Raw genomic sequence first — 71856 nt, forward strand, 5'->3', positions numbered from 1 at the left:
GGAGTGATTCAGGGTTCGTGGTCTACAACTTCAGTGTGTCATAGTCTGCTTTCAAGTGATAGTGTGCCACTTCATGGATGTGACAAGGACTTTACAACATTGCATCTTTATTTCTCTCTCTTAGGTCTTTAGGCTGTCATGTCATACATTTTATAAAGCCCAGAGTACATTGTAATCATTTTTGCTTTACACACTTGGTTATCTTTTAAAAATTCTTAAATAATAAGAAAAAAATATGTATGCTTACCAGCAAAGCCTCATTTCTAGTACTCTTTATTCCTTTGCAAAGCTCCACGTCTCTTCCTTCAGTTTAAATGTTTTTGTTTTTTTGCAGTTTGAGTTTAGTTGAAATTAATTTTTTAATTTTTGCTTGTATTCAGAGGTCCATTTTGTCTTAACCTTGAAAAATGTGTTTATCGGGTCAATAACTCTAGGTTTGTCAGCTTTTCCTGTCAGTTATTTAAAGATGTTTCCTAGGGCCGCCCTGATACCGCAGGCCGGTGACATGCCCAACAGGAAGCCCCTGGTGATGGTGCTGGCAGGGTCGCTCTCCTGGGCCTGCAGACAGCCACTGCTGCTGTGTGCCCACATGGCCTCTCCTCTGCAGGGACACCTCTGGTGCCTCTTCCTCCTTCTGCAGAAACAGCTGTCCTGTCGGGTTAGGGCCCCGCCACATTTAACTCCGCGGAGCTCTTTAAAAGCTTGGCCTCTAATGGAGTCACATGGGGGTTAGGGTTTCAGCACATGAACTTTGAGGGGACACCATTCTGTCCTTAATAGAAGACACTAGCCCTGGAGCGGTAGTTCTCAACCCCCAGGGTCAGCTGGAGAACTGCTGGACCCCCGAGGTTCTGGCTCAGCACCTCTAGAGCGGGGCTTGGGGTTTTGCGTTCCTGATAGATTCCCAGATGACGTTCCTGCTGCTGGGATGGCGTCTTGCAAACCGCTCGGTTAGACCTTGAACATGATCGGTTAGACCTTGAACATGATCGTGAGCTGTCTGCAGGTTGAGAGAGAGGGAACATCCAACTTCAAAGTGTGCTTTCAGGGGGTTTGACCAAGGGCCACATTTTGCAAATTGGCTTTGTCAAAATTCCACACTTTCTAAAACTAAGAAAGGAGAGCACAATAGGCCTTTAAAAGCCTCAAGAATCCCATAAATAGGCAAAACCCCATGAGCACAACCATCCCACCTGGTCTTTAGTGCTTACGCGTTTTCCGAAGCTCCACCAGAATCTCAGGCTGGAGGACCTACTGAGTGAAGGTCACCACTTCCGGCTGGTGCCAGCTGGTACCTTTATGGACACTATTTAGGCAGCTCGAAATCCTTGGCCCTAACACTCGATTATTCTCCACAATTTTTATGCTGTTTGTCCTGAAATTTAAGTCTTTTCGTGATCGGTTTCACAGGACAAGGATACTATCTACTCTTAACCGGATCATTTTTTTTTTACCTATGTGACAATGTATGCCAGATAAAGAAATCATTCCTTTCAGACCTTTAATCTCCTCCGACAGCGAAAGTAGTATTGCTGAAATGAAAATACACCTTGGCAGAAACGCGATGCTAATCCTCTTAGTTTTAATGGTTTGGAAATGGTGGGCGTAAGAAGGTAAACATTGCAGTTGATTAACAGGAAGGAAGTCAATTGTCCATGTAGCCACTGCTCTCTGCCGTACTGTACAATGGCGCTTTCTCTCTATAAACCCCCGAGCAAGGTCTCTCTCCATTTTAATGTTCTTACTTGAAAAGTGATCTTCTAGCATGGAGCCGCTCCCAAGTGTTTGATTCCATTACCCCAAAAAGCAAGCGGTACACATTTCAAATCGACGTCAAACAAATCCCACCGATAACCAGTGTCACATCAATGGCTTATCAGGTCTTTTTTTTATTGAAAATAGTCAGATATAATGAGGTGCTTCACATTTAAAAGTCTTAAATCTTTGAAGCTCCAGGCCTAGATCGTTTTGATATTGGCTTATTAAACTTGCACTAGGAGAGAAAGCGGGAGTGGGTGGGTGGATGTGAGCCAGAGAAAGAAAACCCGGAGCCGGAGAGGAGGGAGCGTTGGTGGGCAGCAGGCTTAACCCCGTGGTGGCCATGGTGGAAGGGCAGGGCTCGCTGACTGCGGTTCCTGCTGGTTTCCCCAGGGAGGACTTAAGGGGCCACATGGGCCTTTGAGCTTCCAGTGTCCGCCGCCTCTTAGAATCGTCCTTGACATTTTTGCACAGTCTCCTTTGTATGGTGACAAGCACAGAGCTGGGAGACTTTCGGTAACTCTCGATCCACTTCCACTGAGCATTGGGTGAAGAAGCCATCAGACCCGCTTCCCACTGCCGTGTGACAAAGAAGGGCCTCCGCAGCAGCCAAGGCGCTGCCCAGCACAGAGCAGGGAGGCCTGGCCTTGGTCTGTGGGACTCTGCTCACGCTTCTGCCAAGTCAGGACCGGCCCTGTTTTACAGCTGAGGTGCGGGAGGTCTCTCGCGGGGGTGAAAAAGTGTCCTGGTTTAGAATCCATCAGAGACTCTCCAAGCGTCACTGCCACCCGGGGACTCAGGCTCTGCCCAGACTCACTGAATCACAATTACCAGGGGTGGAGCGCAGCAGTGGGCATTTGGCCATCTCTCCAGGGGATGCCAAGGCGCACACGGATGGCCCTCTGCTGCAGGGCCCAGGCGCGGGACCCTCCTGAGGGGCTTCAGCAGGCCAGAAGCACTGTGTTCAACAGAGGGACAAGGACAGGCCCTGGAACTGCAGGAGCAAGACAGGACTCTGAGGTCTTCAGTGGTCAAGGGCGGCAAGGGTCCCATCCTGCTGGGCGGGCGGTGATTGTGAGGCAGGAGGTCACCCTGTGCAGGATGGAGGACCCCGAGGACCTGCACCACGGTGAGTCCCTCTTTCTCCCAGGGCCTTCCAGCAGGGAGACGCTCACTCTGAGGATGATTCTGCCACGCACGGATCCACGGGGCCCTGGAGAGAGCCCGCCATGGAGTGCCCCTCCATGTGACTCACACAGTCTTCGTGGCCACGGGGTCAGACTGCACCGAGCTGCAGAGGGGCTCTGAGGAAGCCGGCCCAGCCAGCCGCTGCTCCTGTTCACTCCCGGCGGCCAGTGCTCCGTCTCCCCGAGTGCGCTGCCCGGCTGTCCCTCGTCTCCTCCGCCCCCTAGCTTGCCTGCAGGGGTGAGCCACCCAGGAATCCAGACAGCATGACACCAAGCCCAGACCAAAGCCTGTGTTCTCACAGGAAGAGGACAGGACCAGTGGGCGAAGAGTGCTCCGTCCGTCCGTCCGTCCCTGCTGTGACAGCGCCCCCTTCCTGTAACCGCTCTTCCTGTGCCCAGCCCTGCTGTGAGGATCAGGAAAGCTGACGGGGTGCAGGCACGCGGGTGGGATTCAGGCTCGGGCAGAGCAAGGAGGCCGGCCTCAGGCCTCTAGCTGAGAGCTGGGAGTTAGTTACCAGGAGGAAAAGCCCATCTCTGCTTCAGGTGAAGGACGCGGTGGCTTTGCCCTCGCAGGTGGCCAGCCTGTCCCGGTTGTCCTAGGGCTTTCTGGCCTTTAGCAATTGAAGTCCCAGGAACACAGCATGATTGGCGACCCTGGCCCAAAGCCCAACTCGATTCTTGATGGTCTGGGTCCAACCTCTCAGGGACTTGATTCTAACATCTGTAAAGTGGAGGTGGCGGCTGTAACGACGATAATAAAACAGCAGGCCCTCGGCACGTGCAAATCACTGCCTTCCTGCCCCAGCCTCCTGGACTCCCCAGGCCTGGGCTTGTCTGGACCCGCATGGAGCCTGGCCTGCAAGGACCATGTGACCGAAGCTCCTTGAGGGCGGCCATATCTTTTGTGCTTTGTGTCCCTGGGGCCCAGCAAGTGGGTTAGTCACAATGCCGGTGACGACCTTGGCCGCCAGGACAGCACCAAGGAAGGTCTCCCGGGGTTTTCCAAGAGCCGAGAGCAGCAGCCCGCACCTGGTTGGGGCTTATTCCCCACTCCTCCCGACCCCGTGGGAGCTGGGCAAAAGCACTAGAGCTTCATGCTCTCTACAGCGCGAAGAGGTCACAGCTGCAAGGTCGGGAGCCCAACCCAGAAGCACTGCCTGGGCCACCCAGGACCTCAAGGACCCCCTCGGGCACCCGTCGCAGGTTTCAGGGAGCCCTTGGGTTCCGGAGAAGACCCTGGTGTCCAGCGGTCTCCCTGCACCGTTGTCAGAACTCCGTCTCTGAGGGCCGTGGCCGCTCCCCAGCCTGAGGACCCGGGGGACACTTGTGCGGGCAGGGATGGCCACCGCAGGCCCGGGTCCCTGATTCCACCGTGCACCAGGAGGGCCATGAGCCTGTCTCACACCTGATCAATCGTCTTGCTACTGGCTGGGTGTTCCCAAGGGACAGCTTTACGACTTCATGGAGCCTTGTAGGTGGGGCCATGGGGGGGGGTAGCGGGACGTCATCCACAGGGAGGCTCCGGGTGGAGTCCTGCTTCAGTTCTGGATTGGAAACGGAAACACCCACAGGACAAGCCTGTGACTCCTGGTGGCACCAACCTGTGCTCCAGTCTGGGTCTTCCCACCAGCCTCGCCATCAGCATGTGGACGCCGTGACCAGGACCACTCCCAGGACACGCTCATGAGCAGCCGCTTTCTGTGCAGGGAACTCGACCTGTATTACATGCTCGGTTTGCTCAACCACGTTGTGAGACGGCTATTATTTCCTCATATTTTATAGATGATGAAACAGATTCAGAGAGGTTAACTAATTTGCCTGAGGTCACACAGACAGGAAGTGGCAGTACCAGGATTCAGAACCATGCCTGTCCATTCATGCAAAGGGGATACTCCTGTGAAAAATGACTTCAGAGAACACATGGAACCCCAATTCCATACCCTAGCCCCAAGTTTCCTCCTGGCTTTGGGTCTTGGGAATTGATTCAGAGAGACGGGAGGATAGGGCAAGTGCTGACTGCTGTACTATTAAAACGTTTCCTTTGAAAATGTGCTGCTTGCTCTGCAGAGAGGAGCTCGTGGGAGCCCACTTCTTCCCAGGGCGCCGGTCTGATTTGCAGTCTGGGCATGAGCCTGGAAGGTTCCCCTTGACTGCCCCGGAGTTACAGAGAGGCTGAGCCTGGGTCTGGTAACCTAATGTGCACAATAAAAATTTTTATTAAAAAAGGAAGAAGAAGGTGAGGAGCCGGCAATTGGCCATGGAAGGGCATTATTTTTTATTGGAATTAGAATTCCTTTATTTAAAAAACACATAAACCCTCAATTTTCCTCCTATCACTTGGCTTAGCCGCCCGTGGAAAGTCTCTGAGGGCGATTTCGATATTGGCAGAGAACGGCCCTGGGTCGCTGGCTTTTCCCGAGCTCTCTGTCGGGGACTCCAGCGGCAGCCTCAGCGCACTTTGGAGCCCGTGAGCCTCCAGTGGGGGCCTCGGGGCTGCACCCAGGCCTGAGCCCGAGGGATCTCCCAAGCGTCCTGCATTCTTACCCGCGTGTCCCTAGGTTTGGCCGAGACCCAGGCGCTGTCCTGGGCACAGGGAATGTATCGCACACTTGGGTCTCGCCAGAGCCACAGAGCCGGGAGCAGTGGCCTCGGGGCGCAGATCTATGGGGCTTGAGCTTCGGCTCACGGCACCATGAGCCTCTGCCCGATACCAAGCAAGGATTTCAAATGAAACGGATGAAACCCCGGGGACTCTCGGACTTGGCCAAGGGCAACTTCTTGTGCCTCTGAAGTTGATCTGAGATTCCACGGGCAGTCAAAATAGTGACCAGAGCACCTGGCCTTTGTCCAAGGCTAGCCTCAGGCCAGGCGTGCCTCACTGTCTTCTCCTGATGGCCCTTGTCCAGGGGTGGAACCCTCCCCCTGCATAGCCTCCTGGCTGCGCTCCCCCACGAGTCCCCTCATTCCCCAAGTTAGAGTGCCCTGGAAACCCCTCTTCTTCCAACCTGGGAGGGACATCCACTTCTAGTTCAAGGACTGGCTATGGAGCCACTATCTCCACCTGCTGTGGCCCATCTGGTCGGTGGCTTGTCCTGTTCCAGTGTCCACTGATGGCCCAGTGCAGCGCTGGCCAGGACTGGTGTCAGGGACCCAGAGACCTTTGCAGAAACACACCTCGTGTGAGTTGCTGGATCCTGGGGTGCAGAGGGAGGAGGAAGAGCTGGGGAAGGGCAGGGAGGGAGGCTGGGGGTGCTGGGCCCTGCTCGTGCTGGCCTTGGTGAGCGAACTGCGTGCTGTCGGCCTCTGGGGGCTTAGGAGCGGGTTAGGTGGTGACCCAGGCCTGAGTTGATTTCTGGGTGCCCAAAGACACAGCTGACAAGCCTCCCCTGCAAGGGGCTTCTTTGACAGAGGAGAAAAAAGGGCCAAGGGCTGTTTTGTCTCTGTGACCGAGAAGATTCATAGCTCTTAGGAGCAAGAACACGGTTGGCTCATCCGGGAAGGCGGAAACGTGGGGTGCATCCTAACCTCAGCACAGTCCCTTGAACACCCAGCATTCCCTTGTGCACTAGATCATGGCAAGGCCCCGGGGCGCGGCCCCCTCTGCTCTGCCACCCTCCCTCTCTATCGGGGGAGGACATGCATGGAACCCCGGCTTCCTACTCTCTCGGGGACAAACGGGAGATAAGCTTCTCAGAGGCATTCCAAGAGCCGTCACCCACAAAGAGAATTCCTGCTCCGTTTCCAGGGCCTGGGCTGTGCAAGGGTCTACCCTGCACTCAGCACCCCCGCTGGGCAATGTGTCCAGTGTCTGAGTGTCTAGGCTTGCTGAGGGCCAAGCACAAGCAGCCCTGGAAAGACCAGGTACCCACGTCCCACAGGGTGACCAGGCTCCGTTGTGGTGTTGTCCAGCTGCTGTGGGCAGCTCCGCCTCCCTGTTGATGTGTCCTGTCCAACCCAGTGTCAGACCCATTCTCACAGAGTAGCCGTCCTGACCACCGGGCTTTCTGTGGGAGTCTGGACCCGGTGGTCACCCAGAGGAGGAGGGCAGGGAGCTGAGTCCTGCCCTGGGCGGCCCGTCTCAGTCTTTTGTCCTGCAACAAGAGAGCAGATGCTGGGTGATGTGTAAAGGACAGAGGGGCATTTGGCAGACGATGCTGGTGGCTGGAGGGCCCAAACATCCTGATGCTGACACCCTGGTAAGGGACCCTGGTAAGGGACGCTGGCTGCGCCATAGATGGCAAGAAAGCAAAAAGGAATCGGCCGTGACAGAAGAGGTCGAGGGGTGGGGTGGCCTCCCTACAGATCATTTCCCTCCCGTGGGACCCCCCCCACTCCAAACACCAGACTTAGTCCCTCAGGAGGGTGGGGTCCCCATCACCCGGCCACTTTCCAGAGGCCCCACCTCTTAAATTCTGCACCGCCTCTCCACCACCCCACTGGGGACCAAGCTTGCGCCCGAGAGCCCTCAAAGGACACACCATGCCCAACCCTCGCAAGCCCAGGGGGACCTCCAGGGCTCCCTTCTCGTCCTGTGTTCACCGAGGCCACCCAGCATGCTCCCAATGTTTGCCCCAAGTTGCCACCAGGATTCCTAAAGGGAACAGGGGCCATGCCTCCCTCACTGGGTCTCTTTGGGACCAGGCTGGGGCTTCGGGCTGGCTCTGACAGGCACAAGACTGGAAGCAAGAGGTGGGGGATAAGTGCTGCCGCGGGGTAGAAAGGGGGTTCTCCTGCTGGACGGCGGCTCAGGGTGGCCGTGTGACCTCCAGCCTAGGAAGCCCTGGGAACCAGGCCCATGCCGCATCCGTCCCTGTGGATGACGCAGAAGCCACAGGGTGCTTAGGCAGGGGACGCTTCACAACGGGAAGGGCGTCCTGAGTCTCCTCAGCTGGAAGAGAACTGGCTTTACTGACCCTGGGCGTCTGGGGAGCTGGGCTGGAGCCGGGAGTGGACGGAGGTGGAGTCGGGGGCCTGCCAGTGCCAATCTGGGGCCTGGAAGGACAGGCCTGGTCAGCTCCCTGCCGGGCTCTCTCCCGCCCCCTCGCCAGCTCCAGAGCACAGGGCCCTGGTGCCTCCTCCTCCCCACGGTGCTCACACACTGCCACCTGCAGGTGCCCAGAGTCCCCCCAGAACCACCACCCGGGACTCTGCCACCCAGAAAGGGCGAAACCAAACCAAAGCCACTTGAGCCCCAGCGCGCGTTTGGCGTCTCCAGGGGGATGTTGTGAAGAGGAGGCAGAACAGGAAGCTGGGGGCCCTCGAGCGACTCCTTTCCCCGCCGTCAGGCCGTCAGCGCTGTGCTGGGCTCACCCGCCCAGGCCCCTGGGGTCACGGGAGGTTGGGGAGCCAGCTGGGCCTCAGGTTGGGGGCCAGAAGATCTCCCACGCGCTGTTACCCTAAATAGCGCTGCCAAAGCCACCTGTGTTCTCAGAAAATGTCACCTGCACTTTTAGCCACCAGAGGTAAACACTTCAGCCATCGATTCTTACCCTGCCCTGAAAAATTTGCTGCAAGTTTTATGGGATTAGCAGAGCTAGAAAGTTAAGGCTGCCTAGTCCTGTCCTACGTGTCACTGCTGATGTGATAAGAACAGGGCAGGGCACAGCCAGGTGACATTTATATGCCACTTGTAGTTTTCTGCTGGTAAAACAACAGACGGCTTCTCCTGGGACCTCAGCTGTGCTTGCCAGAGCCTGGACAGGGCTCCAATCTCCCCGAGGACAGGATCTTTCCACCCCCATTTCACAGGGGAGGAAGTTGGGTTCAGAGAGGCTGGGGACCTGTCCCAGGCTCAAGTGGCCTGAACCCAGGTGGGAACCGTTCCCTGGGGTTGGGTGGTGGCCTCCCATCCCCCTTTCCTTGGGGATGGGTCCTGGCCTCGTGCGTGCTGGGGCTGCAGCAGGTGTTTTCAAGGTTTTTCAGAGCAAAGACCCCCAGAGATGCCCGAGGTGGGGACAGAGACCAGTCAGAGTGGCCTCACTGTGAGCTTCACATCCTCACTCACTCGCAGTCCCCCCCCCCCCCCAGCGAGGCTCTGTGATACTTCCCATCAGTGGTGAAGGAGGCCCTGGCCTCAGGGGACCCGGTGGCTCCACGGGCTGTAGGTAGACCTGGGCCAGCAAGGCCACGCAGCACCGCAGGCTGCCCGGGGGTCGAGGCGCGTTGATGGAGCTCTGTGAGCTCACACCGTCTTCCCAGGTGACAGAGCAGAGACCCTGACCCGCCCCGTGCTATGCAATCAGGGTTAGGCCATGGCCTCACTGGACACCCAGGGCAGGGCCTGAAGCCTGGGCTTGCCAAGAAATGTCCCCACTGCAGTGGATGGGGAGGAAATGGGGCCGCAGCAGAGGGAGCCAGAATTCCCATCAGGACCCCAGATCACAGGGCCCACCCCAGGGCCAGTTGGATTAGGGAGAAGATGAGCCGCACACTGGAGGAAGGGAGCAGGAGGCTGCAGCCTTGGGGAGGCTGAGCTGGGCTGCAGGCGTGAGGACCTCCGAGTGCAGGTAGGAGTGCCACCTGTCCATCCTGGTGGGGTGTGAGAGGTGAGGGACCCGTTGGGTCCATCCAAGTCTCTCCTCTCCACCCATTAGTGGTCACTGGAGATGCTTCCAGACCCCTGGCCCAACTGTTTCTCCATTCTCAGTGCAGATGTGCCTTTTCTGTGGATGTCTGCCCAGGGACAGGCAGGGATGCACCAAGCCCAGGCTGGGTTCAGCGCTGCTGGGTTCAGTGCTGACCAAGAAGCAGAGCAGCCAGGTGTCTTCGGTGGGGAAAGGCTGCCCCCTGGTGTTGTCAAAGGGCACCACACATGATGAGGACTTGGGATGACTTACAGACAGGGATGACTAACGGTGACCCAGCACTTTGAAATCATCTATCTCCCTGTAGGGATGAGGAAACCGGGGCCCAGGGGACACCCAGGGCCCCAAGTCAGGTCATTTCTTGGACATGAGGTAGTGTTTGCAGGAGGAAAGTAAAGAGGAACATTTTCACCTGCTGAATTGAACACAGCCTCCAGGGAATGAATGACCATGAGCGAGCCCTTGAGTGAGCTCACACGACAGGCAGAGCCCAGGGGTCAGTCTCCTCCCAGCTCTGCCTCCAGTGGTGTCACACTGGTAGCTGAAATCAGTTATGCTGGAAGCATTTACAGGTGGAATGCAGCAAATGCAGCCAGGACCACCCCCTGGAGGTCTGGGTCTCACACCGCAGCCCAGGGACCGTCTTAGATCCTTAGAGCTAGGGGCTGTTGGAAATCATATGACCTCACGGAGCCTCCGTTTCTGTGTTTGTAACATAGAATGGACCCGCTCAACATGCGTCCCGTGCCAGGCGCCATCTTAGGTACAGGAGACACAATACGGCCCCAACAAGGGAGAAGTTCCGCATTGGTGGAGCTTGTGGTCGGAGGGAACCATGATTCGTCATGTCACCTGCAAAGGTGACAAAGCCAAGCGGAAAGGGAGTGGTGGTGAGGAAGTGTAGGACTGGGAGGGCCCGAGGCCCTGAGCAGGAACCCGGAGGAGTGCAGGCCAGGGCTTTAGAGGGGGCTGCTCTGGAGGGGACTTGGCCCAGCAGAGGGAAGAGCAGGACGGAGCCTGCAGCGGGCAGTGCAGAGGCTCTGCATGGAGCCGGCGGTTCCTAGATAAAGCTGTGGAGGGGGTGGAGAGGAGGTCCCAGGGGCGGTGGAGGTGCGCTCCAGGCCCAGCATTTCTGCCTCAAGTGTGGGCAGCGGTGGAGGGAGTGGTCAGGGCTGAGGTGCTATTCCACAGGCTGTCCCTGGGGGCTGGGGGTGAGCGAACAGCTTCCTAGCATTTCTAAGGGGGGCTTTAGGGTGAAGGGGTACCGTATCCTCCTGTGCCTCTCCAGACAGGCAGCCCACCCCCAGCTGTCAGCATTCCATGAACCCTGGGCCTGCTGGGGACACAGCCAGTTGGTAGGACCTCCAAACCCCAGTGCCGCAGTCTGGCTGGGCACAAAATCACGAGCCACTCACACCTTGTAGATTCAAACAGCTACTCTTTATTCTCGAATTGTCACCGGCACTCTACACACAGGTTCTGGGCAAAATCCACGCTTCCACTGTGCTCTGCATCCCAAATACTCTCTCAATCCCGTGAGAACTCAAGGAGCGGGCGCGCCTGAGGCAGCAGGATACGCCCTATTCCCAGCAGGATACACCTTAAACCTGGAACTGCCCTAAACCCTGATCTGCCCTGGTCCTTGAGCAATGACCTGGGTCATGCCATGTGTCATTCTTACTTAGCAATGGCTCTCAGCACCCCAGGTCCCAGGCCAGTGGGGTGGCCCTACAGGTTGTGGCCCAGGGGGCCTGGCTCCCCACCCCACTCGGCCCTGGCTTCCTCCCCTCCCTGCCGCTCCAGGGACTGGACCTCTCTCTGGACCCCTCTCACCATCGTGTGGCCCTCCCTGGGACCCTCCCTGGGGCCCTCCCAGCCTCCCCAGTTTCCAACAAGGGTGAGGAATTAGGAGACGCCCCGGGAGCCTGTGTCCCCCTGTTTGGCCTCTGTCATGGGCTGTACCTGGGCCTCCGTCCCCCAGGCCTGAGGGGCTCTGTGAGTTGTTGTCATGACGACACCCGCATTGTCAGCACCCTGCCTAGAGGTGACGGGTGTCATCTCCACCCAGGACGGGCCACGAAGTGCCTGGGGTGCCGTGAAAACAGAAATGCAGAAGCCCTTTTTTAAAATTTAAGGATTATTAATGAATTATTGAAAAATTTAATAAGAATTTCCAAAGTTGAGTATTAAACCAGGCGCCGGCATCCTTCCAAGACCGACGGCAGCGGGTGGGCCCTGCGTCTGCCCTGAGCTCATTCCCAACAGAAGAACCAAGAAACGGGGCAGAGAGAGGAGGCCGCGGCCCAGGTTCATGCAGTCAGGAGGCCGAGGAGCTGGGTTCCACCTGGGTCAGGCTCATGTGGTGGTGAATTTCAGGTGTCAGCTGGGCACCCAGACGCTGGCCACGCGCCACTCTGGGCGTGCCTGAGAGGGGCTCTTGACGGAGAGGACTTTCACACAGGGAGGCTTCGTGAAGCCCTGGGCCTCCCTCCCCCTCAGTGGGGACCTGCAGAGGGACGAGCTCTATCCCCCTGAGGGGCCAGCCTCCCGTCCACCTGCTTTGGTGATGGGACCTTGGATTTTTCCTGCCTTTGGACTAGAGCTGAACCCTCTGCCCTTCATGGGTCTCCCGTCGCCTGGACCGTGGCCCCCCTGGCTCACAGCCTTGAGGCCTGGACAGGAGCCGGGCCGTTGGCTTTCCTGGGCCCCAGCTCACAACCCTCCCGCACATCCTGGACTTGTCGCCCCATCACTGGGTGAGCCAGTTCCTTAAAATGAACCCCTCGCCCCGTCTCCTCTCCATCTCTTATTGCTCGTTGGTCTGATAAACTGCGACCCGGATGATACTGGATGGGTTTATCCAGTCAAATCAGCAAAACCATCAAACTGTCCCCTGTGCTCAGGGACCTTCGTGTTCACAACTACCCCTCAAAACCTCTCAATGGCACCACCTCATGTGGAGGAAAAGCTGAAGCCCATGACCCCAAGGCCCTGTGTGACCCCCCAGATCCTTTCTTGCCCCCCTCATGCTCGTCCACACTGCTCCACCCACGAAGGTCTCCTGGCTCCTCCCCAGGCAGGCCAGGCAGGTCCTGCCTCAGGCCCTTTGCATGTGCTGTTCCCTCCACTTGGCTGCCCTTCCCCTACATGTTGGTACGGCTCCCTCCCTTTTCTATATCTGGACTCACATGTTACCTCCTCCTTCATGACTCCCCCACCCCCATCGAATGTGACCTCTTATGTGCTTTGTTTGTTTTAGCCCTTATCACTGCCCGAGAAGACCCAGCCTACTTTTCCTAAGTTTCAGGAAAACAGGGCTTTGGGTCTTGGGCTCAGTGCTGTCTCTCGGACCTAGAACCAGGTAAACAAGGCAGATAATTATTTGGTGAGTAATTGAAGAGTTGAGGAAAGACCTTGGTCAAACCTGAAGACACCACCTCCAGTGTGTGCTGTTCTGCGGGTAGCACCTGGGCACCTGAGAGGTGCCCGATGTGATGGGGGTGGACGGGATGCTGGGCGGGGACAGGGAGGGCCCCTGTGCTGCAGGGGAGGCTGCCTCTTCCCCTGGTCCCCGAGGACTCTGAGCAATAAGGACCAGCCGAGCTCTGGGAAGGTCCGTGCCCCACACACCTGTGCCGCAGTCAGCTTTTCACGGCTATGACCAAAATGAAGCCAGATTTAAAGTTAGGTAGTCAGTGTAGTTAGGTAAATCGGGTCTAACATGGAGTGAAATCTAAAATGGAGGCCATGCTGAGAATGACTCAGGGAAAACACAGGAAGACTCATGGAATGTTAATGAAGTCCCGAGAAGGCCCTAGGCCAAAGTCCACCTCAAAGAAGTGTTAATGAACAGCCCCCAACAGATTTGGAGATAGCCCATCCCAGAGAAGTGATAAACCCATCCCAAAAGTCCTTCTTGCTCGTTTGGCCCACCTGTGTCCCACCCCTCGGGCCCTCCAACCTACATTCCATCACCAAACCTATAAAAAGGGGAACACATTTGCCCGCCAACTGGATTCCACCTCTTGGGTCCCCTTCTTCCTCCGGGAGAAGTCTTTTCTGCTGTCCTTTAATAAACTTCTCATTTCTCCTCTGACCTGGCCTCGGATTGTGCTTTTCTGGTGTTATTCTTCAACATCGGGGAAGCCATCGGGAAGACCCGACAAGCAATTAGAGCAAGAAAAGTGTGTTTGGGGCTCACCGTTTCAGAGGTTTTAGTCCACAGATGGCCAACTCCATTCCCTGGGGCTGGAGATGAGGCAGGACATCACGGCAAAAGAGTGTGGCAGAGGAAAGTGGCCCAGGACATCTCACCAGGGAGCAGAGAGAGCTCTGCTCAACAGACCCAGAGTCACCCCCAGGGACCAACCTTCCCCAGCCACACCCCTGCCTGCAGCTACCACCCGTAGATCCCTATCAGGAGACGGGTTCACTGATGGGGTTGCTCCCTGGGCAGCTCTCCCCCAGCCAGGGGACCTCACCCTGTTCTAGAAATCCAGGGCCAGTCCTCCTCTGTGCTCCAGAGACCGGGTCCACATCTGTCAGGCCCAGAACGGCAACGAGAGGCCTTCCTGCGGTGCCCAGCTGACCCTCTGTGGGCTGTGTGCCCCACACCTGGCTCCTGCCTGCGTGGTCATGGAGCTTGGGCATTGTGTGAGGGCACTCAGCCTGTGGCAGGCATGGCTCGGGTCCTTGTTGGGTCTCGTCTCCCAGGTCACACTCCGAGTTTGCAGCTTCCCTCTCCAGCCGCCTGCCAGGTCCTCCAGGCTGCAGGGAGCTGGGCCCCGAGAAGGGAAGGGCATCAGGCCTGTGGGCAGCCAGGCCGGTCCACCTCAGGGCTGGCCCTGGCTGGGGCTTGAGCTCTTGCTCTTCTCCCGTCCTTGAGAGTCCCACGAGTTAGGAGTTTTCAATGTTTTGTTTGAGAAGTTGAACATTTTTTCAATATAAAACTCGCAGAGAGCCTCATCTACCAAGCAGGCGGGATGGCTGATGGGTGTGACAGACGCTTGACTGGGGAAGGGAGGCTCAGCCAGGGGGCAAGACAGGGTCCTGGGTGTGCCTCGGAGTTTTCAGAAGAGGAAGCCTCTGAATCAGTAGCCCCAGTCAAGAGGAATCACCCCCACCCTTGGCGAGCCTGCGGCTCTGCACCTTCCTGTGGTCAGATTAGGCAGCCGGGCGTGGGAGCCCTCCTTCGCCACCTCCCGCGGGTTTAGGGTGGACCTTGACAGGAGCAACTCCATTTAGATTGTTAGGTTTTAAATTTCTTCCACAGTATGTAAAAAAAGATTGATTATGGGAATTGGCTTACAAACCTGGGGGCGTGGGGGTTATGTGGCATGCGGTACCCCCAATCCCCATGATTATTATCATCATTATTTTTTTACATCCTGTGAAAGAAATTTAAAAGCTAACAAAATCAAAATGGAGTTGCTCGAGTCAATGTCAGCCCTAAACCCGCGGGAGGTGGCGAAGGAGGGCTCTCGTGCACGGCTGCCAATAACACCTACCAGGGAAGGTGCAGAGCCGCAGGCTCGCCCAAGGGCCACCGCAGCCTGGTAGGAAAGCGCTTCTCCTCACACAGAGCCACTCCTGCCTCAGACTTCTGCCACACTGTTGGTCATTGTGGCCAAGAAGTCCTGTTTAAATGACTGACGTCCTCCTCCTGCTCTCTTCACCACTCCCCCGCCTCACCCTGGTCACTGTGGCATGCGTGTCCCCATTGCCGTGTCCTCTGTCCCAGGGAACATGGCTGTTCTGTGGTGGATCTCGCTGGTGCTCTTCCCTGAGGGGGAGCTATCTGCCTGTTTCCTGGGCCTTCTCTGGAGAGCTGAGCCCATGCAGGGGTGATGATGAACATGGTCCCCAGTCCACGTGAGCTGGGGGGCCGTGCCCTGCACCTTGTGCTTGGCTCTCCAAGAGCAGCTCAGTCCTCACCGCCACCCCACGGCAGCTGTAGTCCCCTGCTCGTCAGGAAAGCTGCCCAAGGGCACAGAGGCAGAGCCGCGACCCCCTTGGACAGAGGGACCAGCTTGAAATCAAGGGACAGGCCTTTTCACCTCCTCAGGGGACACCTTTTTCTACTGGTCCTGCTGCTGCCTGGGCCATCTGTGCCTTGAGCTCACCAATGGCCGGCTCCCTCCCCCTCCCACCTGTCCTCTCATCCCCACTGCGGGGGGGGGGGGGGGGGCAGCTGGGCTTGGGGAAGTCCTCCTCCCCTGGACAGGGCTGGTCCACTGCTGCGGGTTGGAGGGCTCCGTGCTCGGCCCACCTAGGGGCAGGGCCGAGGGCCCAAGCTCAGGTGGGACTTCCTCTGTGTCCTGTGGGGAGTGGAGGGCAGGTCCCTGCTGTGGACCTTCGTTCGGGGCACCTCTCTGAAGGGCCCAGGCAGCTGAGGTGCTGCTGGGCCCCTCTTGAAGCTCCGTCCCTCTGGGATGACTGGCTGTGGTTTTGCTGCCACCCTGGGGCGAGGGACGGAGACACAAGCTCAGGGTCCCATGTGCAGTAGCATACAGCAGACGCTCCCCAACACGGCGGAATGTGGGGAGCGGTGAAAACGGGGGAGCCACAGCTACATGTGTCAGCCAGGTCCACCCCGGGGACGATATCGACAGAGCAGCCCGGCCCTTGAAGGAAGCATATGGTTCACACTACGCACGACACTGCCCATGAACACAGTTTAAGCCACATGGAGCAATATTAAATGTCACTTAAGCTGCAAAGATGTACAGGATTAGGCAGCACGTGGTTGAGTTTGGATGAGGTCGCTGGTGGCGTGCGAGGCGGAAAGGAGGCTGGGGTGGGGACATGGGTGGCCTTCACACAAGTGCGATGGGTCATTCTTAAGCTGCATGACTTATAATTACGTTTTGCACCTGTTTTTAAACCTTTAGTGTCTTAAATAACGTATGACACTTTTTAAGAAGGGAAGGAAGGAAGGGAGAGGAACAGAAGCAGAGGGGACAGCTTAGGAACGGAAATGGAGCCACTTTCTGTTGAATTGTTCAGACCCAAGGGAGGGAGTCTCCTCCGCAGCAAGTGGGGGCATCCCTGTGTCCACACCTTGGGGCCCATGTCCCCTACACCGGGGCATCTGGCAAATCAACTCCCACAGTGAGCGATGCTTGCCCACAGCAGACACGGGGCTGTCCCAACAGGGTGACGAAGTACCCCTCAGGACAGGGCTGCCAGACCTTTCTGAGTTCCAGAAACTGAACACTGGGTCCCTCCCTCTTTTTCGCCTCAGTCATCTTGCGAAGTTCACTCTGGGCTTCTCTCGGCTGCTGAGACTCAGACGGGCTGCATGGGACTATTTTCAGAGTCTGTTTGGGCCATCGGCCACTGTTTACCTGGGCCCGCGTCATTTACTTTGCACTGAGTGAGAAAGGATTTTACTGTCAAACGCCGACACCTGAATTCTATCAATTTCCCCGTTTTATTTCCGCGCCACCCACGTCCCCTGGGCTGGAGCACCCGGGAGGGAGCCTGCACGGCTGCCCTCCTCCCTGGCCGGTGCTGCTCCCAGCTGCCCGCCGAGAACACGCTGCTCGATCCGTGTCCAGGGGTATCCTTCAGCAGGTGGTGTGAGCCATGAAATCAGTCACACAAATGACCCACCACATATAAAAAAGCCACCGATACATCAACAGGCCTTTAAACCAAGCAGCAGTTAAAATAACTACTAGCTCAGTGGCCGAGGAGCAGGGGGCAGCCCAGCCCAGGGCCCCAGGAGGAGGCGAGGCTGGCCCTCGGCTCCTGATTTATGCTCCCACTTCATTCTCTATTCAAGGCAGGGAACATTCCGAGCAGCCGATGAGCTAAGACGTGAAAAAGATCGCCATAACACGCTGAAAGGCAGGGTGCCCAGCTATCGGGGGGAGGGTATTTATGTCCCTAAAGAGACCATTCCAGTGACACCTAGTTCATGTGTCTTCCTGGGCACGGAAGGCGGGAGGCGGAGCAGGATGCGCCTGCCTTGCTTCTCTGGCACACTCGGGAGCATCTGTCCTATGCCCATCAGAGGGCTCCTCGTGGTGTCTGGCCCCCAGGAAGAGAGACCCCTCCAGAGGCCGTCCGTAGGAATCCCGCAGTGGCCTGAAGACCTGGACCAAGTCCCTGCTCTGCCTTCAAGTCATTTGTCCCCCAAGCCTCCATTTCCCCACATGTGCAGTGGAGTCGGGGACCTCGAACACGAGATGGGGTCCTGTTCTGAAAACAGTCAAAGTGCCCAGGGAGTGGGGTGACGGTCCCCCAGGACTGAGCACAGATTCCTCCTGTGCCCTGCCTTCTCCTCTTGCCAACCTGAGGGCCTTTGGGGAGACCTGTGGGTGCTGGAAGCAGCATCCTAGGGCCTCTGGCTGGGGCTAGACCACCAGTGTTCCTGGCCCAGTGAGGGCTTGGTTCCGGAGCCTTCTCAGCTGGCCTCAAGGACTCTCTGGGGACATTGCAGCAGCAGTGAGTGGAATTGTGTTCCGTTCAAAGACTAGCTCAGGTCTCAATCCCCACCTGTGACTATGACCTTGTTTGAAAGTAGCGTCCTTGCAGGTGCAGTCAGGTTAAGACAAGGTTGTACCGGAGTAGGGTGGGCCTGGGGGGGCCTAGCCCAACGAGTGGCCTTATAAGAGAATGGACAGAGTGACCGGGACACAGAGACACAGACCACAGGAAGGGAGGTGGAAATTGGAGGGACACATCTGCAAGCCAGGGAAGCTGATGGAGCTAGGAGAGAATGGAGCCAGGCTCCTGTCCAGGACCTCAGGGAGCGTGGCCCTGCCCACACCTGGAGTCCAAACTCTGTCTTCTGATAAGGACTTGATTCACCAGCTGCTTGGTGTGTTAGCGTCCTGGGGACTCCAGCGTGGGTGTGCGACCAAATAAACCTGACCCAGGCCCCCTGCATTAGGTACCATGCCTAAGCACATGTGTGTTTTACACACGGGGGGCGGGGGGCGGGGGCGGGAGAGAACCGTGGGATCTCTGTGGAACATGCCCGTAGGTCAGTATAGGTAGGTTCAGATCTTGGAGAGATGGTCACATGGCCCTGTGGAGGCTGCCCACCACTTACCCGGGTACCCAGGCCCTGGGGCCTCTTGCTTGTGATACCCCCCAGGAGCAGGGCTGTCCAAGGGGGTGGACTCCTAGGATCAGGCAGGAGAGTGCCAGGAACCCGGCAGCTTTGCTGATTTCTGATCTCCCCTGAAGAGGAGCTGTAGGCCTCAGTGTGCCCACAAGGTGGCATCTTACAGAGAGGACCTGAAGCTAGCACCCTGGGGATCCCTGGGCCACAGGACCAGCTTCCCGGACCTGATCTTTCTTCCCTGGCCCCTTCCCAGGATTCCTGACTTGCAAACACTCCACCTGGAAGCCGTCCTGAGAAGGCTGAGCAGAGGCTGTGGACAGGTCCTCCCAGGAGGCCTCACAGTGCCTGAACTTCTGACTCTAGGGGCAGGGCAACCTCAGATTGGCCTCCCAGCACCCAAGTGAGCCCCAAGCTGCCAGATCCCTACTCTGAGAAGCAGGCTCCAGACCTCTCAGACTCTGGTGCTTGTGGGCGTCTGGGGAGCCGGCTTTGATTTAGGGGTCTGGAAGACACCCGAGTCACAACGTATCTAACAGACTCCAGCAAAAACTCATGCCACTGGTCAAGGAACATGTACCTTCCTGGAACCTTGTGGGCCTCAGGGACCTCAGGTGGAAGTGACTGATACTCCAGGCGGGATGGCTGCACTGGCCCAGGGGAGAGGGTAGCTGGCTCTCCTCTCTCTCCTCTTATGATTTGCCCCTCCAGGACACAGGTGAAGGGTGCAATATGAAGTCAGGGCCTGGCAATCACACCAACCCTTCCAGGGAGCCATCCCAGGCAGCAAAGACCCAGAGAGGAACCCCCAATGTCCCTCTGCTGCTCTGCTCCCCTCCCACAGCCAGGGCAAACCCCGTCCACTGGCTTGGGAAGGACAGGCTTCTGGGCAACCCTATGGCAGCCCCCATGGACTTGGGCTTCACTGCCCAAGGACAGATGAGTCCTCACTGGGGTCTGTTGTATTTTTGTGTGTGTTTGTGAGAAAAAGGAAAAAAAGAATTTTCATTGCTTTGCTAGCAAAGGAGAAACACGGGGGACCCCTGTTCCAGAGACTGTGATTCCGCCCTTTGGCAGGAACAGGGAGCTTTCAAAGAGGTGACTGAAAGGCTACATTCCACATGTTCTTTCTTGGAGTCCTAATTCACTTGTGAATCTGGGAGAGAGTAATTTCTGAGATCTCTGGTACCATCCCCAAAGTCTGGATTACTTCATTCCTATGGTGGGTGTGTGCTCAAGAACAGATAAATCTACCTAAAATGGGGAAGAAAGGTAATCCTGTTTCCTCTGAGATTATGGAGGGGAAGAGATTAGGGAAGAACAGGGAGAGAGGAAGAGAAAGAAACATGTCTATTTAAGAGAGAAGTTGCAGGGCGGGGGATATAGCTCAGTTGGTAGAGTGCTTGCCTTTCAAGCACAAGGCCCTAGTTTTAATCCCCAGCACCACGAGAAACCAGAAGAAGTTGCGGTGGCAGAGCAGCAAGGGCTATATTCAAAGCCTAGAGTGGACCACTGTTACACGTCCCCACTGTCCATTGCTACATTCCAGTTCTGTGGAAAAATGGGTGATGACATCTCCAAGCTGCTTCCTGCTGAAAGAGGACACAGTTGGGGAAAGTAACCTGAAGTCCTTGTTCTCTATCAGGCATGGACAGTTAAAGGCTTCAGAGCAGTCCAGAGGTCCACAGTGGCAGATGGCAGTGACAGGACAAGGCATACCTAGGGCAGGGATTGTACGAAGACAACAATAAACAAAACAGCAAAGCATCGTTTTTTTAAAACAATTAGCACAAAAGCAATTCGTATTTCAGCCAGTCTCTGAAGACCATGAAGACAGTAACTCATAATCATATCAGTAAAGAACGGATCAAGTTTATCCAGGTTAGGAAGATTTGTGGGTCTATGAGATCAAGCTCAGATGTGACTCTAGGGTTCTTGTGATCATTTTTTTTTTTAAAGAGAGAGTGAGAGAGGAGAGAGAGAGAGAGAGAGAGAGAGAGAGAGAGAGAGAGAGAGAGAGAATTTTCAATATTTATTTTTTAGTTCTCGGCGGACACAACATCTTTGTTTGTATGTGGTGCTGAGGATCGAACCCGGGCCGCACGCATGCCAGGCGAGCGCGCTACCGCTTGAGCCACATCCCCAGCCCTTGTGATCATTTTTATTGGGCACTCTCATACAACAACCCTTCATTTATAGTCTCCAGCTTACTTTTGATAGGGCTGACACAAGTGTACCTCTTAAGTTACACTTATAAAAACATTGCTTTTCCTTTCAAATGTCCGTGTAGGACTGTGCTTTTAGGCTATACTCTCCTGCCAGCTGTTTAAGACCAAGTTGGTCAAAACCAGCTTTGCTCCTATCTACTTTTAACAGTCAGCTGAGATTCCTCAGAGATCACTCTTGGGAATATGCATGAGGCCCCTTGGCTCCTTTACCTTTCCTCTACCAGTGGTGCCATCTGCCAGGATGGGTCAGAGTCTTGCTGCCCATATGTGACTTCTCTTGGAAGCATCAGGGACATTGCCCTCTCTAGTGACCTTCCTTTTTGAAGAATGTGCATTGCTTGGCTTCCTGTTCTCCAGAGTCCTCTCAATCTCCCTGATCAGCAGTTAGGTGACTCCCCAGAGATGCAGGGCTGAGAGAAGGGTCCCGTTATTCTCTGGGTCCTGGCTGGGTTCATTGTATTTTGCCCTAATTTTGCAGTGGACTTGGGGCCCAAATCTCAGCTGTAATATGTTGTTTCCATACCTCCTATGGCCTCTTTACTGCCCAAATATCCCTTAGGAACCTAGCTGGGAGGAGAGTAGTTGGTCCTAGGAGCTGATCCTGGGTTTCTGGCTGGGGCTCTGTTTGAATAACCCTCCAGGTCATCACCGCTTCCTGAGGGTGGCATGTCAGTCCATGTGTGCAGGAGGAGCATCGCCCAGGGCAGGTGCTGGGCGCTGTGCCAGCTGAGGCCTGGTGGATGATTTGGAAAGTGGGAGGGGGCTGGAAAACATGTCCAGGTGGTGTTGAAGCTGGACAAGGACCTGGAGACTTCTGCCCTTCTCATCTGAGATGCTGCTCCAAACCAGCTGGACTCTTTATCCACTGGCTTCCCAGCTGCCACCATGCAGGCCCGGGTGGGCAGCTGCATTGACCTTCAGCTCTTTAGGAATTGTATCTTCCCCTTTGGTTATTTTTCACTTTCACTGAAACTTAATTCAGTTTTGTTTGAAAACACAGAACAAGGGAAATGGGAAAGCGGAACAGAAGGTTAGAGATGGAGAAGTGCTGGGTGTCCACTGGAACCACAATGTGATACAGTCCAGCCTCACAGGCGGCTTCCTTACTGGGCCAGCTCGGGCAGGTTACCTCCCCTCTCTGGTCTGCAGTTCCCCTTCTGGCCCAGAGCGGAGGCTCGTGTGTTTGTCCTGAGAATCTTCCCACAGGTTCTTTGCCAAGTGGATCAAAGGCAGGGATGTTGACGAAAATAACCCAGTGAACCTCCGTGACAGTGGCTCTGCTTGCTGCTCAGAGGTGGGCTGTCCTGTCTCAGTGGGCAGGAACCCTCAAGGGAAGGTAGAAACTTAATCCAAGAGGAGAGGTGAGGTGTCGTCCCAGAGGCACGAGGAGATGATGCACTTTAGCTCAAGAGCCCCCCATCCCCCGCAGGGCCCTGTAGCAATGCATCCAAAGGACTTGCCGCCCAAGCCCCTGCCACAGGGCCCTGTGCCCAGCCTCTACCTCACCATCTCACCGGGCAGCGACTCACCTGGGGGAAGTCATCATCACCTCCGTTTTACAGAGAAGGGAGTGGAGGCCAGCACCACGGACAGAAGGGCCTCCCAAGGTCCTCAGTCCTCATCTGGAGGAAGCGGGCAGCACCACCTCGAAGGAAGCTGTGTGTCCCCCCTGGAGGTCCCCACCTTGGCCACACACTCCACCTATGCTTCCCCCTCCAGTGAGACAGGAATGTTGAAGGAAGCCCAGGTGACGTCTCTGAGCCCATCCTGGTACACGTCCCTGTCCTTGGTTGCTCAGTGACTGCATCATTTATGGGCAGGAGTGGAGACCGTGCTTCAAGGTGGACCCCAGGTTCTACCTGTCCTGGCTCCCTCTGTTTGGTGGCAGGAGACCCCTTTCCTGTGCACGAGGCCATCTGGAAGCACTCCTGTCCTTCTGGGCCAGTGCCTCCACCCTGCCCCGGCTCCTGACCCGCCCCTCCAGCTGGCTGTTGAGTTTTGTGTTTGTCTATTTATTCTGAAATGCACAGGGCATGCTGGGCAATCATCCTGCCACTGAGCTGCACCCAGTCCGTTTTCTCCAGGTGACGCTGATGGCCTGGAGGGAAGACCACACTTCTAACAGGAGTCAGGTTTTAAAGTGATTGACAGGAGTCAGTGCAACCTGGCAGTCATCTGGGGGGCCTTTAAAAACTACTGATTCCTGGCCCCATGCAGACAAGTGAAGCCGTAGCCTTCTAAGGTGGCGCCTAGGGAATGGGTATTTTGTAAAATGCTCCTTAAGGGAGCCTCTATGTGCAACCAAAGTTGAGAACTGCTATTCCAGACACAGACCTGGCTCCCTGTGCCCATCTGTGGCCAGGCGGGTAGTGGGCTGATTTAAGTGAGGGCCAAGATTCTACGTGACTGATCCTGCCTACTCCCTCTGCCTCTCTTCTCCTTCCCAGGCACATGGAGAGTCTGCATCCCAAAGATATAAATTGCCCTTTATGGAAGCTTTTCTCCCCAAGGAGCTCTTCACCAGAGTTTTGCCTTAGGACCACTGGGCACTTGGCGTCCGCACACAGCCGCCCTTGCTTTCCACGGGGTTCCCATCTTCGTGTGTTGGTTTCGTGGCCCAGACCCTGCAGAACTCAGGAAGGCGCTGTTGGAAGCCGGGTATGAATCATGGTTTGTTTGAACCATCACAAGGCAGGGAGGTTGCTTTTCTGGGAACTCCTGGGTGAAATTCCCCGGGGGGAGGAAGTCCAGCTCACACTGCAGCCCTGCCGCAGCGCACAGCCTGGGTTCAAACGCAGCTGCCTGGAGCCCTGAACAACGTGTCCCCATTTTCATCTGTTTTCCTGAGGAGCTCCTCACTGAGTCTCTTTGCTGTATTTCACTATAGATAAGACACTAGAAGGCTTTTCCCTGTTAGGAATCAGACCATCAGGTCTTCCAAGAAACATTTTTCTGCGTCTTTTGCTTTCTTTGTTTCTTAGTACTTCTTTTCTAGCTTTCATTTCCAGCAGGCCACCCCTCCGACGGTGGTTCCCCACTCCCTCCCCACGCAGGCTGTGGCGGGAATGCACCCTCTGCTCCCCTCAGGGGGAAGCTGGAGCGGATCTCTGGGCTGTAGGTGGGGGTGAAACAGGAGGTCAATCTCCCCAAACCTCCTCACCTCCCCCCGCCCCCACTCTCCAGCCTCCACCAGGCTGTAAAGAAGAGGCCAGCTCTGAGCCGGCTCCCTGCCACACTGTCCTGTCACTGGACAGCCGTACAGACCACAGAGCAGGCCACGGAACAGGGCCCTGCCTTGGTCCCTTGTTGCATGGCTGAGCAGGAGGCCATCAGCCACGGAGATCACTGTCCGTGTTTGAAGCTGTCGAGGAAGAACGTCCTGCCCTGAATGTGGTCTCCACCTCGTCACTCATGGATGACAAAGAGGGAACGGAAAGGGAAACTAGTGAGCCGTACAGTGGCCACCACTATGTCCAGTGGGCCATGGGTCACTTCAGGGATGATAACGATACTGACCCTGTGCACGGTGGAGCAGACAGGGCAAGACCCCCCAGATCCATAACCACCCTCCAGTCGTGAGAAAATATCAAGCCCACGTGGAAGGACAGTCACCAAACAGCCGACTAGTGTTCTTCCAAACCACGGAGGCTAAGAAAAATAAGGAAAGAGCCGAGCGCGACACATGGCAGACAAGAAGGGGACAGAGACCCGTCGAGTCCTGGGCCGGGTCCTGGAACAGAAGAGGACCTTAGTGGGGAAGCTGGGGAAATCCCAATAAGGTCTGCAGCTCGGGGGTCCTCCAGGGTTAACGTGGGCTTTGGTGATGGTCCCGAGTGGGACGTTAATGGCGGGAAGCCAGGGAGGGCACGCAGACCCCTCTGTGCTGTCTGTGAATCTCACACTGTTCCAGAATTAAAAGTTTCTTCAAAAGTCTTGAGGGAAAGCAAGCAGGTGAGGAATGGCCTCTCCTCTCCGCCTCTCTTTCAAACACTGTCTGATCTACGAGGTGGAACATGAGGGAGGGAGCTGGACTGCGGCTGCAGGAAATTTACTGCCAGAAAACAGCTCTGCTGAGCTCTCAGTGCTGTGATTTATGTCCCGGGACCCGGACCCCACCATCGATCCCCACTCTGAGCCCCCAGGGCTGGCGCAGGGTCCTCTGGGCAAAATCGATGCCTGGAGGTGACTCAGTGCATTTTACTCCATCACAGAATCCAGATTTATGTTCCTGGCAAGAAGATCCCAGGGCAATGGAGCCCAGCCAGGAGACCGGAGGCCGGGGTCCAGGTCCAGACCCGCCATTCATGTCTGTGTGATTTAGGGACATTTACTTCTCCTCTCTGGACCTTCATTTTGGGAAATGGTCTCTAAAGTCACTCCCAGCTCCTACCATCAGGGTTCTTTGATTGCAGACAATAGAAAGTGGCCAGGAGTAGAAAACCTTGAGCATGAGAGGCCTTTACTAGAAGGAATCTACCGGAAGGCTGGCGGCTCAGAAGGGGCACCTTCCGAATTAATCAGGGCAGAGTCATTTCCAGGGCCAACCTGGCTCTGTGTCTCATAGCGCAGACCCATCAGTCAGGGTTGTGGGGTGCTCTCCTCTGCGCAGTCCCTCGGCCACCCGTCTTCTGTCCTGTGGGCGTCTTCTGTCCTGTGGCTCCACCCTGCTCTGGGTCCTTGGACTCCCCTCTGCTCAGGCACTGGGCGCAGAGCCTGCATCTGGGCGATTCGTGATGAGCCATTTCTTGAAATGCCCATCCCAATTCCACTCGCACCTCACTGGCCAGACCCAAGTGGAGGGAGCCTGGGAAACAGTCTGAGCCTGCTCTCAGGAAGCAGTGGAGCTGGGACCCTGGACAGACCAGGCATCCCTGCAGGCCACACAGACTGCTCAGGAATGGGCCGCTGTCCGACCTCCTCCATGGTGAGCTCCCGATCCAGCACATTTCCCCCCTCATCTCTGCGGCAGGGTCGAGTCTGGGCAGGGAGTCCTGCTGGTCAGCTTGGGAGTCCACCTCTTGACTTGGGGAGGACAGTGCCCCTACCCTGATGATTCCCAGGTGGCACATACACTCTGGGGAGGGGCAGGTGGCATTGGGAGACCAAAATACCCAAAAGTACATGAAAACAGTCAGTCTGCTTTATGAGTGAGCCATGAGCTTGACTGTTTCCAAAGGCCTTTGCAAGAGCTGCCTAAGTTTGCATTTTATATCTATTTATTTTTTATTTTCATCTCAAATTTTTTTTTGAGGGATCTCACTAAGTTGCTTAGGGCTTGGCTCAGTTGCTGAGGCTGGCCTCGAACTTGCAATCCTCCTGCCTCAGCCTTCTGAACTGCTGGGAACGTTGGTATTTTAAAGTCAGTTCGTTTTGGGGAGAGGCTTGATTCAAAGATGAGCCCCTGGTAGCAATCCAGAGAGGGCAGAGAGGAGAGAATGCTCTAAACCTGACACTGAGCAGAGGTGAGGGCGAGGAGAGGCAGAGCTGAGGGCTGGGAGGCAGGGAGAGGAACCGAGCCCACAGCAGACTGTCCTCTGGGGCATTCACGGGAGCCAACCTAATTTTCAAACTTTGAAAGTTGGAGGGAAGTTCCTTCGTGCCCCACGCATCTTTACCCTCCCACCAGCCTCCAAAGTGTCCAGGGCCACAGCGGAAGAGATGGGCAGCCAGAGACCCTGGGAGTCCTGGAGGACCCCACTCAAACAGAGAGACAGGACCACGGTAGGAAAGGGCTTGAAGAGAAGAGGGCAGACGCGGAGGACAAAGACCAGAAACCACACTGGTCTCCGGCCTTCCCAGTGCCTCCCATCTGGTCCCACTTCCCGTCCTATCTTGGGTGCCACCTGCAGTGGCTAAGTCACAGAGTCACTGACCCAGAGCCCTGGAGTCGGCCTTGAACTCTCCTTCCTGGATCCTCACCCGGCCTCCGCCCCGTCCTGTTGTCTCTGCATCCTGGTACCTTCCTCAGCCACTGAGAACTCCCCGTCTGACCTGTCACTTCCTGTCAAAGTCTCCTTCGTTTCTCCGTGTTCCCCCAGTGACAGCTTCCAGGTTCTGCTCCCTCTCCCTGGCCCAGCAGCCTCACCTGGCCACTGGCTCTCCCTGGAACAGGCCGTCCACCGCTCCCCGAGGTTCCCATGAAGACTGCTCTGCTCCCAGGGCCTCACGCTCTAAACACAGACGCACTGTAGACACGTGCACTTACAACCTGTGTCTATTTATGCTGGGCGTGTGTGTGATGTGGCATCTCTACGTCTATCAGCTCCATGTGACTCTCCCTCCCCCTCCCTAACCTGCTCTCAACCAGAAGCACCTCAAACTCCTCCTGCCAGGTCACAGGCCCCGTCTCCACTGTCCTGGTGTCTGGCTTTCCCAGGGAGCTGTAACCTCCTTGAGGCAGAGGAGGCAGGGCGTCTTGTCCTTGTAAGTGAGGCTGCAGGTTTGCCCACTTAAGGTTTGCCCCTTGTAAGTGAGGTTGCAGGTTTGCCCACTTAAATGTAGGAGCAGCCCGCCCCCTCCCCTTCCTGGGCTCACCCCCAGGGCAGAGGACCTTCCTATCCTCATCCTGGGGACAGCCCCACCCTCATCCCATTTACAGAGGAGGAAACTGGGATCATGGGGCTCAATCCATTGTTCAAGTTCGCACAAGGCGGTGGAGCGTGTGTTTCAGTTTTAATCTGCATGACCCTCTATGTTTTCTATTCTTGGTGTCCTGGAGAGGCTGAAGAAAAAAGTGTAAATACCAAAACCCAGGGACCGCTCAGGTCTGATCTGTGTTGGTGAAGCTGTCTGTGGTGGGGTGGTGTGCGGCACGTCACCCCGGGTCAGTCGGCAGTGTGTGTCCTGCCTTCAGAGCCCCTAGGGTGACCTCAGCCCTGTCATGTCACTGAGTGCAGAACACAGGGTGCAGGTCTGGCTGCAGACAGGACCTGATCCAGGACCCACAGGGCCACCACTGTGTGGGTGTGGGCGCAGCCCCTCTGCCCCCAGGCCCCCTGACCTTGCCTGGTCGTGCTGAGAGTCAGAGGCCAGGGTTCTAGCTGCCTCTGGTCCTGGAACCCTGCAGTCACCTGGGGTCTCTGCTGACTGCAAGATGGCCACTGGGGGGAGCCCTTGGGCCATCGATCACAGATGGCACCTGGTTGAGGGGCCCTGCAGGGAGCAAGGAAGCAAGTTGGTGGCAGCTGAAGAAATCAGTCTCAGTATTTGTTGCTTTTTGGTTTTCTCATGTCCCACAGCAGTTGGGAACTTGTTATCATCCTTCCAACCTGTTGTGGCTCCTAGCAGAGTCACATGTCCTTGAGCTGGGAAGGACTCATCAGCTCACCTTCTCTCAGGTGGGGGACCAACTGGGTCCCTTCCCCAGGGCTCCTGTCCTGGAGGTGTCACCTGGCCACAACCCATCTGTCCAAGGATGGGGAGGAGACATCTGCAGGCTTTGATTTGAGGACCAGTCCTCAGTGGGAGGGGGTCTGTGTGCTGGGAGCTAAACGTGAGGGATATTTGCCACGTCCCTCCTCTGTGTGGCAAGCTCCAACTTCAGCCCTGCACCTTGAGATGACAGCTGCAGCCGTAGCAGTGCCACTCCCCAGTGCTGACACAGCACATACCAAGCGCCAGGTGCCATCCCTCTGCCTGAGGCGTGCCAGCTCCACCCTCACAAAAATTCTGGGTAGATCCTATTCTCATCCTCACTTTACAGGTGAGGAAACCGAGGCACGCAGGGTGTGTTCTGTTACTAAATGAAATGCCTGGAGTTGGGTAACATCTAAGGACAAGAGGTTCATAGCTGGGATGTAGAGGCTGAAGGGCATGGCCTCTGTGGTTGGCTCAGCCCTTGGTGAGGACCTCCTGTTGGGAGTGCATGCAGGAAGGGTCACACAGCCAGACAGAAAGCCAGAGAGAGACTTGGGTCCTGCAGCCACCGCAGAACTGTGTTAACCCCTTCCCAGGGCACGCCCCCAATGACCTAATAATCTCCCCCTGGGCTCCACCTCTTAAAGGTCCCACCACCTCTTGGTATAACCACAGTGGGGACGGCACCTCCAACACATGAACCCTTGAGGGACACACTTAAATCATATGTGAACCATAGCAGAGTTTAAGTGATTTGCCCAAAGTCACATGACTAGTAAGTCACATGGGGATTGGAGCTCGGAAGCCTGGTTTTCCAATGCTGCTGCCTTGAACATTCCTTGACTTCTTCACATTTACCTATTTTGCAAATCAGTCAAATGACGAGCATGCACAGCACCTTGGAGTCTCCATGTTTCTAAACCTTCCTTTGTCTCTAAAGTGTAAGGACAGCACACTCTCCTGTCTGTAGGGTTCATCCTTACATTACTTTCTTATTTTGCTGAACAGGAAGAGAACATATTATGAAGATACCACAGAAAGCGCAGCTCACGGGCGGGGGGCGAGATACTTCTTCGTTAGGCGTTACATCAAGAAGTTCAGAAAGTGAAGGAAAAGTGCATTTACCTTCAAAGGCTTGCCCTAGAGCTTCTGCCAGACTCTGGGCCAATGCGCAGAAGACGGGAAGTTGGCATCTTTGCAGGAAACCGACCACCAGAGGGCGGCCCGTGCCTCCAGGAGGCCTGTCGGGTTTGGACTCCCAGCTGGGTTTTTCCAGAGCAGGCTCTTTGCAACACCGCCAGGAGGTGTGGCTCCAGGGACAAGGATTGTATTTTTATCTGCTGCTCATTTTTAGCAATCTGGCCAACGTTTCTCTGGCACACAAAGGAAGTGGCTGCCTCCTGCGAGGCATGAGTCACTCTGCTTGAGAGAGGTGGCCTGTCGTGGTGGACCCACGCCCCAAAGAGCTGTCAACAGCCCTGTGCCCCCAGAGGGGTTTATTTCTGTCCCTCTGCCTGTCTGCCAGGTGTGGCTGTGAGTTTGCCTCTGGCAGGGCCCATGCCGTTCCTGCCCTTCAGCATGACAGCAGAGCTGGGAGGTCCTGACTCCACAGGCCCCCCCACGCCCCAGCCATGCAGCGCTTAGGGGAGGCCTGAGTCAGCAGCGCACCTGAACGTCCACACTGAGCCGGCAGGGGAATAAGGGAGGTGCCCCCTTCACACATCCCAGGTGAAGGGGGCCCGGCCCTACAATTGGAGGTGGGAGGCTCTGGGTGCTTTGTGGGCACACCCCAGGCAGCCTCTGTTCTGTCTTGTGCCATGTACAGCCCCTTGGTCCCCTCCAGAATCTGTCCCCTGGAGGAGGGGGTCTCTTTCAGCCCATCTCCCACCATGCCCCACTCCTTCTGAGGCCCAGTCCTTGGTGGATGTGGTCTCCCAGGCACCGTGACTCAGGTCCCACTCAGGACCAAAACACAGCCAGGGAGGGGTGCATCGGCAGGTGTGGGCAGGGGTGTGATTTCTATGAGCTGGCTGCTCCCTGGGCTTTGTGTCCCCTGCTGGAAGATCCCTTCCTCACAAAGTCTGCATGGACTCCCTTGCTTTACCCCTGACGGCCGGTCAGAGCATAGCGGAGTGTGCTCAGCTGTGCAGGGACAAGACCCTTCACCAAAGCACATCTCAATCCTCTGTGTCCCCAGGACATGGATCAAACTTAGGAGGGACACCCAGGAATAGAGTTGAATGAGGCAATTAGGGCTGTGAGCCCTTCACCCCACGGCCACTGCACGTGTGCAAACACACACACACACACACACACACACGCACACACACGCACTCTGCTATGCGTGTCTTCTCCCCATACCTAGGCTTATGTCACACATCTCCTTCCTCTGCCCACTCCCTTGTTTGAACTTCTGGGGCAGCTCCCAGCCCACCCCTGCCTTCAGCATTGGCCCAGCAAACCAGTCCCAAGGGGGGGGGGGCTGGACTGCCTTTTTTTTCTTCTTTTCTCTCTCTTTCTTCTTCCTTTTCTTTCCCTCTCTCTCTTTCTCTTTCTCTTTCTTTTTTCTGGTACTGGGGATTAAAACCAGGTGCACTTTACCACGGAGCTACATCCCCAGCCCTTTTCACTTTGTATTTATTGTGAGAGAGGATCTTTCCAAGTGACTGAGGCCAGCCTCAAACTTGCAATCCCCCTGCTTCAGCCCCCTGAGTTGCTGGGATTACAGGCATGTATCACCACACCTGGCTCCGAGGGGACTTTCTAATTATGCTCCTGGGAAAACCCCTGGTGGCTCCTGCCCCCTGGAGGAGTGGGGTCTCTTGCAGCCCATCTCCCACAATGCCTCACTCCTCCTGCCTTGCTCACACCTGCAGACTGAATCCCACCCTCACCTCACCTCCACCCTTACCTCACCTCCACCTCACCTCCACAGCCAACCACAAGGGACTCCGCTATCATGCCTTGGCAGCTCCAGCTCATCCAGCAATGTCACCTCCTCTCCAAAGGCCCTGGATTCCTCAGGGCCAGTTGCAGGCTGAGGGTCTGCCCACATGGGAGGCAGCTGCCATGTCCTGGGACTCCTGAGGCTCCTCCCGCATGAGGTTTGGAAATGAACCCTTAAGATTCCTGGGCACCCTCCTTCCCACTGCAGAGAAACCACAGAGCTGGCCTCGTTATCCACCCAGATAGAGACAGAGACCCTGAGTCCCAGACTCAGACACCTGCAGGGTGTTAACGTCAGACAGGAGCAGATGCTTGCAGGCTACCAGGAGGAGCTGGGCCTTGTGAGTGCACAAGGGGCAACTTAGTCCTGAATGACCATTATCTAGCCCATGAGCTGCCCACAGGCGCATGCTCTGCTGACACTGGACAGCAGCACACCTCGGCTTGCAGAGGACAGCTACCACAGCAGGGGGTGTAGGGAGTGTCCACCTCCACTGAAACCTTGGATCAGCTGCTGCCTAGAAGCCTGTTGCTGACCATAGTGTGGTTATATGACAGGATCACCCGAGGAGCCAGGGCAGAGATGAGGAAACAGAAGCCCAGAGAAGTCGAGGGACTGCCCTAGGCCCCACAGCAGCCAGTGCCAGGGCCAAATTTCTTGTCACCTGCCCTGTGCCCTTGCCCTAATTCCTGCAGGGGTGAGTTACAGGGGCGTCCATGAAGCGCCTGTGTCAGAGGTCCCGAGGCCGTCCTGATCCTGGAAGTCCAGCCACAGCGGGGTTCAGCACCCACCAGGTGCAGACCAGACTGCTGTCCCCTGGGAGCTGCGAGGACTGGGAGCCGGAAACAGCTGCCCAACTCATGCACTGGCTTGAACCGGGGAGTCTCTGGTAAAGGGATTTGGGAAGTTTTGCGCCTGTTTCAATACTCCAGTAGATCTCCCCATTTAAAAGAAACACATGGTGGAATTCCTTTGTAGGGCAAGTGCGTGTCCTGATTTATTGTTTGTCAGTTTGGTTTTGGGTGCCTTGATTTGTGGAATTTATTGCACAATCAACACAGAAGAATCACCTCTGTCTACTCTGTTTGTTTGTCTTGGGGTTTTTTTGGGACATTATGTGCAGAAGTTTCTAATTTTTATGTGGGGAATTTGTCAACCTTACCCCGGATGATTTCTTCCAGAGCCTGAAAATTTAGAAAAGAAAAATAAAATAATTTCCCTGAAGAAGTCATAAAAACATAATTTTGCTTTTAACTCTTGAGCTTTTGGAAATTGTGTTTGAGAAGTGACTCTTGCTTCTCTGTTTCCATCAGATTGTTACCTCGACGGCCTGGGTAGTCCTTTACCATTAGCTATTTTATGTGGTTTTCTTCTCTCCTTCCTTTCCACTCTCCTCCCAGAGGCAACATGCACATCCTCTGGCCAGTTGCTCACACAGTCACACACACACATACATGTAAGTGCATACGTGCTAGCTTGTGTGTGTGTAAAGGTAGGCTTATGTTATGTGCACACCACCCAGGATAGAGGCAGACCTGTAGAATGTTCCACCCACCGGCCTCTGAACTACTGAGTTTTCTAGTCTAGAGTTTTGATTCAGAGGTGAGATGTCTCCCCAAAACTCAAGTATGAGACAATGTGAAAAACTTTAGAGGGGAAACGATTGGGTTATAAAGGTTGAACCTAATCGGTGCATGAACCCCTGACAGGGATCAATCTGTGGTAGAGTAGGCAGGGTGTGGCTGCAGGAGTGGGGACCCTGGGGCAGGCCTTTCGTTTATATTTTGTCCTGGAGAGGAAAGCTCTCTTTCTCTGCTCCCTGATTGTCATGTCCTGAGCAGTTTTCCTCCACCACACACTTCCGCCATGATGTGCCTCCTCACCTCCTGCCCAGGAATGGGGCTGGCTCTCTATGGACCGAGAGTTCTGAAATGCTAAGCCCCCAAATAAACTTTTCCTCCTCTAAAATTGTTCTCATCAGGTCTTTTACAGCAGCAAAAAACCTGGCTAGAGCATCTGGGTAGTAGAACAAGCCCTGCTAGGTCTGTGAGTGTGAGTCCTGTGCCCCGGATCCCGTGGGTGGCTCCTTCCCAGGCCTCGGGGTTTCCTCCTCAGACACAGGCACTTGCTGAACATTCTTGAGCCCTTTTGGGGTGTCTGCAGCTCTCTCCGCTGCTCCCCCCCCCCCCCCCCGCAACGGCAGGCGTGGCAGCCTGTCCTGTGAACCCCGCCCTCAGCACCACGTCCACACGTCCACACGGGAGTCTCTAGGCTCTGCCTGGGTCTCGCCCGCGGTGCCAAGGCCGGATTCCTCCCCAGGTGGCACGCTGATGGGATTTTGGGGCTGATTTCATTTGCTTTCTATTCCCAGAAATCACTGCCTTATTTTTTCCCTTGATGTACAATGTCTTAAAAACCAGTGTCTTGAAATTGCTTCCCATATCGTGACTATTTTTAGTTCTTTTATATTGCAATGTAGAAGCAGAACCTGTCACTCCATCTTCTGGCTAGAAGCAGAAGCTTCACCATGAGAGAATTAAATTGGTCACAGAGACATAGATGGCAAATCTCCAGATATTTGGAAATTGGACAACACACTTTTAAATAACCTGTGAGTCAAAGAAGCAATAAGCAAAGTTATAAAACAACTCAAATTGATTAAAAATGAAAATATTGTACACCAAAATTTGTGGGATGAAGTTAACATTGTGATTTAAGAAAATTTATTGTTTTAAATATTTCTATAAGATAGTTTTAAAAGTCTAAAATAAATAATTCGAGGTGCTGCCTAAAGATATTACAAAACAAGAGAAAATTAAGCCTCAAATAGCAGAAGAAAAAATAATAAAGGGTAGAAATCAATAAAATAGAAAACAGATAAGACAAAGTATTAAAAAACAATCAGTGAAATCCGAAAGCTGTTTTTTTTTTTTTTAAGGATCAATAAAATTGACCAACATCTAGTCAAACTGATGAGATAAAAGTGAAGACACACATTGCAATATCAGGAATTGAGACCAGCCATCACTTTAGATCCCACAAGTGACAAGGATAATAAGGGTCAGTCTGAGCAACTTTAGGGCACCTCAGTAACATGGATGAATGGGCCAATTTTTAAAAGACACAAACTATCAAATTTATTTTGAAAAAATAGAAAATCTAATGTCCTTACTCAATTTAAACATTGGGTTTATAGTTAAAAACACATTTCCAAAAAGAAAACACCAACCTTGCATGACGTCAGTGATGAAGGCTACCAAATATTTAAGGGAAAAATGATGGCAGTTCTACATGTGATCTTCCAGAAACTGGGTGAAGAGAGGCACTTCTTATACTATACTATGAAAACAAAGTCTTTAACAAACTGTTATCAAAATGAATACAGCAATATGTAAAAAATTACATGTCATGATTAAATGAGGTTTTCCATAGTGAGGCAAGGTTGGTATGACATTTAGAAGACCAATCTATGTAATTCATCCTGTTAGCCAATAAAATAAAACTATATGATCATCTTAGTTCAAAAATACATTTGATAAACTTTAATATTCATGACAAAAACTCTTTATAAGTAGGAATAGAAAGGAAACTTCTTAATTTTAAGTATATAAAAAACCTACAGATAACATCGCACTTAATTATTAAAGTTTAAATGTTTCCCCACTAACGACGTTAGGAATGAGGATAGAATGTCTCCCCCCCCCCTTCTCTCTCTTTTTGTACAGGGGATTGAACCCAGGGACGCTTTACTACTGAACCACAGTCCCAGCCCTTTTTTATTCTCCATTTTGAGGCAGGGTTGCACTAAGTTGCTTAGGGCCTGGCTGAGTTGCTGTGTCTGGCTTTGGACTTGTGACCCTCCTGCTCCAGACTCCCGAGTCACTGTGACCACAGGGAGGCACCACAGTGCCTGTCAAGGACATCTACTGTAAACGCTTTTATTGAAACTTGTGCTGGAGGTCAGAGTGCATTAGCCTAAGCAAATGAAAGAAAAGAGAGAATGGAACGAGAAAGTAAAGTGATCTTTATTTACAGACAACATAGTTGTCGATGTAGAGAATACTAAAGAGTGATTTTTCAAAAAGCTATTAATAGGGCTGGGGATGTGGCTCAAGCGGCCCAGGTTTGATCCTCAGCACCACATACCAACAAAGAAGTTGTGTCCGCCGAAAACTAAAAAAAAAAAAAAAAAAAAAAAAAAATTAAAAAAATTCTCTCTCTCTCTTTAAAAAAAAATAAAAAAGCTATTAATAATAAGTGAACCGAGCAAGATCACGGGATACAAAATTCATATACAGAATTAATAGTTTTCCCTCTCTACTAGCCTAAAATAATTGGAGATTGGAATTAAAAGCTTAAGGTAGTACCAAATTTAAAGTTGTACCCTTTAAATTTGGTACCACATCATTTAAAGTAGTACCAAAATTATGAAATATTTAGGGATAAATATAACAGGAGATGTGCCAGACTCACATACTGGAAAATACAAAACTGTGAAGCGTGATATTAGAGAAGATCTCAATAAACACAGGGATATACCATGTTCATGAATAAGAAAATTCATCATTCCTAAGATATCAGTTCTCTCAAATTGGCCTATAGGTTAAAGTCAACTAATCAAAATATTACCAGATATTTGTAGATATTTGTAGATACCACAAAATAATTTAAAATTCATACAAAAATACAAAGGGTGTAGAGTAGTCAAAACAATTTCCAAAGAGAACAAAATTCGTACTCACACGAAGCAAACTCAAGACTGACTACAGAGCTTCAACCGTCAGACAGCATGTGTTGTGGGGTAAAGATGGAAATATTGATGAAAGGAAGAGAATGGAGTCTGGAAACTCACACATGTGCAGTCAATGGGTTTTGGAAAAGGCTCTGAGGCAGCTTGATGTGCAGCCATTGGACGCCTGGAGACCCACAAGGGGAAAAATCTTCAGTTTCCCTCCACACAGAGGAAACATTAACTCAAATACCAAGTGTCATGAGCCTAAATTCAAGAACTAAAACTAGTGCTTCCAGAAGGAAAAAGGGGAATAAGTTACTCCCCTTTCCTAAATAGGACACAGAAAGCCCAACTGTGACGAGGAAGCCTTGATATATTAACTCCACCAAAAATTGCAAATTTCTGCTGTTTGAAAGATAATGTTAAGAAAAAAAAAACAAAAAAGATGGTTGATGGTGTAGGAGGAAATGTTTTGAAACAAAGTTCAGATAAAAATTCTTGCAATCAGAAAACAAGTAAAACTTATAACCCGTATTAAGAAAATAAACAGCTCGATTTAAAAAATGGTCCAAATACTTTAACAGATACTTAGCCTGAAAAGTTCTACAGATGGCAAACAAGCAAATTAAAGGATGTTCTACACTAAAATGTCAATTAAAATTAAAATGAAATACCACTACACAAGCACAAAAAATAGCTAGAATAAAAGAGACTAACAACACCGAGTCTTGGCAAAGACATGGAGCCATTGGTCCTCTAATGCCCAGTGCATGATACAGTCACTGCAGGAAGCTGCTTGTCAGTTTCTTGGAAAACTAAGCATGCATGTAATAAATGACTCATCCACTTTACTCTCTACTCAAGGAAAATGAAAACATGTGCCACACAAATATCCACACACCAACATTGATATCAGCTTTATTCATAATATTTCAAGCAAAAAAAAAAAAAAAAAACAACCCACAGGCTATCAACTGGTGAAGAAATGGACAAATTGTATAGCCACACAATGGAACAGAACTCGGTCATAAAAAAGAATGATTTGCTGATATTTGCAACTACATAAGTGAATCTCATAAAGCATTATGCCAATTTTTGAAAGAGCCAGACACAAAACAACATGTCTTGCATGATTCTGTAGAGATGGAACACTTTGAAAGGAAATGATACCAACAGAAATCGGACCAATGGCTGCTGGGGCCTGGTAAGTAGCAAGAGATCACCTGCAAAGAGGCATCTGAGTGCCTTTCCATTCCTCTTGTGATTGTGGTGGTCCCTTGAGTGTGATCATGCATTAAACCCATTGAATTTTACACTGACAGTTGCTAATCTGACAGACATAAGTACACCCCAGTGCAGCTGATCAGGATAAAGGACAGGCTTGCAGTGTCCTCTCTCCACGGCCTGTGCCTGCTGTGTTTGTGGGACTCCACTGGAGGGAGGTCACAGAAGGACTGACCTCTTCCTCTGCTGTCTGTGGGATGAGGTGGGGCGCATCCTTCACACGTGCCACACCTCTGCAGAAGCAGCACCTGATTTCTGAGGGGGCAGTTCGAGGCCACCACGGTCCCCTTCCAGGACAGCCAGAGGCAGGCTGGGCAGAGCTGGGGGTGGTAATGGACTCAGAGGACCAGGATGAGGTGGTGCGTGTCCCTGGGGGCAGGACAGTGGAGGCTGAGCACCCCGCAGGGCCCAGTGATGTTGGGTTAGTACAGGAGCCACACCTGTGTCCAGAGGCTGGGGGCCTGGGCAGGCTCGCTGGGGCCACTCCCCTGAACCTGGGAAAGCAGCTTCTTTCCCATGAAACGGGAGTCCCTGGAATCCTCGTGGCCCACCTCAGGGACATGGCGGGGGACAAAGCGTTTCTACTTGGGGAGCGATGCTTATTTTCCCTTCCTCATAGGTTTGTGAAGAACAGAAGGAAAAGTTGCTTTCAAGAAACTCACTCAGAGGCGCAGATATAAATACGAAAATATTTGTAGGCACATATTGAGGGAGAAGCCGGTGGGGCTGGCTGCCAGCTCCCAGGCACTTTCCTGTTCTAGAAATGGTCCCCACTCGCAGGGACGGCTCCCAGGGCATTCTGGGGCATGTGCCGTTGCACTCACAGCCATGGCTGATTGGCCCACGTCTAGACGTGTGACCCAAGCCAGACCCATCAAATTCCCTGGCCCCGCAGGGTGAAACTGCTGTCCTGAGACATCCGTCTTCCAGGACATCTTTGGAATAAGTCCTAGATGAGGCCCAGGTCACTTTACCCAGGCTCCCCAGAACCGCCCTGGGTCTTACCCCCACCGCGGGTCAGGAGCTCAGAGCCAGGTTTCTGCTCTCTGAGCTTCACCAGTAGCCTTCCAATAGATCCCAAAGATGCACCAGTGGCCAGTTCTGACCACCCCGTTGGCCAGATGGTGCCACGGCTGCCTGCTGGTGGGAGAGTGTGGCTCCGCTGCTTGTGTGGACACTTGATGTGGCAGTGTGTACTCACAAAAAGCCAGGAAAGGAGGTCCCAAAATAGAATCTGGGCTCAGGTGACATCCTCAGAACAAAGACCTGCTGTACCCACATATTATGTAACAGACGTCTCAAAGACTCCTCACCATCTGGACCTGTTCTCCCAGAAGTCAGTTTAGGGGAGCGAATCCCCGAACCACTCTCTTTCCTTCTGCCCAGGGACCTCCAGAGGTCAAGTTAGCAAGACGGCCCACACTTCACTCAACAGGTGGCACGGTCCCTTGGCTGTCCTCAGTAGCCTTTCTCCCCAGGGAGGGCCTCCCTGGTTCCTGGGAGCCGGAGGGCAGGGAAACACACCTTGCCCGCGCAGCTGAGGGTGAGGAGACTCCCCCCTCCCTCTCCATCTCCATCCACGGCCGCCCTCTGGAGCTCTCGGCCCTGGAGCACCAGGTCTTGGTTCTCAAGCCACCTGCTTCCCGGCCCTGGGCCACCTTCCTCTAGTGCCCGATCGGAAGGTTCATTTCAACACTGGCTGCTTGCGTGGCCGGGGCCGGGTGAGTGCATCACCAAGACTGCCACGGGGTGAATTCCTCTGGCGCCTCCCTGAACCCGCGGCGATGATGTGGCCAGGGCTTTGCCCTATAAATCAGAAGTGGGGTCTCTGCACCACAGCATCCTGGACAGTTGGCGGCTCTTCTCCAGAGCACACCCAACTCCATGAAGCTTGGGATGGGAAAGTTCTTAAAGATGCCCTTAATCCCCCACAGGAGTCTGGTGGTGATTTCCACTCTTGGTGAAGAGCCGTCTGGGGCAGTGTGGAGGAAATGAGGGGCACTGGGGCACCTTGGATGGCCTTGCCTTTCTCAGATAAATTTAAAGCTGCAGACTCTGTTTCACAGGGGTTTGGGGCAGGTTTGGGATTACATGTTCTAAACTGTCGATGGGCCAAACAAGTGGCTAGAACGTGAAGACTGGCATCAACCAGAGGCTGGCATGAGTGTTTCTGTGTGCATGTGGTGTGTGTGCATGTAGTGTGTGTGTGTGTGTGTGTGTGTGTACATTCTGTGCCACCCAAGTGGCTTGTCCATCCCAGGATGGTCCCTCTGGCTGTCACAGTTCTGGAGACAGCCTCAGCCACCTCATCTCAGTTAACAAAAGGCCCCCCATTCTCACCCTGCATCACCAGGGGAAGAGGGGTGTCTCTTTCTTAGGTTGGCCAATGGCCACTCCCTGTCTCAGTGCTGCTGACACAGCCACCTTCTTGCCACTGGAGGGATGGGATGTGCTGCTTACACCACCCCTTCCCAACCCAGGACTCCCCCAAGCCCACTCTAGGGACTGAGAGTGCAACATGGCGAGTGAGGATGAGGAGACCCTTCCCCAGCCACTGCCCTGTCTTCTACACCTGCTCACGTCCCGAAGCCGGGGCTGCCTCCCTGACCCAACCAGCACCCTGGTGGGCAGGAGCAGGACAGGCCACTTCCTAACTCACTACATGCTCCCACACAGTGTTGCTTTGGATGCTCAGAAAAACCCTCCACTGTCTCTGATTTACAGAGGGAGAGGGTGAGCCTGAGACAGGAAGGTACTGACCCAAGGGCACATGGGAGGGGACAGGTGGGAGCCTGTCCCTGTCCCTGAATGGGAGCCCCTTCCCAGGCCTCCAGACCCTTGCCCTCCCCTCTCTGGGAGGCCACCTCTGCTCCCTGAACCGCGTGACTGCCTGCCCCGTCTGCAGGGCCTTCCCCCAGGCTTGATCTTCGTGCGGCTCTTCTTGGTGGACATGAGGGTTCTATTGCTCTGCAGAGGCAGCCCACAGCTCCCTGGCTGGGAAGCAAGATCCAGCCAGGTCCAGGCTGGGAGGGCAGAGGAGTCAGACCAGGTTCCCAGCACGGGGAACCCAGAGGACCCTTTCCCAAGGCTGGGCAGCTCTTCTGTGCTACGTGCTAGGCTCTTCCAGGAGCAGCCTGTCAGAATAAATTGTATATTATGGATTCTGGGGGGGCTGGGGGACCAGCTGTTACCAAAATGCCTGAGCTAATTTTAAATCAGTTCATTATGCATGATTAATTCCCAAAACCCTGAGAGAGAAGCGAGCCTGCTCCCCAGCACATGCTGGGCCACGCTGGGAGTGTCAGCAGAGCCACACCCCTTCCGGCATCAGCGTCATTATTTTAACAACAATTTTCATCCCAAGACAGTCTTCAATCTACACAGGACTCAGAAAGTGGTAGAGTACCACACACCTAAGCCCACTCCCCATCCTCCACCGGCAGGAACATTTCTCACACTCAACGACCCAGTGCCATTGAGCAAAGTCCCTACTTTGTCCAAGTTCCCCCACTTTTAAGCTAATGTCATTACTTTTTCTCAGGGGTTCATCCAGCGTCCCACACCACCTTTCTTGTCCTGTCTCCTTGGGTGCCTTGGCTGTGACAATTTCTCTGGCTTTCCTTGTTCTCGATGGTCTTGACGGTTCGAAGGAGGTTGGTCAGGTGCTTTGCCGACTGTCCCTCTGTGGGAATTTGCCTGATGCTTTCTCATGAGAAGACTGGTGTCATGGGCTTGGGGAGAGGACCACGAAGGTCCAGTGTCACTCTATCTCCTTATATCCAGGGCACAATCTTATTACCACGGATGCCAATCATCAGGATCAGCTGGGCTTGTCAGATCTCCACTGTGACAATTTATTTCCACCCTCTTTCCTACTGTCGTCGTCTTCTTCTTCTTCTTCTTCTTCTTCTTCTTCTTCTTCTTCTTCTTCTTCTTCGAGAAAGTCACTATGTAAGTAGCCCACACTGAAGGATTGGGAAGCCACGGTCCACATTTTGAGAGTGGATATCTACATAAATATCTGCTGTCCTCTGCATACACACTGTCTCCATTTATTGACTCAATCACCTACATGTACCAGGATGGACTCACGGGCATTTATTTTATGCTTTGGATTATATTCCAATACTACTAACTTTTTTTTTTTTTGCCAGATTAGGAGCTCTTTCAGTTGGTTCTTGTGCCCTCTGATGATTCTGAGGTGACCACATGTGTATGCGTGTGTGTAGTGCTCCTTTACTGCCCTGGAACAAGATGCTCCAGGTGCACGTGGTCCACCTCCTCACGGTCCTGGAGTCGCTCATTTCTCCAGGAGGGCTATGCTCTTCCATCCAGAATGGCATTGGGAATCAAGGTCTGGGCTCGGGCACATGCATCACAGTGGCACATTCTTGGTTCTAGGGCGTTCAGGCTGACAGAGCACACGGACCTGCGTGTCCTCACTAACCCATGCGTGTGCACATGTGCAAGAAGAGTTCTCTGTTTATCTACTCACCTGTGGCTTTACTAAACTACACCTGGACTCAGGTTGAGCCTCCAATTTCATCTGTTGCTGCAAGGATCTTTCCAGCCTTCTCCCCTCGCTCATCTGTTACCTTCCATCCAACCAGAAATGACTTCATGGCGCAATTTCAGGACACCTGTGCAGTGGCTTGTAAACTCCTGTGGGAAGCAGCTTTATCAACTAGAGTGCAGCGTTAGGTACTGTTCCTTTGTCCCTTGCCACCAGCAATGCCTGCTGCTCCCGTTGCTGGCCATCATGGGTATTGTCAGCGTGTTGGTTTCTTTTTCCCCTGGACACCGTAGCATTTTTTTTCTGTTATTTTAATCAGAAGAACCTGGGCGACATTTAGGCTTTGTGCTTGGTACTCCTGACCCAGCCTCGTCATGTGCTCAGACCAGAGCGCCAAGGAGGGCAAGGGGGGCGTGGCCTGAGCCGAGTCTCCCACTTGTGATGAGCTGATCTGGGGACCCTGCTGCCTCCCTCCCCCGTTTCTTGCATGTTTACCTTGGTGGGTTTCCACAGTGCTCCGTTATGTCTTTCAGGGTGACAGGGTTTTTTTTTTGAACACCTCCTTGTGCCTAGTCCTGTGTAGAGAGCAGAAATGTGAAGATTAATGACATCAGCCTGACAGAGGGGACAGGGATGAGGACACACACAATCCCATGGGATTGGTGCTACTGCTCTGTGATGGCACTGGGAGGATGAATGACTGGGGACAGACACAGAGGGGTTGGATCTACCTTCTGAGACCGGCCAACCAAAAAACCCTGAAATCCTGGTCACTTAAAATGTAGCCAGTGGATCAGCTGCAGCAGTGTCACCTGGGGCCTTGTGAGATTGCAGTCCCAGGTCCTTCCCAGACCCACTGGATCACGTGGACAAGATCCTGAGGTGACCGAAGTTGGACAAGCCATGACAGACTCAACTGGCCAGTCTGGTGGCTAAGGAGATGGACACGTCTAGTGCCCCTGTTCCCCATTCGTGTCACTGGAGGAATGACACCCCCACTACAAATGCCAGAGTTGAAACAATGTCAGTTCCATCCCGCTGCTTCCTGAGCCCCAGACCTCGATGGTCCATCAGGGAACATCAAGCTCTTTCCAGGGGACACCTGTTCTTTCCAGGAGGGCAGCCTCCCAACTCCTGCAGCCTCTGACTCCTGTCACCCAGCTTCCCCACTGTCTGTCACTGCTGGAAGCTGAGTGGCGCTGCATCCCTGGGAAGGACGAGGCCTGAGAGCCACTGAGCTCTGCTGCCCGGGCTCAGGCCCTGGGGGCTCCCTCTGGGGGGAGCTTCTCCAGCTGCAGGGTCTTTCTGCCCCAGGCTCCATTGGAAAAGCTGCTCTCTGTAGAGGCTGAAATCATGTTGTCCCATTGGAAGGTCAGGCTACTTGGAGAATTTCTTCTTAGTGTCTGTGCTTCCCCAGGGGATAGAACCCATGCCCACCCACACCCAACACAGCCGACATGTCTCTTTTGGCTCTCAATTGGTGGGTCAAAGGCTTAGGGAAACCTGACTTTGCCATCCTTTTCCCACCACACCCCTAAGTCCTGGGTCTCCTCCAAGGAAGGCTCAGCTTGGTGACCTCCCGTCAGCAGCCAACTTTTACACCCACTTAAAGCGCCCCCCCCCCATTTGACACGTCTTTCTTGAACAGAAGCCAGCTCAGTTCTGCCCCCTTCCTTTACATGGAAATTCTTCCCCTTCTCCTTCCGTTCTTCTTGCAACTTCCTACAACCCCACCCTTCCCACTCGGGCTTTAATCATGCACTCGGAGGGACCTCCCTCCATCCCACCTGCCCAGGACCCTGGCAGAAGGAAGGGACTCAGGAGTCCAGGATTAATTTAGGTCTTTTATTTTGCAGGTAACCAGTGAGGCTCAGCGAGGCAGAGACTCAGAGCCACGTCACGTCTCACCAAGACCCAGGGCTCGGCAGAGACCACCAGAATCCCACAGATACCGACTACCTCCCTCTTTTTTCCTCTCTCTCTCTCTCTTGCCACCTCTCTCCTGTAGTGAATGATCAATCTGCCATCTGTTCAGATTCCCTCGCCACATTGTCACCCACATTGGAGGCCGAGTGGTGAGCAGGCGCCTGGCTCACTGGCCTTCAGGGACTGAGAGGGTCCAGGAGCCCATAGGTGATAGGGCCCCACTGGAGCTTGGAGGGAGGGAAGCTTTCTTTGGGTGTCTCTTTCATCCCCTGCTGGCAGCCTTCACACCTTTCCTGGTGTCAAGGTCAGATGTGAAGATACCCCTGTCCTGGAAACCACCGGAATTTCAGGAGCCCACTCTGCACTGGAGAGCCAGAAGAAAGGAAGCTCGTTTCCCTCTACCAACAAGGATGGGCTTGCAGAAGGTGACTTGGAAGGATCACAAATTCAAGGATAGCCTGGGCAGCTTCACAGGACCCTGTCTTAAATAAAAGAATTACAAAGGCTGGGAATGGGATTCAGTGCTAGAGCACTTGCCTAGCCTGTGGGAGGCCCTGGGTTCCATCCCCAGTACCCACAAAGAAACAAATGCCCAAGTGGCTCTGAAGAAGGCCTTGGGAAGCCACTGTGTGAGACCTGTTAAAAACACCATGCTTCCCTGTCGGTTCTTTCAGTAGGTTTGAAATGGAATCTATCCACGCCATTTCTATTAAAAACTCTGGGGATTTCCGAGATGCAGCGCATTGGAAAACTGCTCTGATTGGCCACCTTGACATTAGGAGAATCTGCAAGGGATGATCAGCCAGTGGGAAATCAGGCTAATCTGACCACATCTCAGCCCCCCAGCAGGTGGGCCTGGGAAGCTGTGTGGCCCTGGCTTCTGCCATTAGTGCCCCTCTCTCTCCTGAAACCCCGGCTGGGTTTCTGCTTCCATGGAGCTCTAGCTCCTGGGCCTTTGGAGTTAATACACACAAAGTGCTTCTGGGAATAGCCACAGCCCAAAGCCAATTTTTATATCACTATGCTGCTAAAAGCACTTGCTACTGAGAATTAGCTAATGTGAGACTGATGGTTAGGAAATCTTTACAGAAAAGTGCAAGTACCCGGACTTGGGGAGCTACTAGCTTTTTGCATTTCCTTCTTTCCTTTTTTAAAAATTCTTTTTCTTCTCTCCCCTCCCTTCCCGTCCCCTCTCCTTCCTTCCTTCCTTCCACTTGCATATCCAGGGAACATTTTAATTTTGGAAAGAAATGCTATGTGAGCCGCAGTCTCTGATGTGTGAGAGTATGGGGTGTGGGAAGGGAGGATCAGCAGGGAATTAGCTTTGTGGAGGCTTCTGGAAAACCGGAGAGCAGAGATGAGGTCCTCCAGACACTGGACACAGATTCACCCAGACACCAGGGGCAGCAAGCCTCAGCCCAGGAAGGGCCTTGGGCAAGGCAAGGGTGGGGATGGAGAGGTTTGGTAACCCATAATGCCATTCAGTCCTGAATCCTTGTGTCACCCAATGCGCCACTCTTGGCTGAGACTTTCAAGACGTGTGACAGGTAAATCTGCAGCTGACGTGTGTGTGTGTGCGTGTGTGTGTGTGTGTGTCTGGTGCTGGGGATTGAACCCAGGGCCTTGTGCATGCGAGGCAAACACTTTACCAACTGAGGTATATCCCGGGCCCCTGAATGCTTTGATTGAAAAAGTTTTAGTCAGTTTTCTTGCCACTGGGACCAAAAGACCTGACAAGAACAAATTTTGAGGAGGGAAAAGTTCACTTGAGGCTCATGATTCAGAGATCTCGGTCCACAGATGGCCTACCCTATTTCTCAAGGCCCAAGGTGAGGCAGAACATCCTGGTGGGAAAGTGTGGAGGAGGAAAACAGCTCAGGACATGACCAGGAAGAAGAGAAAGAGAAAGTGTGCCACTCAACAAGGACAAAATGTATACCCCACAGGCTCACTCCAGGGACCTACCTCCTGCAACCACACCCCACCTGTCTACAGTCACCACCCAGAGTTAATCCCGACAGGTGGATTAATTAGGCTAAGGCTCTCATAACCCAATCATTTCACTTCTAAACTTTCCTACGTTGTCTCACACGTGAGCTTTTGGGGACATCTCACATCTAAACCAAAACAAATGGGGAGAGTCAGGAATATAGAAGGACATTGAATGTCCCTTTCTCTTAGCTCTTGGGACTGGTTGGTAGCTGGTAGGTTAATCAAAGGAGGTACTGGAGAACAGCTGCCATTTGGGGTGGTGTCAGGCAAGCAGCCTAGAAAGAGAGCCCTCTCCAGGAACCCAAGCAGAGCGGTCTCTGACACCGGCCCCTCTACTCACTGGGAGCTGAATGCATCCCAGGATCAGTGGTGCTCGCTGTCAGAACTAAACAGTTTACAAAACCTGATGAAACAAGAGCGCCAAGAGAAAAAGAATTGTTTCCATGAAAACTAAGTTTGGTTCTTTGGCAAGGCTCGTTCTGTAAATAGAAGTCACTAAAAATAATCACAGTTGAATTAGGTGTAGGCGAGATAGCTTTGAAAATTTAAGAGAATTGTGTACAGTAAAAATACCTGCCTTTTCTTAAGTTCTTGCTTATTTTAAAGAAACCAAAATTGGAAATTATAGACAACATGTTGAGGGGGGTGGGGTTACATAAAAAATAGAGACTGGAAATTCCAAATGAAGGACTCATTCTCAAAGTAAAGCTCTTGACACTTCATGAAATTATGGGTGAATGAATGACAATGGCTTTAAGTTAGAATGAAAGGTTTAATGTCTTGTTTTATGATTAAGGGGAATCATAAATATCACAAGGGATCATCTATGGCCCACAAAGTGCTTCAAGTCTTTCCTGCAGCGACGGGAACCACAGGGGGGTCTTACAGAAGCAGTGAAGGGAGTCTGGCTTCTCAGATCATTCCGACTGTGCTGGGGACACAGGCTCATTCCGACTGTGCTGGGGACACAGGCAGGGGATGGGGGTGTGGGGCATCACAAAGAGATCAGCAGACACTCTCTGATCTGGGTGGGTGGAAGGGTCTTGGATAGAGAAGGGGACAGAATGGAGAGCTCTCTGGGAGGTAGCATCATAGACTGAGATGACTGCCCCAGGGGTTTGTGGTCTGGTAATGGGAAGGACGGAGGTGCCCGTTCATGTTAGGGTCAATTCCAACAACAATTCAATCCAGAAACAAAAGGGACTTAAAGAAGACAGGAGTTGGCACATGGTCTGTACTAGGTCTCAAATAAATTTCCCCTTCTCACCACCCTTCCAACTCCAGGTGGCCTTTAGAGTCACCCCAACAAACCTGATCCCCAGATGGAGCTGTACCCCACTCTGTCTGGAGCACTTTACATTACAGCTTACTGCCATGATAAGTTATGTTTCCTCACGTTTCTTTCCGCTAAACCGTGATGCCCCTGATGCCAGAGGCAGCATCTCCTTCCAACTCGCCTTTGACCCACAACCCAGCACCAAGCCCGTGCTGATGCTTGCCACGTGTGCCATCAGCAGAGTCACCTCCCTAGTGAGTATCTAATTATGTCTGCTTTTCCTTCTTCCCAGGACCCTGCCACCGGTATCTCTGCTGATAGGGATCTTTCTTCAAGAAGTTAGTCCTACCTTTCCTACCTGCAGAAAGAATGGGATGCAATGTCTGTCCACCACGGACAGCAACGACAGCACTTTGGACACAGGGTCAGCTTGCAGTGATTAGGAGGAAAAGCACATTTATCGGAATCCAAGGTTATTGCAATTTAGCAATGAACTTATACCTGAGATTCCTAAGTCCAGTGTTAAAGAGGAACTTACTTAAGCTACTACATACAATGTTGTTTTTCTTGAAATCATGTTTACAAGATAGTGCTCTAGGACATGCACGAGGAGAGGAGAAAAGGGGGCTCGGGGTCTTACTCCCTGATTACTTTAAACACCTGGTGGAGTTCTTTTTTATTAGAAAACATCCTGGGGCTTAGCGTCAAGAAGGCATCCTGCATCTGTAAGTGGGGGGCTTGGGGACCCCATTGCCTTGCTCTGTCTGAGGCCTCTCGGATGCTCTGCAGAGCTCTAGCTTGGGGGGATTCCTGCTTAACATAGACAGAAAGGCTACCGTGTAGGAGGAACACATCTGCTTTAGGCAAACAGTCTGCAAGGACCCTCACAGGTGGATCTTTACCCAGAGACACAGGCTGTGGGTGGCCTGTAGGTAAGAACATGAAATCCAATCCCTAGCTCATGATGTACATCAAAATAAACTCCAGCGGGGACCCCAGAGCACATGTCTGCAGGCTAATTGCTCCCCACCTACAGGAAGGTAAACTGGTGCTTGGTATACATGGGCCAATGAATTATTTTTCTTTTATTCTATATATTTATCTACTTATGCATTTTATTTTGAGGTATAATTTGCATGCAACAGAATTCCCCCATTCGTGTTCATTTCTGCCAGTGTTGACAATCATATCACAGTCAAGATAGGGAGCATCCTGTCAGCCCCCAGTCTCTTGTGTCCCTGGAACCAACCCTTCCCCATCTCTGACCCACCAGTCGGCTTCCTGTGGTGTTTTTCATTGCTGTGAAAAATACCTGAAATAAATCATCATAGAGGAAGACTGGTCTGGGCTCAGGGTTTCAGAGATTTCAGCCCCTGGTTCCTTGTCCCTGGCACTTGGGTCTGAGGTGAGGCTGAACGTCATGGCGGGGACATCATGGTGGAGCCGAGCTGCTCACATCAGGGGGGCCAGGAAGTGAAAAAGAGGGAGAGAGAGGGGCCAGGGGTCCAACACTCCCTTCAAGGGCCCACTCCCACTACTTTTCACCAGGTCTCACCTCCTAAAGGTTCCATCACCTCCCCGTAGTGCCACAGGCTTGGACCAACCCGTAAAACATGAGCCTTTGGACATTTGAGATCCCTCTATTTTGCTTTGCTAGAATTTCCCATCAAGGGCACCGTGCAGTAGGTGCCTTTGGAGTCTGCTCCTTCGCTCCTGTAACACTCAGGAGATGGGTCTGTGTTGCTGCCTGTAGCAGGGGCTCGCGTCTCCATGGTGGAGTGCTTCCAGAGCATGGGGGACACATATTTCCTGTTTGTCCACTCGCTGGTGGAAGAACATGTTTTCAGTTTTTGGTGATTACTAAGACAACGGTAAACTTTAGTGCAAAGGTTTTTGTGTGAATGCAAGTTTTCGAATTACCTGGGTAAATACCTGCCTAGGAGTGAGAATGCTGAGTCACAGGAAGTGAGGCTTCACTTCATGAGGAAGGACCACGCCATTTCCCAGGGCGCAGAACAGTTGGGGGAGAAGAGGGCAGCGGGACTCTTGCTGTTCCGGTGGCGCATCTCTTCCTCTCTCCCTCCGGATCTTTGAGATCAACATCTGGTGCCATCAGTGGAGAGGACACCCATGAGTTCCAAGTCCCCTGCTTCTGTGGCCCTGGAGCTTCTGCTGTCTCCCTTTGGGCCACTCGGAGCCCTTAGAATGTGTGGGAATGTTAGCTGGCTCTACTGGCCTGCAGCGTCTGCCCCATGACAGGAGAGCCTGGGAGCCTCTGTACTGGGGGTGCCAGTGTTCCCTTAGCCTTCCGGTGAGTTGGCTGCCCTGTGACCTCTGCTCTCTGTTGGCTCAGGAGAGGCGTGGACTCTGTCTTGGCTCTCCCGTGGTGAGAGGGTGGGAGCCATGTTCTTCCAGTGCTCCCCCTCGTATGCGGTGAAGTCTAAAGCATGTGAACTCGGCCCTGGATCATTACCCAGAACTGATGACTATTGTCTTCTGTCTCAAAGAACAGGTGAGATCTGCTAGCAGATGGCTCTGTCCTCCAATCATTCATTCAGCCTCATTCAACCCTCCTTTGAGCCGGGGACTGGGTGAGGTGCTAGAGATTCAAGAGTACATTCAGGGAGTCTGCGGTCTTTAGCTGTGTGTCCAACAATGTGCTAAAACCCCATTAGGGTGGCGTGGTGGTGGGCTATAGAAAATAGTCCCATCAGGGAAGAGAGGGAATCTAGGACAGCTTCCTGGAGAAAGTAACACCTGCGGCCCCTGTGAACTGCCCTGGGAAGTGGTGGGCTGTGTAGGGAGAATGGGCCTTAGCGATGCTGGAGCTTTGGGCCTGGGGAGAGACGAAGCTGGTACACTGAGAGCAGATCCACGTAGGGGAGGTGTGCAAAGCTGGCTGGCCTCTGGTTTGAGTGCTGGCCCTGCTGCTTAGCCCCTGGGCAACCTTGAACAAGTCACAAGACCTCTCTGCTCACTGACCTTCCTCATCTATGAAATAAAGATGTGGCGGAGCCTCCCCCTCCACCTGAGAAGTCAACGTGCTGCGGTAGGGAAGGGGCCTATCTGGGGCTGTCCATGGCGAGGGCCTACAAGGATTTGCTGTGGCAAACAGAGAGCCAGCCATGAGACGTCCTGAGAGCTACAGTCATGGCCTGGAGGAGGTTAGGAAGGAAGCCACTGGGAGATTTCAAGCAGGAGACGGACATGAGATTTATTTAGAAATTTAATTATGACAGTAGCACAGGTTGAAGATTGAGGTGGAAGAAAATCTGAGATGAGAAAAGGAAAGTCCTGAATCAAAATTGTGACAGGTCTTTGTTTGTGCTGCTATCACCAAACACCTGAGGCTGGGTGATTTATAAAGAGCAGAGATTTATTGTCCTACAGTTCTAGAGGCTGAGGCGTCCAAGATCAAGGCACCAGCAGATTCAGAATCTGGTGAGTGGTTGCTCTCTGCTTCCAAAATGGTGCCTCTGGCTGCATCCTCCAGAGTGGACAAATGCTGTGTCTTCACATGAGGAAGGCAAAAGGGGCTGGACAGTTCCCTCTAGCTCTTTTATAAGACCCTCCCCCCCCCCCATCCTATTCAGGAGCAGTCTACACTCGAGACGTAATCACCTACTAATGGCCTTAATGCTATTGCATGTCTGGATTGTGGGATATGCACTGAGATCACAGCACAGGCTCTAGAGAGAGAGGTAGAGGAGCTGGGGGAATGCCTGAGAGATAGAGTGGACACACTTGGTGAGAGACTTAAGTGGAACATGAGTGGGAGAGAGAAGCCAGCAATGGCCCCCCGATTTGGTGAGCATGCTGAGCCATTACCCGAGGCGTAGACTTATTCTTTCATTCCTACCAAGAGGAACTGCGCCTTCGGGACGCCTGCATTGTCCTGGCCCTGTGTAGTAGGCAGTAAAGAAAGGGTTCAGGAAACTCGTGTTGGTGGGAGGACTGGCTTCCCCACGTGGACCCATCATCGAAGTAAGAGGCAGTGGACATCTCTGAGGACCTGGCTGGGACCTCACTGGGCTGCTTTCCACTCTTCATTAAGCCAAAAAAGTAAAGGTACATGCAATAAAGGGCTCCAAGGAAATACTAAACAGCAATAGGTCCGATTCTCTGAGAAATGCCCTGAACCTTGTTAGGAAAATCCCGAATTTTTCTGTGACTTGTGTCTCAGTCACGGCTACAGTGCAAACTCTTATTTCATGCTTTGGAAGGATTTTCGCTGCTGGGGAAAACGACCAGAACATCAGATCTTTGGAAGTCTGATGAAGGGATATCACGCTCCCTTTGAACTTCCTCAGAGGCCCCCGAGGTACAAAAGACATTCTTTTCTCTTTCTCTCCCCACCTCCAGCTCTCATTGTTCCCCGCCTGCCAGCTTCTCCAGTCAAATATTTCAGCTCTAAAATTGGTATGATTTCATGGTCAAAAAGGGCCCATTTTCTCTCTGGTGAAAAGTCACACACACTCATTCAATTTATAAGAGGTGATTATGAAGCTTTGTCCTTCGAAAGGCCTTTTGGCCTATTGTAGCATCAGGAAGAAAATTCCTGAACAATCTCCCTTTGAAATGCATTGTGTATGGAGAGGGATCAAGTTCACATTTTTTTCCAATAGGACATTTGTTCTATATGTTTCTTGTGTTCAGCCAGAAACTGTCTGGGTAAAGGAGAGATAGAGAGAGAGATGATAGAGATAGAGAGGTACCCCGTGAGTTGAAAGCTCATTTGGTATGTTCTGCACAGATTTTCACTCCAACTTCAAGCCCCTGATGGCTTGTTCTGAGGGTTTATTTTGTGCCAGGTGCTATGCTAGACCCATGGGCAATGGGACATACAGGTGATGTGCCACAAGATGCATTAAGAAGTCCCTGAAATGCCGAGAGTGGGATCAGACATAACCGAGGGTGAAAGGTGAAAGCCAAAATATGATCTGCACAGAGGAGAGTAGGGAGGAGGAAATATGTGGTCAGCTGGGAGAGTCAGGGAGGAGCAAGAGGGGCTCTCAGCTGGAATACCAGTGGTGTGTCGGAGAGCAGAGAAGGGCCTCTTGGGAGCTAGGGATGTGGCTCAAGCGGTAGCGCGCTCGCCTGGCATGTGTGCAGCCTGGGTTCGATCCTCAGCACCATATACAAACAAAGATGTTGTGTCTGCCGAAAACTAAAAATAAATATTAAAAATCCTCCTCTCTCTCTCTCTCTCTCTCTCTCTCTCTCTCTCTCTCTTTAAAAAAAAAAAACAAAAAAGAAGGGCCTCTTGGGCAGACTCCACCTGATCCCCATTACATCTCTGCAAAACAGATCTCATTACCGAGCTGAAGAAAAGTAGATTCAGAAAGGGCAAGCAACATGCCCAAGTCCAGTCAAGCTCAAGTTTGTATTTTACAAAGTTACTGTGAGGGTTGGCTGAATAATGGCTGTCCAAAGATGTCCATGTCCTCCTCCCTGGAATCTGTGAGTAGGTTGTTGTATGACAAAGAGGAATTGGGGTTGTAGATGAAATTAAAGTTGTTAATCAACAGACTTTGAGATGGCGAGATTGTCCTGGATAGCTGAGTGTGTCCAATGGAGGCACAGATGTCCTTATAAATGGAAGGTGGCGGGGGAGAGAGGACTGGAGGGATGGAAGCTTGAGAAATGCTTGAACAGCCTTTGCTGGCTTTAAAGACATAAAGAGGGTCATGAGTAAGAAAAGGGGCCACTTCTAGAATCTGGAAAAGGCTTCCATTGGGATCACTTAACTAGTCCACAATAATCTTGCCATCTCAAACCCCGTTGATTAACAAGCTCAACTCCATCATCATCATCACCATCATCATCATCATCATCACCACAACCATCATCATCATCCTACCATTTTATTTTCATCTCATTGTCACCATCACACCTTAGAGCCTGCGGAGGAGCTCAGCCTACTGACAGCTTGGGTTTAGTACAATGAGAACCTTGTTGGGCTTCTGACCTCCAGACATATAATACATTTATGCTCTTTGAGCATCTCAATTTATGATTATTTTTATAGCATCAATAGAAAACTAATCAATTGTGCCACACTTTCAGCAGCATTTTTAAATTACCTAAATTTCTTTTTTATTGATTTTTAAAAAAAATAAATGATAGCAGAATGCATTACAATTCTTATTACACATACACATCACAATTTTTCATATCTCTGTTTGTATATAAAGTATGTTGAACCAAATTGTGTCTCCATACATGTACTTTGGATGATGTCACTTCACCATCCTTGCTAACCCTCTGCCCCCTCCTTTCCCCTCCCACCCCTCTGCCCTATCTAGAGTTCGTCTATTCTTCCCATGCTCCCCCTCCCTACCCCACTATGAGTCAGTCACCTTATATTAGAGAAAACATTCACCATTTGTTTTTTTTGGGGATTGGCTAACTTCATTTAGCATTATCTTCTCCAATGCCATCCATTTACCCACAAATGCCATGATTTTATTCTCTTTTATTACTGAGTAACATTCCATTGTGTATATATGCCACATTTTTAAATCCATTCATCTACTGAAGGGCATCTAGGTTGGATCCACAGTTTAGCTATTGTGAGTTGTGCTGCTATAAACATTGATGTGGCTGTGTCCCTATAGTATGCTGTTTTTAAGTCCTTTGGGTGTAGACTGAGAAGAGTGATAGCTGGGTCAAATGGTGGCTCCATTCCCAGATTTCCAAGGAATCTCCATACTGCTTTCCATATTGGCTGCACCATTTTGCAGTACCACCAGCAGTGTATGATATACCTTTTCCCCCACATCCTTGCCAACACTTTTTATTGTTTGTTTTAATAATAGCTGCCATTCTGACTGGAGTGAGATGATATCTTAGTTTTATTTGCTTTTCTCTAATTGCTAAAGATGATGAACATTTTTTCATATATTTGTTGATTGACTGTATATCTTCTTCTGAGAAGTGTCTGTTCAAGTCCTTGGCCCATTTATTGATTGGGTGTTTTTTTTGTTTTGTTTTTGTTTTTGGTGCTTAGCTTTTTGAGTTCTTTATATACCCTAGAGATTAGTGCTCTGTCTAAAGTGTGAGGGGTAGAAATTTGCTCCTAGGATGTAGGCTCCTCAGAAGATGGAAAGATCTACCTTGCTCTTGAATAGGCAGAATTAAGATTATCAAAATGTCCATACTACCAAAAGAACTATAAAAATTATTGCAAATCTGATCAAAATCCCAATGGAATTCCTCATAGAAATATAAAAAGCAATCATGAAATTCATCTGGAAAAATAAGACCCAGAATAGCTAAATCAATCCTTAGCTGGAAGAGTGAAGCAGGTGGCATCACTATACCAGACCTTAAACTATACTTCAGAGCAATAGTAACAAAAACAGCATGGTATTGGCACCAAAACAGACTGGTAGACCAATGGTACAGAATAGAGGACACAGAGACTAACCCACAAAACTACAATTATCTTATATTAAACAAAGGTGCCATAAAGTATGCATTGGAGAAAAGATAGTCTTTTCTATGTGCTGGGAAAACTGAAAATCCATATGCAACAAAATGAAATTAAATCCCTACCTCTCACCATGCACAAAACTCAACTCAAAGTGGATCAAGGACCTAGGAATAAAACCAGAGACCCTGAGTCAATAGAAGAAAAAGCAGGCCCTCATCTCCATCATGTGGGATTAGGCCCCAACTTCCTTAATAAGACTCCTATTGCACAAGAATTAAAACCAAGAATCAATAAATGGGATGGATTCAAACTAAAAAGTTTCTTCTCAGCAAAAGAAACAATCTGTGAGGTGATCAGCAGAATTTTAAAATTCAATAGCATTTCAACAGACATTTCATGCCTAGGAAGCTGCATAAATTTAAAAAAAACCAAGCAGGTGTGTTAGATGGCCTGACTCAAGTCTATTCCACTCCTTACCAGCTGGGTTACTTTGAACGTGTTACTTGAATTTTACAAACCTGTTTTCTTCTCAACAATAGTGTTTTTAAAGATCAAATAAGTTAATGCATAAAAATGGGTTTGGCTGCCATCTGCTGTAGACTAAGTGGTTAATACATCACAGCTACCATCATGATTGGTGTCATCATGTCCATCACCATCATCATCATTCTTCTACCAACAATATTAGTTTCACATCACTGTCATAGCCACCATCATCACCATCATCATCATCACCACCACAATCACCATCACCACCACAATCACCATCACCAGTACAATCACCATCACCACCATCATTACCATCACCACCATCATCACCATCACCACCATCACCACCATCACCACCATCATCACCACCATCATCACCATCATCACCATCATTACCATCACCACCATCATCACCACCATCATCACCATCATCACCATCATCACCATCACCATCACCATCACCACCATCACCACCATCATCACCATCACCACCACAATCACCATCATCACCTTCACCACCATCACCACCATCATCACCATCATCACCATCATCACCTTCACCACCATCACCACCATCATCACCATCATCACCTTCACCACCATCACCACCATCATCACCATCACTACCATCACCACCATCATCACCATCACTACCATCACCACCATCATCACCATCACCACCATCATCACCATCGTCACTATACTATCATCATTATTTTCACATCATCATCATCATCTTTACTATCATCACCATCACGATTGCCATTCAAGAGTGTTTAGGTGGAGGATGGTTCAGGGGCAGAGAGGGATATGGTGGGAAAGGAAAACTGAGGAGGTGTGGCCTTGCCCGTCCCGTCACCTCTTCTTCCTCTCTCCACACAAGGTATCTCTGTGTGATTTCCTCTAGCTACAATTTGAACCTCTCTATAGGTTAGTTCTAGGTTCAAAGACCTAGGATAGGCCTGGGATGGAATCTGGAGCCTCTGGCATGCACTTTGTGATATATGTAGCCAGGCTCTGACCACCTGCAGTCCTTCCTCCAAACCCATGCCCAGCCCCAGTACCTGAGGGACTCAGGTTTTCCTTGGGAAGGGCTCAAGCAAAGTTAGGAAAAAGTTGCCTCTTCTCATCAAAAGGGAACCAAAGTGCAAATCCTCAGAGACACTCTGTGCAGCTTTCCCAGAGATCACGCAGCTGGACTTGAGTGCCTTGAGTCTCCAGCCCAAGCGTCTGCTCCAGTGCTCTCCCACCTCTGGCCCACCCCACACCTCTGTGTGAGCCGGGGACACCTGCCGGTCACTGCCTGTGTTTCCTCCCAGCACACTCTCCCTGGGTCCAAACCCAGAATGACTCAGCAGCTGAGGCCACCAGGCCCTCTTGGAAGCGAGTCTCAGGAGGGGCCCTGGGCCAGGACTTCCAGAGGAGCACTACTCCACTCACACTGGGGCTTTGGAAGGAGGGCAGCTCTATTATTCACATACCTACGTCCAGCTGGAATATCCTACGCAATTAACTGTGAGCTTTTGACAACAGAGTGGACTTTTTGACAAAGTCCTCCAGTTTTCCTTAAATGTTTAGAAGGCGTGACCGGCTCAGGAGGCTTTCAAGTTCTGCTCCATTGAATAAGAAGATGAATCCTGGCAGGGAAGAGGGATTTAAGCCAGTTGCAAAATGTGCTGTATATGATGCTTTTAAACAGCTAAGTAAGACCCCAAGCTAGTAACTGACTTATGTCTCTTTCTACAAAGTGAAAGAGGGTCTTTTTTATCTGAATAAGGGCTTGCTACTGGAGTTGAGGCATGTTTGATTCTTTGCTTGGATAATTTTCCTTTTTGAAATATTTTAAATGGTGCTGGGGAATCCAACCCAGGGCCATATGCATGCCAGGTGGCTGTTCTACCACGGAGCCACATCCCCAGTGTTGCTTGAGTGATTTCTACCAAACTTGTTTGAAGCAGAAGACTTAACAGTCTAAGCAGCTTTTAAGCTTTTTAAGATCTAAGCAGCTCAGCTGTTTCCCTGACTTTGGCTGGCTTGTCCCCTGCTCTGAGTTCAGTTGGTGGGTCAGGGGACATTCTCCCTTTGCCACATGACCCAGGCAGAGGAGCAGACTGGTTTTCTTGGAGGATATTCTTCCCAAGGAGAGGCCAGGGATGCAGCCCAAGGCCCTTCCCATGATGAGGAGTGGCCAGGTCAATGACAGTTGGAGCCTGGGTCCCTGAATCCAGGTCACATTAGTGGGAGACAGGAGCTGGGGGCAGGAGGGAAATCTTTCTTCCTCCCCCAGCTGGCTCTTGAAGGCTGGTCAGCAGCTTGCAGAGCAGGAAAAGGGCAAACGGGATACTTCAAATAAGTGAAGATTGAGCCACTGACTTAAGATTTAAGCAAAACAAAGAAAAAAATTCCCCAAAGCAAATCTCTGGGGATGTGCAGAGAAACCACCTTACTAGTCCCAGCACCCCTGGAATGGCCGACCCCATTATCCAGAACTTTGGCTCTCTCCTGCTTCAGTGTTGCGCTCCTATTTCCTGCATCACCCTCAGGGTCTCTCCCTGGCTCACCTGGGTGCTCCCAGGCTAGCTCAGGGCTGGCTTTTCCCAGCAAGCTTACTGTGATTGCTCTAGAGAGGAATAATATCTTCTTTGAAATCTCATAATCAATTGATCACCCCCCAATAGCTCTCTGAAATTCATATTTAACTGAGTATCCTTTATTTTTATTTTTTAAATTCGATAACTCCATCATGTTTTATTTGTATCTAGATTTTATATTCTCTACTAGAATGTAAGATTAACATGCTATTTTAAAACATTGCAGTAGATTCGCAGTTTGACCTGGGTTAAAAGTCTGGCTCTACTATTTAGTAGCTACTGGCTCTACTATTTAGTGGTTTGGGGGCATAATTTTGTTTTGTTTTGGGTAGAACTTCAGTCTTTTCGTGTGCATAAATATAAGAGCGCTCTCTTCCTAAGTTTGCTGTGGATGTTTAATGAAACAACTGCTTGTGAAGACTTAGAACATGGAAGGCACATCGTAGATGCCTAATGTATGCTGTCACCTCTACCAGATTGTGATCTCCTTAAAGTGCATGCCACAGCTCTGTTAATTCCACTGCTGTGTGTGTCCCCCACAAGCTCAAGTGTGAGACAATGCAAGAAAGTTTAGAGGTGAAATGACTGGGTTATGAGAGCCTTAACCTAATCAGTGCCTTAGTCCCCTCCTAGGGATTAACTTGGTGGTAACGGTAGGCAGGTAGGATGTGGCTGGAGGAGGTGGGCCACTGGGGGCCTGCCTTTGCTGTATGTATTTTGTCCCTGCTTCCTGGTGGCCATGTCCTGGACCACTCTACTCCACCACAATCTTCCACCATGATGTTCTGCCACACTTTAGGCCCCAAATAGTGGAGTGGGACATCTGTGAACCAAGATCTCTGAAACCATGATCCCCCAAATGAACTTTTCTTCTCTAAAATTATTCCTGTCAGGTCTTTTGATCACAGTGACTAAAAATCTGCCTAAAACCACTTCCATTCCAGCTCATGCCTGTCATGTACCTTGTTCCCAATAGACACTCGGCAACAGTTTCCTGAACCAAGGAGAGAATTGTCAGCTGGTAAGGAAGGTGGAAGAAGGTGCTCTTTAGCAAAATGAAGATGCATCTTCATAGAATTTCCATGACTGACCTTAGATTCTTCACTTCAGTTGTAAGCACATCTGCTTCCTGATATAAAAAAAAAAAAGCTCAAATAAATACATAAGCAAGCTCTCAATTGGGCTTTCCCTCTACTTTTCCTCTGGGGAGTCTTAGGGACTCATAGTCAATTTTTAACAATTTGGGGAAAACAATCAGGAAAGAAGAAAGAAACTCATCTTGATTGGGTTTCCACTGTTTGAACTTGCGTGTGGCAGGTTTTTTTCTTCCACATTTTTTTATGCAGATAAATAAATAGGGTTTCAAAATCTAAGCAACTTGCTAGGGTCACACAGATAAAAATTGGAAGAGTAGTATTTTATATCATCAAGGTGGCTGGTCACCCCTCACTTTGCTTTCAGTGTGGGACCTGTGGCAGTGATAAAATAGGCCCTGGCCACCAGAGCAGCGAAGCCGCCCTAGTTCACAGCATGACTGGCCAGGCAGAGATTCCAGTGGGATCATCCTCCAAGGCTTGTTTAAGTAAACAGGCAGCAAACAGAGCTGAGTCCTGCGGAAGCAAGTTAGATGTTCTGGCGGGGGTTGCAGTCAGCACCGTGGACAGCTCCCAGCCCTTCCCTAGGCAGGGACCCTGGAGGAGCCTCTGTCTCCTTATCCTGGTTTCCTACAACCAGAGGGACAACTGCCATAGTGAGCCACATATAAAGAGACTCATCTGGAAACCCGGCTCAAGGCTTCCTGGGGAGTGAGTTGATCTCATACCACCCAAAGACTGGTCATGTTGTTACTATGGGACTGCAGCAGGCATATGGCTTTGTTGGGCTATTTGGTCCCTCCAGGCTGATGGAGATGTTTCCTCAAACCCCTGAACTCTTCCTCAGTGTCAATCCAATGCCTAGGCCTGGATTCACACACACACACACACACACACACACACACACACACACGCATGCACGCACCTCCAGGCAGGGATCCACCCAAGAGCCACTTTGCCAAGAACTTGGCACACATGTTGGGCGTTCCTGGAAGATGATAGAAAAGGGGGCATGAGCAACAAAAGAATCTTTAAATTCATCAAACTGCAAAATGGCATCTGACGACAGCTCTTTAAACAGCACTTCCAAACTTGCTACTCAAATACCCACCAAATCTAGAAAAACACAATTGGCCACAACAGCCTTGAGAAATGAGATTGATGAGATGTGAGCTGAGGCCAAAACCTGCCACAATTTATAAGGCAGCTGAAGCTGAAATACCAACCTGATGGGAAAGCCAATCTCTCCCCGCCCCAAGTGCACCTGCAAAGAGGCGGCTGGCTCCACGCAGAGCCCCTGCGCTCCTGCCTGGGAAGCTTTCCACCTCTCCCACCTCCTCCCAGGATGCAGAACTCATGCATTCCCAGCCCATGAAACACCCTTCCACATATCTGTACCCTGTGCACTTTTTTGTTTTTCTTTGCAGAGTTCCGTGAAGACACACTCGAGCATATTAGAAAGTGCTTCAGCTGTGACAGTGTCACAGTGTCACTCAATATACACACAGGGATGGTCAAGGTGGTGCTATGGACTGAATGTCTGATTCCCCCAAATCCATGGTGAGACCTGATCACTGATGTGGTTTTGTAAGAAGATGGGGACTCTGGGAGGTGATCATGTCACCAGGGCTCCACTCTCATAGATGGCTTCAGCGCCCTTGTAGAAGAGACCGCAGGAGTCCCCATCATCTCTTCCACTGTGTGCAGACCCAGTGAGACATTGTGCACCAAGAAGAGCCCTCATCAGACTCTAAATTGGCTGGTGACGTTGATCTTGGACTTCTCAGCCTCCAGAACCATGAGAAATAACTTTTTGCTATTTAGAATTCACTCTGTTGATGAGATTTTGTTACAGCAACCCAAGACAGATGGCAAATTTTATGTTGTATATATTTTACCACAATTAAAGTTTTTTAAGTAAAAGAAAAAAAAAGATTTTTTTTTCAGTTAATTATTGCCTTGTAAGAAGCCACCACAAACCAGAAATTATTTGATTGCTCCCGATTCTGTCTGGGCAGGGCCCAGAGGGGAAGGTTCCTCTCTCCTGCCAGTGGTCCAAGGTCGGGCTGTGCACCTGAGGCTGCAGGGTCCAAATTGACCCCACACATGCACTTGCCTTACCTGGCTGACTCTTGGAGGTGGGGAGTGGTGGGTGGCCATTATTCTTTTCCACATGGTCTCTCTACTCATCCAATAATCCAACTTGGAACTTTTGGTACAGAGCTGGATTCTAAGCCAGGCCTCTTACAGTCTAGGACCTAGACTGGCATATTGTCACTCCTTCCAGATCTTCTGAGTTGAAGCAAGTCACGGCAAGAGCTGGGATTGAAGATTAAGAGCCCCAACCCTAATGCCCTTGGTGGGGGGGAATGACATGCACACTCAGGAGTGGGGAATGGTTGGTGGCCGTTTTTGCAGACCACCCCACAGTGAATCTCGACACACTTCCTCCCAGTCCTGCACAGAGCGGGCAGATGAATAAGGACCACAAGGTCTACTTTGGAGTCTCATCTGGAGTGTAATCCACCCCATTGGAGCAATTTTAATTTGGGAACTCAGAGACGAGGCTGTGTGGGTATGGTGTACACATATACTCCAGGGCTTGGGAAGAGGGGGCGTTAAAAGTTATTTCTTCTTTTACATAAGAAGAAGAAAAAAAGCAAGCCCAGTTGTGATAACTGTCAGTCATTTAGTAAGAGACTAGGACAGCTAAGTCATACTGTACTACACACACACACACACACACACACACACACACACACACACCTCTGACACAAAGCCCAGAGCAGGCTTTAGATACATACAATAAAGTCATGGCATCTCTTGGTAATTATGGAGGAACTTAATTCAATTCAAAATCTTCAGGTGGCCATCTAATTTCCCACTCAGTGATCAGCAAAAATGCCAGCTGCAAGCAGCAGGTCGGCCACTTCTTCTCTGTTGACAGAGCTGCACAGTGACAGGTGGTCTGAGTGTACAGAGTAAAGTTGGATGGTGTTGACTTCCAAGGCCCCGCATTTCCAGCCAGGCCTGAGCAGCCGGAGCAAGCAGCTCTGTGGATTTCCCACTGCCTTAACCAGATCTTTGATCTCCCTGAGGAAAACCCTGGGAAAGAGAATTCCTGAAGATGTTGACACAGAGGAGAAGCCAGATGTGCCCATCACAGGGCCCCTGAAAGACCAGGGGACCATGAATTTGGCCATCTCTGGACCTGGAAGTGAAGCTGGAGCATATACAATGGTGTAAGCTCCCTGATACTGTTCAGGAACCTGGCACACAGCTGGGGCCCCACAGTCTACACCCAAGCAGAACATGAGGCTGGAGAGAGGCCATGGTCAGCAGACACCTTCAGCTATCCACATAGCCATTACCTGGGCCATCTTTCCTTTAATGGCTTTATTTTCAGCAGTCGTCACCCAGAGTTTTAATAACATCGCCCTCCTACGATGATCACAATCTGAAGCTGTCTTGGTTAGTTGTCTGTGTCCTGTTCATGGTTAGGCTCACCCTGTGGTACTGGCTGACTTGTTCATGACTGTGGCCCCAGGGTCTGAGATGTGGTGGGTGTTGATTATTTCTTGAACAAAGGAATTGGATACAATTGGATCACATGAACTTGTGCCCAGGGGAAGGGTCTCTGTTAGGACGTTGCTGTAGGAGTGGAGTTTGTGGGTCTTGGAGCAGGGCACAGGGAGTCGATTTAGCACTGCCCTTATGATGTGTGTGGTGTTTAATTGGGCAGTGATTTTAGATGCAAGCAACAGATGAGGGAACAAGCTGACCGTTTATTGAATGGACATTTGGAATCTTACAGAACTGGAGGACGGTGCTGGAGAACTGGCTTCTGGGAGTGTTGCTGAAGATAATGCTGCCCAAGTGGCCTGGCGAGAAGCCACACCCACTGCCAACGCACTCCTGCTGCTCCTACTGCCAGAGCACTGGCTTGTCCACAGCGTCACTCCCCAAAGTCGGCTGCCTCTGTGAGGTCCCCATCCACACAGCTGCTTTGCATGTGTCCCATAGGCGGAGCCTGGGTCAAATACCCCTACCAGCTGCCATGGAAAGGGGATTTGGGGAGCAAGGCTCACAGGCTAGAAGTTACCCAAACAGAGGAAGGCTGTTCAAAGTGTCCCGGGCAATGAGAAAACTTGACCAGGGCTCACAGCTTCTGCCTCGGGTGCTCCGGTGGGAGTGCTGCTCCTAAGGAGAGAAGAAATGGGGAGGGAGCAGGGGCTGGGCCCACAGCAGAACACCTGATTTGTTGAGTGTCGGGAGGCCTTCCCTGCACCCCACCTGTCCTCTGGCCTGTAGCAGCTGTGGCCTCTAATGAGAGCAGATGGAGCATGTACGGTCTGGATGTCCCGGAGCCGCAGGCTCTGCGTCACTGCACAGCCACCGTCTTCGCTCCTCCTGGGATGTAGGAAATTGCATCTTCATTATGCTGATGAGAGGTCCAGAGAGGTGTGGGAGCTCTCAAACATTTGGCAATTCAGATTAATTGACTAAATATGAATTATTCCTTCAGGAACAAAAAGGACCAACACAATTCTGCCTGTCCTTGGTGGAAGAGGTGGCTTGGAGAGGCCAGCTAAAGTTGGGAAAGGAGAACTCTTTCCCACCTCTCTCGAACCTCCACACCCTCCTCCACCAAGGAAAGTCAAAGTCATTGGTCAAGCCCATGAGGCCTGTTGAATAAGGAGGGGGGGAGGGGTGTCAGAGGATACAGGGTGAGGACAGAGATGTTCACCACCAGTGTCCCCTCACCCACTACCTGTTCCAGATACCCTCACCTGGAACCACCTCTTCTCTTTATTCATCCCCTTCTGAAGCCAATTTAAAGATAGGTAGTTAGTGTAGTTAGGTAAATAGGGTCTAATATGGAGTAAGATGAATAAAATGAAGGCCATGTTGAGAATGGAAACCAGGAAAGCAGAGCAGCACTTGGGGAGATTGAAATGTTAATGTCCCCAAGGCCCAGAGCCCGTCCTAAGGAAATGTTAATGAAGCAACTCCCAGCAAACTGGGAGGTGCTAATCAAAGCTGCCCCAGGCCCTTCCTGGCCAGATTACTCCTTCAGCCCACCTATCTCCCACCTTTCAGGCCTTCCCACCTGCATTCTATCACTGCAGGAACAAAGGACAGGAACGCTGACAGAAATGGGAGAAAGCTGAAAGAAGAGCTTAGCTATAAAAAAGCTCGCCCTTCCACAGATTCCACCTTTTTGTTTTTTAATATAAATATACACACACACACACACACACACACACATATATATATATTTTTAGTTGTTGTTGGACACAATACTTTTATTTTGTAGGAGGAAGAGACCACCAAGAGACCGACTCATGCAACAGCAAAAGGGGGTTTATTGAGGATCCAATCCAGCGCGCTGGGGCTCCAGGCTCACTCAAGACAGGAGAGCGGCCAAGAGCCCCGAGCAGGGGTTGAGCAGTGCTTAAGTACACTTTTTGGGGAGGGCAGGGGCTTTGCATACATCAGAGCAAATCATCATGAGGCGCAGGAAAATTGAACAACAACTCTCATACATGATTAGCACATTCATTGGTGGGAACAGGTCGGGCGGGGATGATAGGTCAGTCCTAAGGAGGGGATACATTCAAACTGATTGGTTTGGGCCCTGAATGCCTACGTTCCAAACTGCACAGGGTCCAGGTTATTTAACAACTAAATGGTCAGTACCGGGCATTGTCTTAACTGCCTCAGGAATTTCAGGTTCTGTATGCAGTTCAGAAACTTTACAATACTTAGTCCTTTACATTTTAACTCAGGCTTTGCAGCTTAGAAACTTTACCCTTTCAATTTTACTTACTTATTTTTATGTGGTGCTGAGGATGGAGCCCAGGTCTGGCACGTGCAAGGCGAGTGCTCTATCCTGAGCCACAACCCCAGCCCCCACGGATTCCTCTTTTTTGGTCCCCTTCTTCCTCCAGGGAGAAGTGTTTTCTGCTGTCCCTTAATAAAGCTTCTACTTTCCACTCTACACTTGCCTGGGAGTGCTTCTCAGGTGTTATACTTCACTATTCTGGGAAGCAAGGACTCGTCACCATCACCTGTCATTTACCCCAGGACATGTTTTGGTTGGGAGCAGGTGCCTACCTTGCCCCTTGGAGGGCCAGGAAGGGACTGACAGGAGATGTTGTTTACACTGCTTTGGATGAACAGAGGGCACACTCACAGCTCTGGTGACATATCCCTGCTCACTGGGACAGAGGGACAGAGGACCAGACCTTGGGAGTGACTTCTCCAAGAGGTGTGCTCTGCGTTCCAACAGCAGAGACCCCTGATGTTTCTTCTGAAGGTGCTGAGCCTTTTCTCAGAGCCTTTGGTAATCCTCAGGGCTGTCCTCCGGGATGAGGGCTCCTGCAGCCGTGGGCAAGTTCTGAACCCTGGTTCCTCAGCTCTGCTGCTCACTCCTTCTTGTGCAGCCAATTTCAGCTCATGGAATCGTCTTGTGACTCACAGGTTGCAAGGATCATTTCCATTTTAAAGATAGGAAACTGGGGCTGGATGTGGTTTAGTGGCAGATCATAGCCTGGCATTTATGAGGCCCTGGATTTAATCCCCAGCATAGAAAAAAAAAAAAAAGAGAGAGAGAGAGAGAGAGAGAGAGAGAGAGAGAGAGAGAGAAATACGAATTCAGAAAACTGATTCTCAGAAGGGACATGGGTGGTGTCAGGAGCCACAGTGAGCAGCAAGTGGCTGAGCAAGAATTGAGGCAAGTGCGGTTGGCTAGGCAGAGCTCAGGCGCTGGCAGACACCCCCTCCTCCATGATTTCCCACAGCCTCAACCATGTCTCCATCCTCGCCTGGGTGTCCCTTCTTACCTCTGTCTGGAACCCCCCTAACTGTGTCCTGGCCACAGCACCATATCTAATGCAGAAAGTCCTCATTGAATTCCCAGCCCAGCCCAGTCCCAGGATCTGCTTCCCCTGCACTGTGTGGTTCCTGGCCTGTGCAGTGACCAGTGGTCCGTTTCTGCATCAGAAAATACTCAGTACATGCTGAACAAGATGCTATGTGCAAAGGTGTCGCTCCAGAGCCCGACCCAGAGCCTGGCTCCATGCCTACTGCTGCTGGGGTTCAGCAGCTCTGTTTATCTGCAGGCCCCCACCTCACCAGCCAGAGGCAGGCAGTGACAGCTGTCACTACATCACAGGACATGCTCAGTGACCTGGGCAGCTGGATGCTGTGAGGCCATCATATTTTGGCATCTAGCTAACCTGTAAGTATTAAAGGTTAAAAGAGAGGGAGAGAGCGGAGGAAAATGTCTATTTTTGTGCCGAGAGGCAGACAGCCTGAGCAAAGTAACAGGTCCTCCTCAAAGTGCTTTGAGAAAATAAGTCTCCTATTTTAGCTTAATGACATTCCAGACAGAGCCGAATGATTAAATATTGAAACAGGACTGGCAATGTTGAGTTTCATCTGGCTGATCAATGCAAGATGAAGCAGCAGAAGAAAATGCAAATGTCAAATTACCAAATCCAAACTGACTCCAAGCTGAGCCTTGGTAAAATGTCACAGGAGGTCCATGGGGCATTGCATGTTCTTTTGGCCCTAAGGTAAGATGCAGAAGGAAACAGAGTTCTCAGCGTCCGGCTCTGCCCAGGATGCCAGTGCTTCTGAGAAAGGTCATCTGTGTTGACGAACAGGGTATGTGGTGTAAGGACCAGGGCTGGAAGACGCAAAGCCAGAGGTGACAGACCCCTTCCCCTAAGCTGCTGCCTGGGCACAATCCTGGCGGGTCAGAACACTCACCCGACCTCGGTAGCTAGGGTTGCAAACCGATTGCTGTGGTCACTGGGATTGACAGAGAAGGAGAGAGAAGACACAGCCAACCTCAAGCAACTTAAAACATCACAGCCACCGTTTACAAGACCCAAGGACTAACAAGGCCCAGAGGTCCCCTGAGCGGGGCCACTTAAAGACACTGCAGCGCATGGTGTGTCTTCAATGGAACTTATTGCACAGGGGCTGGAATGGGGCACTTTCCTTATTCAGATTATTTTTTTAAAAAATCTGTGTGTTGGGGCTGGGGTTGTAGCTCAATGGTAAAGCACTTGCCTAGCCTGTGTGATGCCCTGGGTTCGATTTCCAGCTCGATTTAAACATTGAAATCAGGACTGGCAATGTTGAGTTTCATCCGGCTGATCAATTTAAGACGAAGCAGCAGAAGAAAATGCAAATATCAAATTATCAAATCCTGAGCTGCTGCCTGGGCACAATCCTGGCAGGTTAGAACACGCCCACCTTCCCCTGCCCATCCTTAATCAGGGCACCACTGTCCCTCCCATCCTACAATTTTATTTGGGAATTCAATATAAGGGAATCATGCCTTAAGCAACCTTGTGAGGTTGGCTTCTTTCCCTCGACGTTATCAGAAAGGGAACGTATTTTACCAGAATTGAATCTGCATATTAATTCACACAAACACGACTCTTCGAACTTCTCTATGGCTGTCTGGTTTATGAAAACCTCCAAGGCGGGGGACTTGGGTGGCCAACCCGCAGGCAAGCCCACCACTGGCTGTGAGGGAGGTTTGGAGGAGGAAGGAGCCGGCCAGGGTACCAATGATGACAGTGGAGACAGCGAGGAGCAAGGAGGAGGTGATGGTGCTGAAGGTGACATGTTGAGAATGGAGAAGGTGGTGACGATGGCGAGGGGCTCCCACCAGCGACAGCTATGCCGACATTGATTACGAGGCTGGAGATCGTGGGCATGGGCACAATGACAGATAGCAAGGGTGCAGATGGGATGATTCTGGCTGTGAGCTGCTCACTACCAGTGACTGAAGCATGAAGGGATGGTGGTGAGAGACGGTGGCCGCCATCACAGAAGTGGTCAAGGTGGTGGTGGGGAAGGTTTTATGTCTACAAAACACTGTTGTGTCATCCTGTCACCCTGGCAAAGGGTTTGGGGTAATCCCATATTACAGGGGAATTGAGGCAAGAAGTAAGAGACTTGTTGGAAGGTCATAAATAATAAGATAAGATCTTTGATGTTTCTCACTCCAAATCCAAGCTCCTGGGTCTGGCATCTTCGGGGCCTTGCCTTCAGCTGACTGCTAACAAAGATCCTGCGCTCCATGCAGTAGAGAGTCCCTCCCGCCTCCTGAGCTCACTGCAGTTCTCAGAACCACGTGTGATGAGCAGAAAAGCCCTCCCGGCAAATGTGAGCAAGGAGGTGAATCCCTGGTCACTGCTGGGAAGCCACTCTAACCCCCAGAGACCTTCAGGGTTCTGTGTCTTGCCTGTGAGAACCACACGGTCACAGGCGAAGCCACCTTGATGACAGTGTGGTGTCCCATGCAAGGGTCAGGGGGAGGGGAGAAGTGGGGTCCTCCTCTGGCCCAGAAAGAGTTTGCAACTCAGTCCTGCACAAACCTCCAAGACCTGCCTTCTGTGACCACCAGTCTAGGGACACAGGGAAATGCAGGTGTGCTTGGGAACAGGAGGGAAGGAACTGTCTGCCCAGACCAGGAGGCTGACCACATCCACAACACCACCCTGCCAGGCCCACAGCCATGCTGGCCAGAGAGAAGCAATGTCCAAGAACCCAGTGGCTTCTTCCCGCAGACGTGATGGGCAAGTCGGTGGGAGAAAGAAGGAAGAGGAGGCGTTTGAGGAGGAGGAGCTGGGAAAGGTGCAGGGCCATGCTGGAGCAGACCCCATGGGAGCATGGGCTGGGGTGTCCAGGAGGCCCCAGCACACTCACCGGTTCCAAGGGGGGCTCAGGGCACACCGGGAGGGGGGTGGTCTCAGGCCGATTTCCCATGCTTGGCCATCATCTGGATGCTCCCTTTGTTACTTACTGATGCAGCCAAGGCGAGTTTGGTGGTTTGAATTGTCCCATGTCCTCAACACCCAGTAGAGAAGGGAGTTTGGTTTTTTTTTTTTTTGATTTTGACATATTTTATTTGCAATAATTTTAATATTGTGCTTTATTTTTTTAATTTATTTTTTTATTATTAGTTGTTCAAAACATTACAAAGCTTTTGACATATCATATTTCATACATTTGATTCAAGCAGATTATGAACTCCCATTTTTACCCCGTATACATATTGCAGATTCACATCGATTACACATCCACTTTTTTACATACTGCCATACTAGTGTCTGTTGTATTCTGCTGAAGAGCAACAGGAGTTTGAACATGGCCAGTGGCAGACAACAACATTTGTTTAGAAAATGCGGTCTGCTTGCCATGCAGCTGGCCTTAGGGACAGCAGCAGCGAGGAGCAGCAGCGAGGGGTCAAATGTGCTGCCCTGCCCCCCCCCATGTAGGACATGGCTGCCCCCAGCCGGCAGCCTCCTGAAAGAGACAGGGAACCCCTGAGAACATCCTGCAGCTGGTCTCCAGGCTGCCTCTCCTGGTTAGAGACCACGTGTCACTTCATCTGCAAACATTTCAGCGTGACTCTCTAGACAGTAAGACCTCTGGTATCCTGAGATGGCCGTAATCCCAGTTGCTGTGCACTCCTGAGGCCCTCACCAGCTGCTTGTGGTCCTGAGCTCGGTCAGGGTGGGAGGGCTGCTCATCAGAGCTGGAACCCAGGGACCTAGAGGGGCCCTCGCCTGGGCACACATAACCAAGAACTCACAACCGACCCACATGGCATTGAACATCCAGCTGGTGCTTATATGTACCTGGTGGCTGCGGGCACTTCCTGGCTGTGCCAGCATCCCTCCAGGCTCTACTCTTGTCTTCACGCGGTCATCCTCACTCTGTGCCTCTCTGTCTTCATGGGCATTCTCCTCTCTGAGTGTCTCTTGACGGCTTTTCTCTTTTTGTAAGAACACCAGCCTTATTTGACTAGGGTCCACTGTACCGCAGAACGACTTCATCACAACTTAGTTACATCTGCAAAGACCCTGCTTCCAAATAAACTAGCCTTCACCGGAACCAGGAGTTAGATTTTGACATATTCCTTTGGGGGGTCACAGTTCAACCACAGCCAAGTCTTATTACCAAAGCACACCACAGACCTCCCAACACTGAGAAGCAATTCTAGATGTAATTTTTGAGTGAGTAGTTGGCGTTCCCAAGCTCCCCTGCTGCGCGCACACTACTTCGCTGTGAACTCGGTTCTCCCAGTGACACAGGACTCAGGCTGGCCAGGGGTGGTGTCCTGTCCAACCACATCCCGTGGAGATGCTCCCATTCTATGGAGTGGACAAAATGTCCAGTGGATAGAAAGCAAACTGTCAAATTGGGTGTGAGTTATATTTATGAAGAGAGAAAACCGGAGAAGTTTATTACAGCTCCAGAAATACAACTGTGCCAATAAAATCAGATTTTTTTACTGAGATATAAAATGAAGAGACTAAAAAGCTTGGACAAGTTGGGAGTAGGAAAGTTCCACTGACAGTGTGCCAATCTCTTCCCCTGCAAGACACTTTTCCTTTGGAGAGAGGCCCATGTTGCTTTCCTCTCCATTCTAATTTTACTGAGGCATGACCTACCCATCACAAACACGCCCTCTGGAATTGTAGAGTTCCGGGATGTCTGAGAGATGTATGGACCCATGGCAGCAATACCACAATCACCATCAACACTGCCATCCCATCGAAAGTGTCCCGGTCAACCTCATTCCAAACCCCAGCCCAGCTCACCTCTGACCTGGTTTCTGTCACTGTGGATTAGATTCAGGGTCCCCCCCCCACCAGAGTTTTATATAAATAGAGTCATATAGTTTGTGTTCTTTGTCTTTTTTGGTTCCTTACATATTATAGATTCCCATGCGTTGTGTTTGGGGGGTTAATTTCTTTGCGTTCCTTAGTAACATTCCATCATATGAATATATCACAATTTGCTCATCCGTCCTCCTGCTGATAGACATTTGCTGTGTTTCTGGCTTCGGGGGATTACGAGTAAAGCTGCTGAGAACACGGTGTAAAAATATCTCTGTGGACGTAGACTTTTATTTCTTTCGGATAAAAATCTGGGAGTAGAATGCCTGGGTCATATGATAAGTGTGTTTTTGACGTTTTAGGGAAAATGCTCCTCTGATGACCAGTGTTTCATGGTTATATATCAGTTATACATCTTGTGAATCGTTTCTTTGAATCTCATGCCATTTCCCAAATTTGGGGTTGTGTTCTATCATTAAGTTGTAGGTGTTCTGGATATAAATGTTTTTAAAATATATAATTATAAAAATTTTCTCTCATTTTATAGTTTTCTGTTTTTAATTTCTTGAAGATGATTTTAGAAAAAGTTTTTGATTTTGATGAAGTAAAAAAAAAGTGTTTTTGGTTTACACTTTCCTGAGTGTCCTAAAACACAGTTGCCTACTTTAAGGTGGTGAATATTTTCTCTCATGTTTTTTAATAGAAGTTTTATAGCTTTCACTTTTAAATTTACGTCAAGAACCTATTTCAAGTTTAATCATTGCGTAGAGAATGACATAATAGTCATTTTTTTCCTGTTTGTGAGTCTAGTTTGTCAAACACAATATATTGCCTCTTGACCATTGATGAACCTTGAAACTCTTGTTCAAATACAACTATCTATTTATAGGTAGGTCTTTTTCTGGAATCCCTGAAGATTGGATCTTTAGGTTAATGTCTTTCATTAACCAAGGAACAGTTCCATCATCATTTTTAAAGAAACTACATCAGAAAAGAATTAAGGGGTCTGGGGAGGAGGCTGAGGGATAGAGTGTTTGCCTAGGATATGGGCGGCCTTTGCTTCCATCCCAAGCACCACTGAAAAAAAGAGAGAAAGAAAGAAGGAAAACTACCAAGTGTCCTACATTAGCAGGGAAGGAATGGAATGCAATAATATTATAAATGCTATAGAATTAAGCAGCTAATAAGGACAAGAAAAACTTTGAATACCTTTATGCCAATATTTTGACAGTATAGATAAAATGAACACAGTTCTTGAAAGACAGAAACTACAAAATAGATTCAAGAATAAATAGAACATCTGAATAGGTAATTATCTATAAAATATTAAGTTATTAATTAAATGTCTTCCCACTATCCCCTTGGACTCTGTAGCAGTAAATACAAAAGCCAGAGGCAGTGGAATGGCCTCTTTAGAGCTGAAGGGCAGGAACAGAACCACTTGGAATTTTATACCCAGTGAAAAATCCTTCAAACATAAAGGGGAAAGAAGATGTCTTCACACAAAACAAAGAAGGACAGAATTCAAGAAATATTAATGAAGTTCTTCAGACGACAACAAAATGGAGGGAATTAGGGACGGCAGAAATGGAGGCTGATCATCCATTATTTCTGCACGAGCTACACCAAGATGATTTTGAATGGGTTGCAGATGCTTTTACTGCAGCTTGGTGCTTCATGTAATTGATACTGGAGCAATATTGCTGGTTAAATATTTTCTACCAAAAAAGTAGCCATGGT

The sequence above is a fragment of the Spermophilus citellus genome, assembly GCF_964194105.1.
Source record: "Spermophilus citellus genome assembly, chromosome: 15".
NCBI lineage: Eukaryota > Metazoa > Chordata > Mammalia > Rodentia > Sciuridae > Spermophilus > Spermophilus citellus.